Source organism: Myotis nattereri (genome assembly GCF_964212035.1).
Source record: "Myotis nattereri genome assembly, chromosome: 6".
Classification (NCBI taxonomy): domain Eukaryota; kingdom Metazoa; phylum Chordata; class Mammalia; order Chiroptera; family Vespertilionidae; genus Myotis; species Myotis nattereri.
In genome coordinates, this window is record NC_138081.1 from 75323090 (window position 1) to 75384037 (window position 60948).

At 41.0% G+C, this 60948-nt stretch overlaps 1 protein-coding gene across 1 annotated transcript; it reads left to right on the forward strand.

Annotated features, from left to right (window-relative positions):
- Positions 1-27393: 27393 nt before the first annotated feature.
- On the forward strand, positions 27394-54736 carry IFNGR1 (interferon gamma receptor 1). The gene is made up of 7 exons (XM_081094572.1): positions 27394-27571; positions 39684-39798; positions 41663-41826; positions 45128-45297; positions 48497-48686; positions 52141-52268; positions 53662-54736. The coding sequence occupies exons 1-7, from the start codon at positions 27487-27489 to the stop codon at positions 54232-54234; spliced, it is 1425 nt and encodes a 474-aa protein (XP_080950698.1). The 5' UTR covers positions 27394-27486; the 3' UTR covers positions 54235-54736.
- The last annotated feature ends 6212 nt before the right edge of the window (positions 54737-60948 follow it).

Below are 60948 nucleotides of genomic sequence, written 5' to 3' on the forward strand. Positions count from 1 at the left end.
AAAAGCTAGGAAGTGAGCCCTTGTCCCCTTCCCAGGTGCACACAACCAGCGAAAGGCAAATAAATAACAAAAGGGCTGATGAGCCTGAAGCACTTCTCCCCAGTTGATTGGTACATGTATAATTTATATCTTCTTGAGCTGAAGTTTCTTTTCCCATGTGTAATGTCCTTCTTGTGACTCTTAAGATGTTTGTTACTTTAAATTCTTACTTAACCTAAAATTGCTACTGTTGGATTCATGTTTTCCTGGCATATGTCTTTCCATTTATTCCTTTCAACTTTTCTATATTCTTTTTTTCTACAAAATTTGTGCATTTTGATAAGTAAGTTTGAGCCTTTTAAATAGAATATAATTACTACTGTATTAGGACTTCTTCTGTGATTGTATTTTATATTTTCCATTGACCATACTTTCTGGTGTTTTTTTTCCCCTCTGTTATACTTTTCATTAGATAGTTCAAACTTCCTTGTCTTAAATTTACACATTTTAAATCTGTCCAGTGAACACCATTTATTTACTAATATGCATGTTTGTGTTTATGTTTATTTTTTCTCTTTCAATTTTCTTGCCCTACCTGGTTTGGCTCAGTAGGAAGAGCATAGGCTTGGGAAGTGAAGGGTCCTGGGTTCGATTCTGGTCAAGGGCATGTACCTCAGTTGCAGGCTCAATCCCTGGCCCTGGTGGGCATGTTCAAAGGCAAACAATCAATGGGTCTCTCATATTGATGTTTCTGTCTCTCCCCCTCTCCTCCACTATCTCTAAAAATCAATGGAAAAATAGCCTCAGGTGAGGATTAACAAAAAAAAAATTTTTTTTTCTTGTCAAGATCTATTGTTTTCCTTGAACAGATCACTCTTATTGCCTCTGGTTCTACTCCCTATATTCTACTTCTCATCACATTAGTTTTAACATAAAGTTAACAGAAAAAAAAAATGTAGCAGAATATTTTTGCAGACTTCAGAGAAGAAGGAATAATTTAAATGTGACCCAAATGCTAAAAGTCATAAGGTTTTTTTTTAAAAAAAGATAAACTAACTTACATTAAAATTCAGGATTTCTTGCCAACAAAGAATACCACAGACAAGATAAACTTATTGGTGACAGACTGGGAGAAAATATTTGTGATACTTAAAGTCCAAAAGGGATTTGTGTCTAGAATAGAGAAGGAATATATATGAATCAACAAAAGACAGAAAACATAATAGAAGAATGAACAAAGGATAAATGCAATTTATATACAAGAAATACAAAATGCTAGCAAGTATAAAAACATGCTCAACTTTGCCATAAATTGGAGAAATTAAACAAAATTAAACTTTATGTAAATTGAGATAAACAAAGCATCAGAAAGACAAAAAGGCAATCAAAAAATGTTAGATTTTAGTAAAAACAGAGGGAAATGAGAATGATTATGCACTCCAGGAAGGACTGTAGTGTTTTAGCAATTTAGGAGAGTACTCCAGTAGTCCTCAGCAGATGAACAGACCATGTAAAGGTAATCCTACTCCTGGGTGTATTCCTAGAGTGGCCTCCACTCAAAGCAGGAAGCTAAAGGCAATACAGTTGTATTTGTTACAATGAAGAAATAAAGATTGAATGAAGAACCAGTACTTATGAACCAGGGAAAAGAACATTAATTATACTTAAGTATGTATATTTCTTTAATTCTTGTTCTAATTACAATTTTTAACCATAGTGACCAATAATCATGCTCATACTCAAGGCTTTATGATTTCTTAGAAACACATGACCGGAAAAAGGCAGAACTCTTACGTGAATCTGAGCTCTAATGTGATGCCTCCTCATTTGGACCATGAACCAAGGCACAATTGGTTATGGTACACCACCCTCATTTCAATATACATGTATTCCCAGCACTGAGCTTGTAAATTCTAGCCAACACATAGTGATAGCAATGGTCATAGCCAGTCAGGATAGTTTACAAGCAAAAAAGAACTTCCAAGAAGCCACCACAGTTCTATGGTTTGTTCCCTCAAATATTTGACGAATGCACACTGTAAGAAAAAGGAGTCCCATATTGCCATCCCCAGCTAGATAGGGAACACAATCATTGCCAACTCGCTTCACTTTCAGTGACTACAGTGGGTGTCCCTTGTCCCAATCAGCCACTTCTAGCAGGAAGGAAGTTCTCACAAGGAGTCCTGTGAAAAACTTTTTTGTTTTTTCAAATCATGACCAGAAACCTATGTCCTCAGGATAATGAGTCAATAAAGACTTCTTTAGTGACCCACAGAACATTTATTTGGGACATTTTTCCAAAATCTAAACCTCTTATCTTTTGGAATGAAAAAGTTAAAGTCTGAATAAGAGCACTTTTAGTCTTTCTTTCTCAATAACTATGGCTGATTTTAAAACAAAAACGTTCTCCCTAATAAGTCTTTCTATCAGATAATCTATAATAATAAAAGGGTAATTTGCTAATTAGAGCAGACATCCTTCCGGACGAAGCCAGGGCTGGAGGAAAGCCGCTAGGGTGCTGGGCGCCTGCCGGCCACCGGCAGGAAGTGTGGGTCTTGGTTGCCAGAGTAAAACCGGTGCCGCAGCCAGGGGAAGGAAGGCCTACTCTTGCACAAATTTTTGTGCATCGGGCCTCTAGTAGAGAATAAAACCATCCTCCAATTTTTGATAAATGAGCATTCATTGTAAGGATTAGAGGTAAAGAGGACAAGAAAAGTGTGTGTTCCGGTCTCTACAGTAAGAAAGAACAACCAATCTAAAAGCACTTCTCATTCTATTGTAAACAGAAAGAACAGCTGACAACAATTTAGGAACATGCTAGTTATTCTCAATACCCAGAAATTCCCATTTTAAAACAATGCTTTAGGTTACTCAGAAGCGTTCAACTCCTTATAACAACAGAGAAATTTCTCAAGTGGTCAGCATAAATACAGAACATTGTGCAACTTCCCTTCAACCAAACCACAAACAGTCTCAGCATAAACAGTGATGCCCTTAAAATGGAGCAATTGGAAAGAATAGATTCAAAGTTGGGACTATGGAAAAAAGGACAATTATTTTTGAAATGTAGCTTTATGTATTTTCTGGTAGAGTACTTCTTCCCATAAATTATAGAGATAATGAACAGTAGTTAATTAATGTTTATTATGCAGAAAACACTGTACTACTTTATGTGGCTTATCTCATATATTCTTCCAAAAGTTCTATGAAAAAGACATTATTATTATTACCCTCTTTTCACAGGCAAGGAAAATAAGGCTTGAAGAATAGGTTGCATAGTTAATCAATGAATTGACCAAAAATCAAAATCAGATTTGCCTGATTCCAGAATCAGTGCTTCTATTTATTTCCTTTTTTAGCAAATTCTCTTTCCCACTAATTATAGGTATTTTCAAAGAACAGGTCCAAAGCCCTTGCTCTTTCCACTACATATATTCTTTCATTTATTTTAACTGTTGTCTTTAACTAATTCCTCCAAAATTAGTACCTTAGAATCAGGACACTTCTTACCTATAAAACTTTGCAGATTGGTGAGGTCTGACTTATTCTGCACCATTCCTCTGTGTTTCCTTAAATTCTAGCTGCGGGTGTCTATTCTAAATGTCTCACTCTAAACTCAACAGGTAATTGTGTAAATATATATATATGCAAGCATTTTTAATTTTAATTTTAAATCTTTATTATCGAAAGTATTACATATGTCCTCTTTTTCCCCCCATTGGCCACTTCTAGCCTACACCCACGCCCAGCCCCAGGCCTTCACTACACAATTGTCTATGTCCTTGGGTTATGCATATACTAGTATGCATATAAGTTCTCTGGTTGATCTCATCCCACCCACCTACCCACCCACCCCTGCCTTCTCTCTGAAATTCAACAGTCTGTTCCATGATTCTATGCCTCTGGATCTATTTTGTTAATCAATTTATTTTGTTCATTAGATTCCACATATCACATTACAATAGCTAAGATCTGTGTGGATAAAAAAGCTGTGGTACATTTACACCATGGAATACTATGCAGCAGTAAAAACAGAAGGATCTCTTACCCTTTGAGACAGAATGGAGGGGGCCTGGAAAATATTATGCTAAGTGAAATAAGCCAGTCAGAGAAAGAGAAGCATTTAATTTTTATTTTATTTTTGGTCCTCAATTGTTTTGGTTGTTTTTTAGTCCTAGAAAGAACTACATTTAAATGATCCCTAATGTCTAAACTGTATAGTTCTGTGATTCTATATATAGGACTAAAAATCATCACATTATTCTCCAAACCTCTCCTTTTGAATTTGCCTATATCTCTGAATGGACATTTGAGCAGAGGCCTAAAGGAAAGGAGGAAAGGAGCCACTTAGATCTCTAGGACGGAGCAAGTCAAGCAGAGCAAACAGGATGTGAGGTTCAGCCTGACTGGCATGTTGAAGAAACTCTCAGAAGCCATTATAGCTGGAGCCGAGTAAACAAGAGCAAGAGCAAGAGAAGATGAGGTCAGAGAAGGGCCAGCTCATGGACTAGGCTCTGTGCCTAGAGTGGCCATGTACTTTGTTGAATGCTCTGAGGTTGGCACCTCGGAATTATTATTTTTAACAAGGAGCTCTGCATTTCCATTTCGTACCAGGCCTTGCAAATCATGTATCTGGTCCTGGGTCAGAGCAGTAGCAAAACTTGATTGCTGTAGTGTGTTGTAGCCATGAAGCCTTGTAAGGAGCCTCTGAATGAGATAAGAAGCCACTGAAGGATGCTAAATGGAAGAATGACAAGATCTGACTGTTTTTCTTTCAAATCACTGCTTTTAGGGCAGATCTAAGGGATCTAGGGTGAAAACTGGGAGACCCAAAACAATCTAGTTGGAGATAATGGTGATTCGGCCCATGCTGGTAGCAGTAGAGGCAGAAATGGTCAGATTCTAGGCATATTTTGAAGGTAAAGCCAAAAGCATATGGTGATGGATATGATGTAAAGGTGAGAGAAAGAGAAGTCAGAGATGATTTCAGGGTTCGGGGCCTGAGCATTGGGAAGAAGAGAGGCAGATTAAAGGAGACTCCAGCCTGGGGTTGTGGAGGCCAGGAGTTTGGTTGTGCATATGCTGAGCTTGAGATGCTTATTTATTTATTTACTCTGTTTTAATAGGTGTGTGAGGTTATATTTTATTAGAAAGCATTAGTCCTTGGCCCAATTTAATCAGTGTTGGTATTTTTCAATCTCCCATGCTTCTTAAGTTAAGAGAGACTGAATTACTTCATCAAATCAGGTGCTGAGTAGGTAGTTAGATATAAAAGTGTGGGATTCAAGTAAAAGGTTCAAGCTAGAGATACAAGTATTCAGAGGTGGAGATGAGGAGGAACCAATAAAGGAGAATAAGGAGAAGGCAGTGTTAAGAAGGAGACTCAGGAAGGTGTATCCTTAGATTAAGAGAAAAAGAAGGGAGTGTCTAGTGTGTCCAAGAGACTTATATCAATATTCCTGATAAGTAAAATGTGCTGAAGAATTAATTTACTGGCCATTGGATTTTGCAAGAGGGAGATTTTGTAAAATGCTGTTTCACTTTGCTATTGAGATCCTCGCCTATCATTTAAATGTAAGACTTCAAGCATATCAACTCCTTACTTACCTTCATACCAATACTTAGATTCTCCTTTTATTATATCCATCATTTCATTTTTAAAAAATCATATCCAGCCTTTACCAATAGCACAACCTAATTCAGGCCCCTATTACCTCAGGACTAGATTGCTGAGTGCCCTGCTAAACTGTCCACTGGTTTCTAGTCTCCTCACTAGCAATCCATCCTGATTAGTCATCCTGGGAGAAAACATTTTTCAGGGATTTCCCAGGCCCTGTGGCTTTCAGCAGAACATACCAATAAGAGGCTTCTCTCACCCACTTCCCCAGACCCATGCACAAACATACCCTCCTGATACCCATCTGAACTGCAAAGGTCTGCCTGAACTCCACAGAAAAGAACCATGATTAGAGCCAGCAGCTAGAATGATTGGGCCCCTCTATTTGCAGTGATTTGATGAACTAATTTAGTCTCTCTTAATTTAAGAAGCATGGGAGATTAAAAAATACCAATACTGATTAAATTGGACCAAGGACTAATGCTTTCTAATAAAATATAACCTCACACATCTATTAAAATAGTTAAAGTAAATAAATAAAAAATATTCTTAAAAAACCTAAACCATCAAATACTGCACTGGCAAGGACAAGTTGCAGCTGGAACTCTCATTCACTGCTGGTGGGAATGCACTCTGGAAAATAGTTTGACAGTTTCTTCAAAATTTAAATATTTAACATATGACTCAAGAGTCCCACTCCTAGTTATTTTCTCAAAAGACACTAAAACATATGACCACACCCCAAAACAACAATAACTGTAAGTGAATATACAATTTTATTCATAACCACCCCAAACTGAAAACAATCCGAATGGCCATCAAACGGTGAACAGGTAAACAAATTGTTGTATATCCATAAAACAAAATCCTACAAAGGAATAAAAAGAATGAAGTCTTGATGCATGCAGCAACCTGGATGAATTTCAAGTACACATTGCTAAGTGAAAAAAAACAGACAAGCCCTAACCGGTTTTGCTCAGTGGATAGAGCATCGGCCTGCGGACTCAAGGGTCCCAGGTTCGATTCCGGTCATGGGTATGTACCTTGGTTGCGGGCACATTCCCAGTAGGGGGTGTGCAGGAGACAGCTGATCAATGTTTCTAACTCTCTATCACTCTCCCTTCCTCTTTGTAAAAAATCAATAAAATATATTTTTAAAAATAAAAATTAAATTAAAAAGCCAGACAAACAGTACCAGGTAGGTGCTAAAAATATAGGGGGGAAACTATTGATTGTCTAACTCAGTGGTTCTCAACCCTTCTGGCCCTTTAAATACAGTTCCTCATGTTGTGACCCAACCATAAAATTATTTTCATGGCTACTTCATAACTGTAATGTTGCTACTGTTATGAATCGTAAGGTAAATATCTGATATGCAGGATGGTCTTAGGTGACCCCTGTGAAAGGGTCGTATGACCACCAAAGGGGTCGTGACCCATAGGTTGAGAACCGCTGGTCTAACTACTATGCTGTATACCTGAAACCAATACAAAATAAAGTGGTTGGCAGTGAAACAGCACCAGGTATTAGACCAGTGGAGCCAGACGAGGCCTTGGTTCAGCAACCTCGGTACATGAGTTCTGGTTAGGAAAGAATTCAGAGTCAAGACTCAAACTATAGAGAAAGTTTATTTAGAAAGTCACAGAGGTAAAAGTGTTACTGTCATTAGCAAGTTATTGATGGGAGAGGAAGCACATAGAGACACTGTTGAGCATGGTCAGCTGGGAAGCAAAGGCCTGTTTGCTTCACCTGAAAGCTACAGCTTCACACACACACACACACACACACACACACACACACACACACACACACCAGGGAACCACTGGTCCATTCCCGGCAGATCACTGGGGGGAAAGGAAAGAACAAAGGTGGAGGTAATCACATGTGCAATAAAGTCAAAATAGTGCAGGGGAGGTCCTGGACCATAGATACTTGTCATTCTAACCTGGGAAAAAGATCTTTTGCTAGGGGGATAGATCCCAATGCAAGCATGTGAAATCTTGGGAAGTTAATTGGCTATTTTGAAAATGCTCCTCTTAAAACCTGAGGAGACAAAGCTCGCTCTCTCTCTCTCTCTCTCTCTCTCTCTGACTCTCACCCATCGGTGCCATCATGCATTCTCTCCTGCCGGGGAGCTCATGGCCATGTGGGTCTAGTGGCCATCTGGAGCCTGCAGACTACTCAGGCTCCCAAGGACTATGAAGCAGAAACTCTGGACACTGGTTTTATTTTGGCCCTGCTGAAGACATGGTTGTATTTTTCCATGGCAGAATGGAGGGAGGTAGGACATTAGAAGCCTGGGAACAGGGGCGGCCATCACCAATAAACCACCTTGCCACGTGAATTATTGAAATGCCTGTCTCTAGAGCAGTGGTTCTCAACCTTCTGGCCCTCTAAATATAGTTCCTCATGTTGTGACCCAACCATAAAATTATTTTCGTTGCTACTTCATAACTGTAATGTTGCTACTGTTATGAATCATAATGTAAATATCTGATACGCAGGATGGTCTTAGGCGACCCCTGTGAAAGGGTCGTTCGACCGGCAAAGGGGTCGCTACCCACAGGTTGAGAACCGCTGCTCTAGAGCCTGTTCCCCACTGACAACAAAAGAAGTGAGCCATAAAAGAAATGGTCTCAGGAAACAAGTTACAGAGGCAAGAGAAGGGCCCTTGCAGCTTAGGCTAAAGAGAGGGGCAAGGAAAAGGAGCCTGGGGTAGGCAGGGGGAGGGTGGAGGGAGGCATAACTGTGCTCTAGAGAGAGAGCCGAACACACTGGGTCCTCCCTCTTGAGGGTATTTCTCTGGAGGTCTCAGGGGAGGATCTCAACATGATATTCATCAGCTTTCCAGGTGTGTCCTTTTGAGATAGGCCAGGAAGCCAGGGCGAGCAGAGTAGGGAAACTGAGACCAGATAGCTGTACAGCAGTTTGCAGCCATGTAGAAAATCACAATGCCAAGCAGTTGCAGCCATCTAGTAAATCCTATGTTTCCTAAACCAGGGACACTTAAGAGGAAATGGTTAGCACTTCTCCCCAGCCAGAGGGTAAATAGCTAAACCACCCTATTCAGGGAGACAGATAGCAGATATCCGACTGGTGCGATTTGCAGACCATACCCAAGGACAGATGAAAGTAAGAGAATAAATCTCATGTTGGTACATCAGCATAAAGCTGGTGAATATTCTATTGAAATACTCTCCTAAGACCTCCCCCAAACACCCAGCCTTTAAAATCCTTCAAAACAAAAGTCCCAGCACCTAGTCTTCTTCGCAAGAGCACACACATGCCTCTCCCCTTATTTCCTCTCAGGCATGCATCTCCTAAACTCTAAGGGACCCCACAAAGCCTCGAACAGGGTGGCAGTTCACCCCAGGCAAACACCCGGAGCCTGTCCCCAAGGCTCCCTTTTCTCTGACTTCTTTGTGAGCAGACCAGCCTGGGCTCATTTCCCCAGCCCCTTCTTGTTTCCTGTTTCTACCTTTAATTAATGTCCTCCAAAATTCACCTGGACTCGTGTTGTGAAATTTTTCCTGCACAAAGTCAAGCACCATACACTACCAGCTGGCTCTAGGCAGACCTGTCAAGGGCCAGGTCCCCTTTCTGGTAACACTTTCAGAGTTGTGGTCTCTACTGATTGGTGGGCACCAGGGCAGGTAGTCATTAGTCAATGCAGCTGATCCTGAAGTCAGCTATGGAATGTTTGCCTGGTTTTGCTGCCTTTCTGGGCCTGGAGCTTTAACACAACTGAGGCCTGGATGTATCCGATGCAGTTAGAACCTCATTGCACTGGGGGCTTAATGCTTAAGGGCTATTCTCTGGCCCCATTGTGTGTGACAAGAGAGGAAAGGTCAGGGGAGGGCCTGAAACATATGACCAGAAATAGAAAGGTCAGGGGGTCTAAACTGTCTGACCAGCCATATGCTAGGGGAGGAAAGATTAGCCTGGAGGAGAGGTCCTTGTTTTCCCAGTTTCGCCCATTGCTAGGCACTGTGGGCTTACCCTGGTGACTTTCTGTACCTGGCCCACTGTCCTTGCTCTGCTCAGGTCTGTCTAAATGCTTAACACAAACTGTAATTGAAAAACAACAACAAAAGAAAACATTGTCCCGTGAATTTATTTTCTCAGTAGAGAACTTAATTCATCCCACTACAACAAGCAACACAGTTAAAAAGAAAAGTTTATACCTTAATACTAACTAGCCCCCCAGACCTTCACATATAATATTAAATACCCTCCAAAGCAGTTAAAGGCTGGCAAGAAAATGTTTAAGAATTATACATATACTGAAAAGAGTTATGCTATGAATGTGACTCATCTATGTGTGTCTACCGGGAATGAAATTCATGGCTCTTTCCTTCCTGGCAAGGAAGTAAGGACACCTTTCATAACCCTTTTTGCAAATGAGTAAAATGCTGGAGGAAGAGGAGGAGGACAGGCAAACAAAAAAGAAAAGAGACAAGTAAGGTCACATCTGAGTGTTAGAAAAGGTTTCTTGAAAAACTACCTGGTCAAGGATATGTATCAATACCTATACAGAGTAGTTAATTAAGAATGTGGGGCTAATGGATGGAACTGGAGAGCATTATGCTAAGTGAAATAAGCCAGTCAGTGAAGGAAAAATACCACATGATCTCACTCATTCATGGATAATAGAGACCATTATAAACTTTTGAACAATAATAGATACAGAGGCAGAGCTGCCTCAAACAGATTGTCAAACTGCAGCGGGAAGGCCAGGGAGGGTTGGGGGGACAGGAGGGAGGGGGGTAGGAGATCAACTGAAGGACTTGTATGCATGCATATAAGCATAACCAATGGGCATAAGACACTGGGGGGTAGGGGAGGCCAGGGGATTGTCAAGGGCGGGGGGGAAAAAAAGGACACATATGTAATACCCTTTGTAATACTTTAAGCAATAAAAAATAAATAAATTTAAAAAAAAGAAAAAAAAAGAATGTGGGGCTAAAAAAAAAAAAATTAATACTTTTCTTCCCACCTTCTCAGTTCTTCTGTCTGGGCTAATAACCAAATTAATAGAGACAGATTAATAGGAGAAAATCCAATTTTTAATACATGCTCATAAGGAATTCCCATAAGCATGAAAATTCTAAGGCAGTGAGGCAACATTGGGTACATAGGACATTTTTAGACAAAGGAGAGGGTGGTGGGCAAAGGGTATTAGATTTCAGAAGTGAGAATGTGCAGTTTACAGGTAGTGGAGGAAGAGTAGAACATTCATGGCAGGAAAATTCTTACTAGGCAACTTAGAAACACTGGGACATGGGGTAGGGGGCTTGGAGTCTTCTTGACCTCTGCTAGGATGAATATTCTTAAGGTGATTAAGCTAAGGCTCCATTCCTATTTTTAAAAAAGGTTTCTCTGTCTGAATCTCTTGGGCAGGAAAGGGGGTAGGGTCAAAGTTTCTTTCTGAGTCTTTGTTTCTTAATAAAAATATTAATATCAATATCCCAAAAGGCAGCTTCAAGGTTGCAAAACTTTAGTCTTCTTCAAGGACATGGTATAGAATGTAAACTACAGTGTTGGGAAATAAAAATAATTTTTAACAAACAGTTGTTAAAATTAGTAAGAAATATGGCCAGTGGGAAATGTACTAGGAGGCATGTGCATCAAAAAGAAGAAAGGAAAATAAAAACTTGGGGTCTACTTTCCTTCTTTCTTCTGCATACTTATTTTTTAACATCAGGAAACTTTCATCATTCTCCTCAAAAGTCCCCAGGATAAAATCTTGGCTACCTCAATCTTGAAACAATGACTAATCTATTTATCACAGTTTACCACTTTCCTCTTCCCACAGTGCAAGGAGCCTTGGATAGAAAGTAGACCAGGTTGTTTGGAAACTTTTAAAGGTATGCTTTCTTTCAGAGGTCAGGGCCGAGGGGATTTTCCTGGAAAAAGACAGTAGTAGGAAGCCTGCAAGAGTGGAAAGTCCTGGATGCTTGGTCAAGAGCCCAGCCTTCAGGATAAACCAACCGAGTTGGGACTTTGGTAAGGTCAGTTAATTCATCACCTCTGTTACCATTGAAGGGAACCAAAGTTTTGGCACCCTGAAGCTGCCTTTTATGGAAATTGATTTTTAAGCTGTTTATTAAGAAACAAAAGACTCCGAAAGAACTTTGACCCTTTCCCTTGGTACCTCGGAGATTCAGCTGGAAAGGCCTCCTCCAGGAAAGAGGTCCTAGGATGTTTGTTATCAGGGGAAGTGGGATATTCCTGTTCCCACTGAGTGTTGGGGGTCGTGTCCTTATAATATCGAGAGAAAAAGAATTTCTGACATTCACACAGAATTACATCTCTATGTTTCCAAAATCCCATTTCCCTTAATCCAGTCCTGGAAGAAGTGTAGCTGGGGATTAAGTAGGGCTAGAAGCAAAGCCAGTGTCCAGAGTTTCTGTTGCATGTTGCAGCTGGGTCCAGCTTAGTATCAGGTTAGTCCATTAGTCCATTGTGTGAGAGGTCCACATGGCTGTGAGCCATGTGGGCGAATGCAGGTAAGCAGGAGCCAGAGCCACGGAAGCCAGGAGTCAACCAAGAGCAACAGGCCAAGAGCACAGAGGGCCAAGAGAGAGAACTCCTTTGTTCAGGCAATCAAATATTCCAAATCTTCCCAAGCTTGCAGTGGCCACACCCATTCTGGCCAATGACCTCTGTTTCCAGGTGTGACTGACAACAAGGACCTTTGCTAGGCCCTCCAACTTTACTAGGCATGCATCTATCTCCCCCCTGTTCAGTCCCTTCCCCCAAAGATCTGCAGGAATGGACTGGTGGCTCCCTGGGAAGTGTTAAATTGTAGCTTCCTGGCAAAGCTGCCCAAATGACAGGCCTATAATATTTGGCCTTCCCTTTGCTCCTTTATCATTATTAATAACTAGGTTAATTACTATGGCATCATGTTCACTACCCTAATTTGACTTAAGTATGATAGTGTGACTTCAGGCAAAGGCCTGTTGATTAGATACCTTCTGGGTTCCATTGTTTCTGAGCTACCTAGCAAGAATTTACCTGCTACGTATCTTCTGCTCTTCCTCAACTACCTGTAAACCATTCTTGCTTCTAAAATCTAACACCCCACTCACCCCCTTTTTGCCTTTGCCCAAAATGTCATATATCCCCAATATTGCCCCCACTGTCTTTGGAATTTTCATGTCTATGTGAATTCCCCATATGCATGTATTAAAACGTAATTTTTCATGTTAATCTCTGTAATTTGATTGTTAGTCCAGCTAGAAGAACTTAGAAGGTGGGAGGAAGTATTAATTGTGTTAGTCCCCACACTACATATATAAAATGATAATAGCCAATAATGGTGCTATCTACAGCTTACAACTGTGGGATTCCACTAATATCATGGCTATTTAAAAGTGCTTCCTAAGCTGTAAAGCAAACAATATGTTCCTGTTTCTATTGTTATATCAGTCAATATCAGGTTAGTCCCTTAGGGATGGTGTATATGCTCAAGTAAACTGCAATGTGAAAGATTAAAGAAATATTAAATACAGTTACTAGATCATGGCCCCAGTTAAACATTTTCATTTTAGAATCAGACTGTAAGAGGCGTACTTCTCCACCTACAGCTGGAGCAGACTCATGAATAAAAATCAGAAGCTATCCAGTGGTCTCCATGAGGAAGTAGAGTTGTTTGTCACCCCAAAATATTCCTTCTGTGATACTGATTCTTTTAAGCTGCTCATTTTAAGGAAAGACTCAGAATTAAAAAACAACAAAAAATAAACACACCTTTGAATCTCCCTCCTTACTTCTCTAAAGAAATTCAGATAGAAAACCTGTTAGGGAGGCTAAAGGAAGGAAGCTATCACCTTAGCATCATAAAATGAACTAAGTATGGCAGACAGGGAAGAATATAGCAAAGTCTGTTTGCTAGACTCTCTTCTATGTCCCGTTGTCTCTTAGTGGCCCAGCAAGAATTCATTCACCAAATGTTTGCTCCTTCTCATCTACCTGTGAATTGCCTCCTTTCCCTTTGAAGTCTGAGCCCTGATTCCTCTGCTTAGCCCAGAATAGCATATATGCCTCAACTGCCAGATTTGTTTATAGGTCTTATATTTTTAGGGAATCCCCATATGTACATATATAACAAATTTTATTTTCTCATATTAATCTGTCTTATGTCAATTTGATTAGACCAGCCAGAAGAACTTAGAAGGATAGAAAGAAAATTATTCCTCCTCCTCTATAATGGAGCGAGGTGGGAATGAATGTGGTGGCAGATGGCAGGCTGTTGCAGTACCAAAAACAGCCTGAGACCAACATAGTGACCACAGATATGTAGAGAAGATGGCAGAAATGAAGGACATCATTTTCTAGTCCAGTAGATTTGAATGAGTTCATGTGCCATTTTACTTTCTCTTAGCCACATCCTATCTAATAAAGACGGAATATGCAAATTGACCATCATACTGTCACAAATATGGCAGCGCCCATAGCCAGAAGATGGCGACGTCCAGTTCCCTCAGCCCCGCCAGAGTCCCCCAGTCCTTTCAGCCCCGCTGGGGGTGGCAGGTGCACGATGGAGCAGGATCCGCCCTCAGCCCCCCAGCCGCCCAGGGCCGGCCCGAGGTGCAGCCAAGCCTCGGATGGTGGCTGCCCAGCCGCCCAGGGCCGCCCGAGGCTCAGGTAACCAGGGCTGGCTGAGGCTTGCACTGCCGGCAGTGGCAGCAGCAGAGGTGTGATGGGGGTGTTGCCTTCCCCTGATGGCTGGGCCGCCTCCCGCCCCTGAGGGCTCCCGGACTGTGAGAGGAGGCAGGCTGGGCTGAGGGAACCCCCCATCCATGCATGAATTTTCATGCACCGGGCCTCTAATTAAGTATAAAAAGGTATAAAGAAACAAGTGAAATTAATTTTGATAGTGTATTTCATTTAATTCATTATATTCAAAATATAATCATTCAGTATGTAATCAATATAAAAACAAACATTAGTGACGCATTTTACTTTTTTTAATACTAACTCTTCCAGATTCAAGGTGTATTTTACACTCACAGCATATCTCTGTTTGGACAAGCCACATTAAAAGTGTTTTGTGACCATATGTAGCTAGTGGCAAGTCTAGACTGTAAAAACCTCTTTAGATGTTTTACTCTTTCTCATTTCCTACCCTCCAAACTGGACTGGGTTCATAAGTTTTTACATCCAAATTTTCATCTTTTAAGAAATAGATTGCATGCCCAGTCTGTTTTTTATTTTAAAAGAGAAGAGTCTGTCCACATAAATTTGGACTAAAGCAATGTTTACTGTGAGTGTTCCAGCTAAAAACTACAATTACACCCCAACCAACTCCCTGGCTCCTCTTCACTGCTGACACTTTAACAAACACATTTTGAGCTCCAAAGTTGAAAAAGCAAATCTTTTGAAGTGATAATGAAGTAATGATTAGAATTTAACACCTTCTAAAAATGAAACTCATCACTATAGCTATTTAAACTTCTAGGCTCTAATTCGAAACCTCCCAAATTTTTTTTTTTTTTGGCAGAAAATGAGCACAATTTTTGCCATCAGAATATTACTTCTGTCTTTGTGTCCATTTTTCTAAAAGAAATACTATATAGATAACTTAAATTTCTTTTTTTTAAGATTCTTTAATTTATTTTCTTAGAGAGAGAGGAAGGGAGAAGGAGAGAGAGAAACATTGATGTGAAACATCAATCTATTGCCTCCCTACCAGGATTGAGCCCAAAACCCAGGAACATGCCCTGACCCAGAATCGGACAGACAACATTTCAATACACGGGATGATGCCCAACCAACTGAACCACACCGGCCAGAGCTAGATAACTTAAATTTAACACAATCACATTTCAATAACCATTTTTATAATGAAATTCTGACTTGTTGAAAATTTTAGGGCAATAAGACATAAACTCAGACTCTGTTCCCCATGAGGTTGAGCACAGCCAACAGTGGCTTATGGATTGGGGGTGGGGGTGTTCTTCATCCTCACCCAGTCAGAAATGGGGCCCAGGTCCTGCAAGGCAAGATCAGGACACCATTTACCTCCCTAATTTCTCCTCTGTCTCAGATTTCCAATTTTCCTGTGGTATCACACCCAGAATGTATATGAAAACAGTCCTAGACACCAATTGTCTTCTTCCTGAAGCAGATGATATTAATATGCTTTTTGCTGAATGTTTTGCTTCCAGAGGTCATTGGGGCCAAGTTCAACTGATACCAGTTATAACAATCTGGTTATTAATTAACAGGAAAGGAGTAAAGGGGAGACTATATAATATAGGCATGTCATCTATGCACTTTGCCAGGAAGTTACAGCTGACATTCTCCAAGTCTGTTCCTCACAGATCAGATCGCTGGGGAAGGGACTGGACAATAGATGCTTGCCCAGTAAGGTCAGGGTGACTTGAGAAGATGCTACTTGTCGGTCACACCTGAGAACAAGTCAGAGGCCAGAACAGGCATGGCCACTCAAGCATGGGAAGATTTGATATTTAAGCTCCTGAACAAAGGGAGTTTTCTCTCTTGCTCTTTGGGACTCCTGTTGCAGGGGGCAAGCTTCCCTGCATTTGCCCACACCATGGACTGATGGAGTAAATCTAGCCTAATGCCACGTTGGACTCAGCTCCGCCATGGAATGGAAACTCTGGACTCTGGTCCTGCTTTTAACTCTACTAAACCCCCAGATACACCTTTTTCAGGACTGGATTAAGGGACATGGGACTTCGCAACCCGAGAAATATAATTCCACACCAATAAAAGCCACTCTTTATTCCATTTGAGTTTTATAAATTCCTTTTCTAAATATATTGCAAGAACCCCACTCCCACTAGTGAAGGAGGAATCTCAACAACCCAATACTCCGACAACACACCTTCCAGGTCTTTTCTTACTATCGGGCTTTTTCTTACTATCCCAGGCCTGCTTCTGGGAACTTGGTTCTGTGTCAATCTATCTTTACATTTAGTATCTATCTTGACCGAAAAAAAGAGAGCATCTTTTTTCACTTTTGCTGAACAAACAGGATAGCTGTGATGGCTAAGTTTATGTATCAATTTGGTTGGGCCACCGTGCTCAGTCAAATATTATTCTGGACATTTCTGTGAGGATGTTTTTTGATGAGATTTACATTTAAATTGTCAGACTTTAAGTAAAGCAAATTGACCTGCATAATGTAGATGGGCCTAGAGTGAGGAGTCCTGTCCACTCTACCCAAAACCCACAACTGCTATGCAGGTCAAGCTGCTATTACAGGAGACAACCATATGTTCAAAGGAGATCCTCACACTTTCCTAGGCTTGGTCAGAAAGAGCTAGCATCATAGTCTATTAAATCACCAGTCTATTAAACATGATTGTATAAGTAAGTATTCACCATATAACAGAACCAATAGAGCGTGTGTGGGGTGGGGGAGTGGGGCAGAGAAGTAGGGAGAGGGAGAGAGAGAGATTGGTTTTAAGGAATTGGCTCATGTGATTATGGATTCTGGCAAGTCTAAAATCTGCAGACAGCTGGCAGTCTGGAGACCCAAGGAAGAGTCAATATTTCAATTCAAGTCTAAAGGCTCTTTGCTGGTAGAATTCCTTCTTGTAGGGGGCAGTCAGTCATTGTTCTATTAAGATTCTCAACTGATTGAATGAGGCATCACTAATGGCCTGGCCCTGCTACTTATATGGATCCTTTGGCACCTGTTTTAAGGCTCCTGAACGTTTCATGACAGTCAGCAAGTCCCAATATCCTGTGACCATCTAAGACTTGTTGTTTCATCACTCTGAGGAGTTGTAGTAAGTGGTTTCACCTAACACCACCCTCCAGAATTGCCGGGAGCTGGTCCATCCTTGCTGTTTCAAGGGACCTGGCATATATGGCATACTGTTCTTAATATGTTTGCTCACCTTCTTGGCACTATGTGTTTTAACCAAGGTCACCTCTCTGAGAAAGGTTGTTTCCCCAGGTAGGGATTTTCCCCTGAAGTTAGGGAGGGAATAAAACCCCTAAGTGCCAGGCGGGTAATTAATCACTTTAACTACGAACAATCATGCTTAAGCTACATAATCTTTACTCCCTGGAATGGAGATAAGAAATGCCCTAACTTTTGGAATAGAGATTGATAGGATTGGAATCAACTGGTATAAATACAGATGTAACAAGACAACAGGACACAGAACCTAGCAAGAGAACATGGCAAAAGATCCTGGACAGAAACTGGCCACAGAACCTGGAGACAGAACCTAGCGAGAGAAGCTGGCTGAAGAACCTAGAGACAGAACCTGGCTACAGAACCTGGATAGAACATGGCAAGAGAACCTGACTAGAACCTGGTGACTGAACCTGGCTGGAGAACCTGGACAGAACCTGGCTGGAGAACCTAGCGAGGGAACATGGCTACAGAACCTGGCTGGAGAACCTGGAGAACCTGGCTGGAGAACCTAGTGAGAGAACCGAACCAGAACTTCACTGGAGATCCTGAACAGAACTTGGCTGGAGATCCAGACCAGAACTTGGCTGGAGATCCTGGCTGGAGATCCTGGCTAGGCTGCTGATCAACTGAACGCTGTCTCTGTGTCATTCCTTCTTCGCCGACTCCGTCCACACCTTTGGGGACCCCTGGACCTGCTGGGGTTGGACCCCAGCATCTGGTGCCCGAACAGGGACCCTTAGGTAAGCCCCCCATTCCCCTAGGTAAGCCCCCCCGCACTCGGGATGGGTAGGACTCCACCGTAGGAAGAGGGTGGATAGTCTTCACCAACTCCGTCCACACCTTTGGGGACCCCTGGACCTGCTGGGGTTGGACCCCAGCACAGAATCTCCACTTCAGCCCCACTAAATAACGAAAGTTAATGTCAGGAATGTCAAAATAGAGTGAGCAAGGGTACAGAGTGTGTTGGGACTGAGGGTCAGAGGAAAGAAAATAAAACTGTGATCAAACAGTGCTGAGAAAAGAGAAATTCTGGCTATGACTTCATAAGCACTTTCTCTGTGCCAGGCACTGCATTATACTCTTATACATACTCACTAAACATTTCACAGATGAAAAAAGTGAGGCACACAGAGGTGTAAGAATTATTCAAAGTCCCAGAGCTATTAAATGATGGGGCTGCCCATTTCTTTAATTAACCCCTGTATTCTCTGGCAAAGAAACTAGGTATATGCATAATTAGGAAAGGACTCCTGTGACTCCTCTGGAGACATAGTGAGCAATTTTGCAACCCTGAACTCCACTTTTTTTTGTCTGTGTTTCCATCATAACCATTCCTTTTTTTTTATGTAATTTTTTAAAAAGTTGATAATGTCTCCACTTAGGTCATGATGAACTCATTCCTCCCTCTTTTGGCCTAAGGGATAGTATTGGTTTCATTATATCTTGATTTTAATAAGCAAGCTCCTTTATAGATACAGGAAATAGATTGGTGAGGAGTAGGCAAAAATGGGTAAAAGGGTCAAAGGTATAAACTTTTAGTTATAAGATAAATAAATCATTGGGGTATAATGTACAGCATGGTGACTATCCTATATAATAAAAGGCTAATATGCAAATTGACCAAACAGTGGAACGACGGGTCACTATGATGCACACTGACCACCAGGGGGCATTCTCAATGCAGGAGCTGCCCCCTAGTGGTCAGTGCACTTCCACAGTGGAGCACACTCAGCCAGAAGTCGGGTTCACAGCTGGTGAGCGCAGTGGCAGTGGCGGGAGTCTCTCCCGCCTCCGTGGCAACACTAAGGAGCAGCAAGCCGAGCGGTAAGGAGCAAGGGGTCCCAGACTACAAGAGGGCGCAGGCCAGGCTGAGGGTTCTCCCCCTACCCCCCTAGAGTTCACGAATTTCATGCACCGGGTCTCCAGTAGTTAATAATAGTCTATTGCATGTTTGAAAATTGCTAAGAGAGTAGACCTGAAAAGTTCTATCACAAGAAAAAAAAATGTAACTCTGTATGGGAATGGATGTTAACTAAATTTATTGTAATGATCATTTCACAATATATACAAATACTGAGTCATTATATTCTACACCTGAAATTAATATAATCTTGTTTGCGGTCTTCTCTCAGACTGCTGATGTACTTAAAGCTGACATGAATGACTGAGGAATGGGTGCGGTGGAGGTGCAGAGTTTGTGAGTCTCTAAGTCAGAAGCTATAAAAGGCAAAAATGGGGGAAATGCAAGCTGATGATGTTGACATATTTGTTACTTGCAATCACTGAAATCTAAGGTAGTAAGCATTTTTTTGTCAAATATATAGTCATTTCGTATTCGTCTGACATGCTGTTCAACTTTTTTTTCTTCACCACTATTTGGTGGTTGCTAGAAGCCCAAGGTGAGAATAGAAACTGGTTTCAAGAATTTGTTCAAAGATCTTCCCTCTCCTTCTGTAAATAATTTCCCGAATACTCTCCACCCTTTCTGACCACTCCCTGCTGTGTTTTTACAAAGCTGGCACAACTTCTGTTGCAAGACAAAGGTGTATTGCTATTTTTAATCCCTCTCATAAATTCCTTCAGAGAGGAAATGATAGCTCATTTTCTTTAAATTGCTGTGATAGGGGTGATCTAGCAAATAATACACAGCTAATGTTTATATACTTACCTATCAGGGGATGGGGTTAAGCACTGCTCATAATTATCTCATTTAACCTTCACAATGATCCCATGTGGTATACATTATTCTATCTCCACTTTACAGGTAATGAAAGGCAGGAACAGGGAAGTTAAGTAACCCCAAGATTATAATCAGCAGCGATGGACACATTGAACACAGGTAGTCCAGTTTCAGAGGCTTCGTGCTTGATTATTGTATCATGGTACAATAATACTGTTTCATAAAATGTCTTATGATAGACTGACTATAGCAAAGACTGTCTTGCTCACTCCTAACCACTAGCTAGGCTTCTGTGACAAGATTAAGACACAGATTCCATGTAGGCAAAAATTTTCTCTACATAATTGGGAATAGTGAATAGTCTGTTCAGGCTGAATAACACAGAATACTATAGAATACCATAGACTGGGCAGCTTATAAACAACAGAAATTTATTTCTCACAGTTCTAGAGGCTGGGAAGTCCAAGATCAAGGCGCCAGCAGATTTGCTGTCTGGTGAGGGCCCACTTCCTGGTTCATAGCCAGCTGTTTTCTTCTTTTTTTTTTTGAGAAAGAGAGAGAGAGTGGAAGGGAGGGTGAGAGACAGAAAGAGAGAAACATTGATGTGAGAGAGACACATCAAGTGGTTGTCTCCCACAGATACCCCAACCTGGACTGGGGACCTAGCATGCAACCAAGGTATGTGCCCTTGACCAGAATTGAAGCCAAGACCTTTCAGTCAGCAGGCTGACACTCTATCCACTAAGCCAAACCAGCTAGGGCCAGCTGTCTTCTTCTCACATGGTGAAGGGACAAGGGAGCTCTCTAGGGCCTCTTTTATAAGGGTTTTAATTCTGTTCATGAGGGCTCCCACCTCTCAAAGGTCCCATCACCAAATACCATAACAATAGGAGTTAGGATTTAACATGTGAATTTTGGGAGACACAGACATTCAGTCTATAGCAAGTAGTAAGAAATTATCATTTCATTTTTGGTTTGATTTCTAGTCTGAAAAAATCATCTTACAAATTCTTCATTCACACAAACTTAATATATTTCAACTCTCTTTTTAGAGATCTGGATGGTAGCACATATATATTCTTCGATCAAAGTATTGATTATGATAGCTTGCCACCAAGCTATCACTAAAGGTTAACTTTTTTTAGGCCATTCTCTCAGTCACACACTCACTCATTTATTTGTTCATTCAGTATATTTATTAAGCACCAATTATGTGCTGGTCATTAGAGAGATTGCTCCCTCATGGAGCATCTGTTCCAGATGTGAGAGGCAGACTTTAAACAATGTATAGAATGCCATCTAGAGTGCTTCAGAGAAGGTTAAAGCTGGCACGGGACAAAGGGCATGCCAGGTGTGGGGGAGCAAGAAGGGATGTCCCCACCTATGACATGTGACAGGAAGCAACATCTCAAATGTTCTCAAAGGTTAACTTTACTTAAAGGACGATATGAGGCAGTGGTCCCAAACTCAAATGCCTACAGGACCAAGAATCAATCAAGACAGTGGGCGGATGGTTCAACCTGGGAACTGTGGGCTGTAGAAAAAATTTTTATTTCTGTAGTTAAATTTTATGAGAAAATTTTACTGACACTTGGGATTTAAACAAAAAGAACAACCATGGAAGTGAATTTACATGTGATTACCTAATAATCCAGAGAGATTTATCTCCCCAGAGCTGTGCATTTTGTTTTAATATATTGTTATTGATTTCAGAGAGGGAAGGAGTGGGAGAGAGAGATAGAAACACCAATGATGAGAGCAAATCATTGATCGGCTGCCTTTTGCACCCCCCACACTGGGGATTGAGCCTGAAACCTGGGCATGTGCCCTGAACAGAAATTGAACTGTGACTTCCTGGCTCCTAGGTTGACACTCAACCACTGAGCCACTCAGGCCAGGTGTGTGTGCTGTTTTTGTTTTTTTAAGCAATGACCCCCACCCCCACCCCACCCCAGAACAATGGAGATATTTCCTGGAATGTCAAGCTGGATACTCTAGTCTTGTCTTCCCTGTGGAGAAATTTATTTACAACCCAAAGGGCAAGAAGCCAGGATCCTTTTCCTTTTGCATCTGCCTGCAGATTACAGAACTGTGTACTGAAATGTTGACCAAAGATCAAGATGGAAAGAGTCCTTAAGCTGAAGCCTTGTGAACCAGAGCAGTTCCAGGTTCTCAAAGCAGGAGGACTGCCCGTATCTAAAAACCAGCAAGAGGGCACTGGGCATCGGTGCAGTGGAGGAAAGCACTTAGACAAAGAGGAAGCAGCCCTGAAAGAGGAAGCGTGAGGTACTGGAGACAAACTGACTGCGTCTTTACATTGCTAGTTCTTTTTTTAGCAAGTTTATCCAGACCAATGTTTTATGTGATGTTGAGAAGTGTTTTCTGAAAGAACAAGGTAGCTGTCCTTTATGGGACTGACCACACATTATTAGGTGTGCTCTTTTAGTTGCAAGAGACAAAGACACTCAGATTACCTTTAGTGACAAGGGATTCTGGTGAAGATGTGTGGGACAGACAAAGAGGAAATAGTCCCCAGTGAGCTGGTCCTTGGGGGCCACAGAGAGGGAACATTGTTATGGGTATACAAAGTGCTACCAAGCTTCTGGCTACAGCTGCAGCTCCAAGACCTGGGCCTCTTGTTCTCTCCTCACCAGGGATCTTTGCTTATTATTCTAGTATTCTACTTTCTGTCCTTGAGCTGGTTATTTCTTCTTTTTTAATTTTTGCTCCCCTTACCCCCAGCCATCTTCCCATCCATTGTGATTTACTGTCACTCTCTGAAAAATAATTTATTTAGGTTGTCCTGGTATTGAGTGAGAAAAAAAAATTTTAATATATTTTTATTGATTTCAAGGAGGGAGAGGGAGAGACATCAATGATGCGAGAGAATCATTTATCAGCTGCCTCCTGCACCTCCTACTGGGGTTCAAGCCTGCAACCTGGGCATGTGCCCTGACTAGGAATTGAACCATGACCTCCTGGTTCATAGGTCAATGCTCAACTAGTGAGCCACACTAGCCAGGCAGATTGAGAAAACTTTCCGCTCAATTAACAGAAAACCAACTGGCTTTGGCTAATGGGACTTTATTTTTTGTCCTATAACAAGAGTCTAGAGGTGGGTGGTTGCAGATTTTGGTTCAACTGCTCAACGCTAATATTAACACCTGTGGTTGCAAGATGGCTGCTGCAGATCCAGGCAGCATGTGCCAACATTTAGGGAAGCTAGATTAGAAAAGGGTCAAGGCCAGCACCCTCTCTTGTTGCATCTGTAGCACGAGTATGCACGCACACAGGAAGACTCCTACTTCTGTCTCATTGCCCGGAACTGTGTCATATGACTATGCTTAACTGCTGTGACTATTGGGTAAGTGAGCATTGAGCTTTTAGAGCCTCTATAGTAGGAAGGTAGCCAGAAGGACATTGAGAAAGGTTATTAGCAGTCGGCTAATGAAAAATGTCTGTCACTTTCACTAACTTGCATGTGGCATCTACCTTAGCCAGTGCTTAGAGATAAGCCATCTACTAGGAGACGTTTTGTAAAATATTGAATATTTGCTCAATATTAATGGAATGATAGGCACTTGTCTAGGTGCAGTTGTTCTCTTTAGTAATGCTTACCACAATTTTAGTAGTTATATATTTGTGAATGATAAGTGTTATGGCAAAAACATAGCTAAGAAAGGGACAGTGTAGAGACATGGATAGAGTGAGAGGGCAGGGGCGTATTGGCTATAATTTACAGAACATTAGAATTTAGTACTAAATGCTACAAACTTTCCTTGCTTTAAAGGGAAACTGGCAGACATTTCTGCTCTAGAGAAGAGGGGAAGGAATTGCTCAACGTCAGGAGACAAAAGTGTCGTTTTCACTGCACACCCAGTCTCTATTCTTTTTCAAATAGTTGGCCTATAAACTTACTTCCTCTAAACCAGAGGTTCTCAACCTGTGGGTCGCGACCCCTTGGGGGGTTGAACGACCCTTTCACAGGGGTCACCTAAGACCATCCTGCATATCAGATATTTACATTACTATTCATAACAGTAGCAACATTACAGTTATGAAGTAGCAATGAAAATAATTTTATGGCTGGGTCACAACATGAGGAACTGTATTGGAGGAACTGTAGAGGGCCAGATGTTGGGAAACACTGCTCTAGGCTGTGCTTAGTGTAAACTTCAAACTTCTGAGCAGCACTTCAGTTTGCACTTGGTCCTGGAATCATCCACCTCTCACCCCATATTGGTTCTCTTGGTTTTTAAAAACTCACCAGAGGATATAGTAGGACTAACATATACTTCAATATTCTTAAGCATTAGGCATTGGATTTTTACCAAGGAAAGGCACTGCCCATTTTACTTCTGTGTGGCTATATAGGATCTATATATTGAATTTTTAAGTGTGTTTTACTGATCATCCTCCTACCTCTCTTACTAGCTTGTGACTCCGCTTCCCAACCCTGGCTTTACCTAGGCTAATTCTCCCTTCTCTTTCACCTTATAATTGTAGCTGCCTTAAGAAAGAATTTTCTTAAAACTTAGACTGAGCTAAGTCTCTGTTTATGCTCCTGTAAATCCATTGCTCTCTTTGATAATGATTACCACAGTTTCAGTACTTATTTGTATAATAGCTTGATTAATGCTTGTTGTTTTTTTGTTAGTTTGGTTTTTTTAAATTGATTTCAGAGAGGAAGGGAGAGGGAGAGAGAGATAGAAACATCCACGATGAGAGAAAATCATGGATTGGCTGCCTCCTGCACGCTCCCTACTGGGGATGGAGTCCGTAACCTGGGCATGTGCCTTTGACTGGAATTAAACCCGGGACCCTTCAGTCTGCAGGCCGACGCTTTATCCACTGAACCAAGCCAGCTAGGGCTAATTAATGTTTGCTTAATCCCTTAGCAGAGTGTAAGCTCCATGAGGGCAGGGGCCATATCTGCCTTGCTCAAGTCTGTATCTCACTGTGCAGCAGTGCTGGGCATACACAGTGGCACTCAATAATATTAGTGAATTAATCAGTATCTTCAGTCTATAAGTGAGTGACTAGCACAGTGCCTCAAAAGGCTAGTCTTCTATGGTAGACACTGATTGTGAAGCTCGGCCCAATCCCCCTTCAGGAATAGAAGACTTAGCCCCATCTGCTCCCTAGTCCTGGCAGAAACCCTCAGCTCTCAGCACTCTTTGGAGAAGCCTAAGTTAAAGAAATGGACAGTCCCAAATCATTGGTTTGCATCCAATGTCTAATCAACACTGGCAGTTGAAGGCCCAGCCATTCATATCAATTTAAGAGACCCAAGTGGTCTCTGAAGCCTTTGTTGGGATGGCATTACAGATGAGCTTCTCCCTCTGCTCACCTCCCTTTCACAGGGATTGATCCTAAGACCATACAAGAGCATGTCTTGCATGCTAATCTCCCCCTCAGACTCTACTTCCTGGGTAACCCAACCTGTGATGGCTACCACAATTATGTTTACTGACCTGAATATTATGTTCTGTTCTACTCCATAGACTCCTAAACAACAAAGATCAGTTCTTATTTATCCATGCATCCTTACAGTGACTAGAAGGTCCCTTTCCTATGTCCACCCAAAATTCACCTGTTTAAATTCTTACTCTCGAAGGTATGATATTAGGAGGTTGGGCCTTTGAGAGGTGCTTAAGTCACAAGGGTAGAACCCTCATGAACGGGATTAGTGCCTTGATACTAGTACAACAGGTTCCTGAGAGATCCCTATCTCTTCCATCATGTGAGGTTACAAGAAGTCTGTTACCCAGAAAAGAGCCCTCAGTGGTCCATGATGGCACCCTCCCCTCAGCCTTCCTGTTTTCAGAACTGTGAGAAATAAAATTCTGTTTTTCATAAGCCATGCCATAGTATTATTGCAGCCTGAATGTACTAAGAGAGTGCCATCATAAACACATCAAACAAAATATTCCCCAAAACACAGACTAGATGGAGCTAAAGCCATCCTCTTCACTGTGGCCCAAGAGCCAGTGGCATTGGCATTCCCTGCGTATCTCATTAGAAATGTAACATCTCAAGCCCCAACCTGAATCAGAGCTCCTGAATTTGAATCTGCATTGTAACAAGCCCCCCTCACCCCAGGTGATTCACCTGTACATTGAAGTTGGAGAAGTACTTAGCAAAGGGATTTATTCATATAAATAAAATGATCTAGCTAGTAATTCCTCTCAAGTTTGTACACTATTTTCATATGGTTTTTCTCTAAAATTTTGCTTAACTATAGTGTAATCATGTATTCTTTCGGTCAACAAATACTTACGAGTGCCAAAGATTTCAGCCCTATGGAGTGTGAGAAAATAAATAACAATATGCATATTGCAGAGTGTGGGGTGAAGGTGCTAAGTGCCATGAAAATATAGTAGGTCAAGATAAAAAGAAGGGAAGGTGGGCTGGAATTTCAAATTTTTGCAAAAGGCCATGCTAAGCAGAGACTTGAAGCAGGTGAGGTAGTTAGCTTTATGCACACCCCGTGTGGCTGGAGTGGGATGGGAGAGGTGAGGAGTAACAGCAGATGTGAAAGCGGGTAGATCTCATGATGAGAGGCCATTTAATAAATTGATATTGACATTTAATTGCTGAAAAGGTAATACAAGCTACTTTCCCTCAAGAACAGCGTATTTCTTGGCCAAACCAAATTGATTTGGGCTGTGGAAGTTTCCATAAAACATTTCACCAGCAAAGCTTCAGATTCCTCAAAGACAAATGTAGGGATTAGTGAAGGCACTTAAGGGCTCTTTCTGTTCTAAACGCTCAAGTTCCCGGACGCCTTGACGGGAAGTCTAACAGGAGACAGTGATGTGGCTGGGTTGTGGCCTAGGGCAAAGCTTTCAACCCCAGGATACTGAGAAAATAGGAAGTGGAATCGTGGGAGGTGGTGCCAAGAAAGGAAAACAACAACAAACAGTAACCTTTGTACCCAAGTTCCTGAGAAACCCCTGCACCCGGGTTACGACCCCAGATGGTCTTGCCCCTGACGCCTGGATACCTCGAAATCGGCCTCTCCTTGCCTTTTTGTCCCAATTGCGCTTCCCAGCCCTGGATTCAGTCCTGGGCGGTCTCCAGCCTCTCGGCTCAGGTCCTGGGCCCACTCTTGGCCCCGCCCCGCTCCGTGGCCCCGCCCCTTCCCGCGCTTGGCCCCGCCCCCGCCTGTGGTTCTAATCTCGCACTGTCCACTCCCTGCCTCCTACAGCTCGGTCCGCGGTGGCGGAAGTGAGGCCCGGGCCGCGGGGTCGGCGGGAGACGCCCGCAGCCGCTCGGGGCCGCACCCCGTCCGTCCGCAGCAGCATGGCTCGCCTCCTTCTCCTCGTCCTCCTCACGCAGGCCGCGAGCTGGGCTGAGAGGAGCGCGGCGGATCCGAAGCCGTCCTCGGGTACAGTCGGCCGCGGCCGGGTGTAGACGGGAGGGAAGGGAGGGAGGGAAGGGAGGAGGCCGCCCCGGCCGGGAAGCCCCGCGGGAGGGACCGCGCCGCAGTCGCCCGGGGCGGTCGGTTCTCGGACGCTCTGGGGCGTCAGGCGCTGCGGGGGCGGCCGTTGGGGAAGGCGGCTCGGGTTTCTGCGGTTTGCACACTTCAGTTCCCTTTCTCTTACCACCTCCGCTGCTGCCACAGAACTCGGCGCGCCTCTCGGTCCTTCAGTTCTTCCCATTCATGTGTAAATAAGTGAGTGTCCTGGCCGGCACCTGGACACTGGCCACAGCTCCTGGCTTCGGGCGAGCCTCGCGGGGTGGGCCCCGCATCCTCAGGGTGGGAGCGAAGTTGTTCTTGGGCCCGCGGAGAACTGAGCAGCGATTGGCCATCTTGCGTCCCCGCCTGGGAGGGGCAGTGCGTGTCCTGCCAGGTTGGCCGGCGGTGGGCGCTCGCGCCCTGGGAGCGTCTGGCTTCCGCCCGCTGATGGACATTGCCCGGGAAACGTGCTGAGAAGACGCGTTTCCTGAGCGCCGTGTAATGGCCACTCGGAACTCCGATGCGGTCATTTCCTAGTAGGTTTATCCCTCGTCTGCAAGGCGGGTAAACTTCAGTGACCGGAAACCCCGTTCGTCCGAGTGGAGTGCCTCCGTCCTGCCCACGGCCAGCGCGGCCCGGCCCCGCCGAAGCTCTGTGCTGTGGCTCACCCCCTGGGCTCCTGGGAGGAATGCTGCGCTCCGGTCCAGCTCTCCTATGGCTTGTTCTTTAAAAGTCAAGCAAACAAATACTGGGTCGTATTCTCTGGGGCCGACATCGTACCAGGTGTTGGGAATGCAAAAAAAAAAAAAAAGGGGGGGGGTGGAGTTTACTGCGTTTCTGTTTTCACGGATCATGATTATACAGATAACAGTTACCAAGCGCTAGGCACTGTTGTTAAATTCTCATCACATTTTGATGTCACAGCAACCCTACAAAGTCGGCGCTGTAGGTATCTCCATTTATGGATGAGAAATTGAGGCACAGAGAGGTCTGCCCAACTGGTAGAGAGGCTGCTGAAACTCATGGGGAGTCTGGCAGGTGGGCTCCAGACTCCCAAGTTCTTTTTTTAAAAAAATATATTTTATTAATTTTTTTACAGAGAGGAAGGGAGAGGGATAGTTAGAAACATCCATGATAGAGAAACATAGATCAGCTGCCTCCTGCACACCCCCTACTGGGAATGTGCCCACAACCAAGGTACATGCCCTTGAGTGGAATCGAACCTGGGACCCTTCAGTCAGCAGGCTGATGCTCTATCCACTGAGCCAAACTGGTCAGGGCCCAAGTTATTATTATTTTTTTTAATTTATTTAATTTATTGGGCTGACAAAGGTTAATGAAATTATATAGGTTTCAGGTGTACAGTTCTACAAAACATCATCTGTTTATTATATTGTGTGTTCATCCCCCCCAAGTTATGTCTCCTTCCATCACCATTTATCCCCCATTTATCTTCTTCTACCTTCCCCCTCCCCCGTTTCTCTCTGGTGATCATCATACTGTTGTCTGTGTGTGTGGTGTGTTTGTTGTTGTTGCTGCTTTTGCTAAATCCCTTCGCCATCTTCACCCAGCCCCCCAACCCCCTTCCTCTCTGACAGCTTTGCTAGTTTATTTTGTTCATTAGATTCCACGTATACTCTGCAAACTGTCATTACTAGAGCAAGTTAGTCAGACACAAGGGAAGCTGTAGTACATTATGGTAAGAGCGTGAACTTACTGCACAGGCTGCTGGAAAGCAACATGTGGATACTTGGCTCTGACCAGAGAGTTAGGAAAGATGAGAAGATGACTCCAGAATTGGAACTGGAGATGCAGAGACAATTGTGTGTGCAGAGGAAGATGCGTGAAATAGCATGTTGAATTAGTGGACTATTACGCATTTTATTTTAAAATATGTGTGTGAGGTACAAGGAGAGATAGGATGAGTGGAGAAGTAGGAACTAATTAATAAAGTGCCTTGAGATGGTCGTGTGTAACAGCAAAGGATAGAAATACAGCTTCGCCTGACTTGGGCAAAAAGAGGAATTGATCAGCTCCTCAAAAGTCTAAGCAAGAGTTAAATAGAAAGGTGGGCCTCAGAGAGCTGGGCCAGAAAGTCAAACTGCCAAGGCTCTTCATTTCTTAATACTCACTTAGCGTTGAGCACTTTCCCTAGTTGGCAGGAATCATGGATGTTGACAGCTTTTGGGTTTTGACAGTTTGCAGCTTCCTCCAACCTAACAAAATCCCAAGGGAAGGCTTTGACTCACCCAGCTTGGGTCAGGTGCCAGCTCACATGGTAAGTATATCATTTCAGGGGATGGCAGTAGGGGAGTTCCCAGAAGAGAAATAATGTTCCTGAAAGAAGTACAGATGCTGAACTAAGAAACATCCATATAAATTTTTAAAGAATTAAAGAGAAAAATAATCTCACTATATCTTGCTCAAGTCAGTGGGCAGCCACTGATTTTTTTAAAATATGTTTTTATTGATTTTAGAGAGAGAGGAAGGGAAAGGGAGAGAGAGAGATAGAAACATTGATGAGAGAGAAACATCAACACTGATCAGCTGCCTCCTGCATGCCTCATACCAGGGATCAAGCGCGAAACCCCGCATGTGCCCTGATCAAGGTTCGAACCTGTGACCTTTAGGCACATGGGTCGATGCTCAACCATTGAGTAATACCAGCCAGGCAGCCATTAGATGATTTTAAGAGGAGAAATGATTTTATGCTGGATTACATATGTCATTTAGAAAAATTATTCATTTTATAAACTAGTTTGGGGGTAGAATTAAAGGAGGGAGGCCAGTTAGGTTGCTGGTTAAATCCGGGAGGAGTTGACAAAAAGTGGCAGTTGAAATGGAGAAGGGAGGACACAGTTGGATGAATATTTAGAAGGCAGAGTCAGCGGGACCTGTGACTGACTGGATGTGGAAGAGAAGAAGAGATGTGGCAGGTTCCTGGCTCAAGCAGAGGATTCAACCAAGTGCCAAGACTCTACCTTCTGAGTACAGGGCCCTCCTGAACATGGATTCTCTTGTGACTGCAGAATTTGCACAACATTGGGAGGCCTTGGGAGTAGAATTGCCTTGCCTGCCCGTCCCCTATAGAAAGATCTGCTGTGGCCTTCTGTATACCAGCATTTTGTAAACACAAGTATCGGTGATACCCCCTATTTTCAGTGCATTTTATTTTTTTATTTCTTATTTTTTAAATATATTTTATTGATTTTCCACAGAGAGGAAGGGAGAGAGATAGAGAGTTAGAAACATCGATGAGAGAGAAACATCGACCAGCTGCCTCCTGCACATGCCCTACTGGGGACGTGCCCGCAACCCAGGTACATGCCCCTGACCGGAATCGAACCTGGGACCTTTCAGTCCGCAGGCCGACGCTCTATCCACTGAGCCAAACCGGTTTCGGCTTCAGTGCATTTTAAATACAGTTAGTTGTCCAGTTTTTTCAATGCATTCTCTAGATTTTGTTGTGTTCCCTATGCTTTTAAGATTAGTTTAAAATGCAATCTCTAAGAGTGTAGGAGGAAAACGCACAAAGACAACCTGCTCTGGCTCTTGGTTAGCTTCTCTGACTCTCCAGTGTCTGGCACTTAATACACACTCAGTGTGTTAGTTCTTATTAGTGGTGGCTTTGACTGTGTATTAGGAAGTTTATATTAAATGAGGGGACCTGGTAGGAACAGAGAAACAGGCAAGGGATTAGAAAAATCCAAGTGGTTGGGAATATATTACAGCTATGGGCTTTTGTTAATATTTCTCAAGTGAATTTATAGGCAAAAATAACCTGTGTGTGTCAGCTAATAATTAGTAGTGTTTCACTTTTCAGACACTTTTACATATGAAAGTAATATATATTTTTAAGTGAATCAGTGCCTGCTAGTGGCTACCTCTTTCTGGTTTGATCTTCCACTCTGGATGTTATCTGAAGAACACACTGTACTTTAGCATAGATGTGGAGCTTTTTAATTGACCTCCACTTTTTCAACCATGCTTCTACTCAGTCTGACTTTAGGATAATGCTCTGGGTGTGTTTAAATTTTTCATTATTTTCTTTGGATTCTGTTTTTATTTATTTCAGAGATTCCAGATATTTAAGATCATGCATTTTAATTATACTTATTGGACAAGTGTTAATAATTTTCTTTTTCATTTTATCCTGATTTATATGGATGTTGCAAGTTCCACATTTCAGTCCTACCTAAAAGAATATGTATAGAATTGAAGAGAAAAATAACCCATTTAAAGAGCTACCTTATAAAATTTGGCTGCACACAGCAAAATTGCAGTTGCTGGATGAATTCGATCAATAACTAATGGTTCCATTTTAATGAATCAGAATGAGAGTTGAACCAGAATTAAGTGAATTTCTGACAGGAAGGAATCAGTTTACTCGTAATATTCTTATTAAGGGAGTGTCTTTATTTTAGATTATCCTAATGCATAGTAATCCGAATACATGGTGTCCCAAATACATGTGTGTCCATGTAACAGAAATGATTTACCTTAATACATTGTTCAGATTTTGCAGTAGCCATTACTTAACAGTGGCTAGTATAATTGTGATAGTATAATAAATTGGGCAAAATTACTTGAAGCAGGTGCTTGTGAAATCATCAGAAAATAACCATTTCCAATTCCTATTTATATATGGAGGTTATTTCCCCCTTATTTTATTAAACTATATCACAAAAATGACACTTAAACATCTTTTCTTAAAATCAACAAAACTTCATATATTGTCAAGTCTTTAGATAATTTCTCTAAACCTTTGTTTTGTCATTGGTAAAAATATGTATAATATTATTACTTCCCTCATAGGATGGTTGTGCTTAACTGAGATAATGCATAAAAAAGTTGAGCATGTTCCTTGTCCTGTAGAAAATGTTTGATATATATTTATGATTGTCATTCAATAATGTGCATCATCATTATAACAAATATATACATATGTATATATATATATATATATACATATGTGTATATATATATATACATATATATATACACACACACATATATATATATCAACTTGTTTTATTGATTTTTTTGAGAGAAAGAGGAGGTGAGAGGGATTGAAAGATAGAAACATCCATGAGAGAGAAACATCAACATTGATCAGCTGCCTCCTGCACGCCTCATACTGGGGACCGAACCAAAAAACTGGGCATGTGCCCTGACCAGGAATTGAACTGGTGACCTATGGTTCATGGGTCGACACTCAACCATTGAGCCACACCAGCCTGGCAACAAATATATTTAAAAATAGTAAAATTTTTAGTTATATATGAGAAATTGTGTTGCCTTAAAAAAAATAAAACTCATGCAGAATTGAAGAAACTTAAAATAGGCTCAGCAGCTAACTTGCTCTTCTACTTTTTTTCCTTCCATAGACTAAAATGGCCTTTTTTAAATTTTCCAGTTCCTAAATTATTTTTGAACTTAGAATGACTTAGTCCAGAGGGGAATTAATCTTGAGAAATGACTACAGTCAGTGACTAAGGAGTCTCTTCTAGTTGGAATTCATTGGCATTAGATGAAATTGGGTAAATGGGCAAGAATAAAATCCTATGTTTCAGGTTAGAAAAGTGGATGGGCCCTCATGTGGTGGTGGTTTGAGAGAAAGATTTGGGGGATTTTAGTTAATTACAAGTTTAGTATATGCCACTATTCCATATGTTCATTTCTTTAAAAAAGAGAAGAAAGTATTTCATTCACATCTATTACATCACTTCTGGGCTCCATGTTTTAAGAGACAGAGTGAGTGATAAAACCAGAATAGTTCCCAAGACAGACAGGAATAAAAAAGAAGACTGCAGGGATACTAGGGGTCTTGACCCAGCTGAGGAACTATTACATAAAAGGTAAAATAGACTTTAAGTATTTAGGTGTCCTCACTCGAACGCTTAGTTCTTAAACTTCTGCAGATACAAGAAAATAATATAGAGATGTAATGTACAACATGATGACTATAGCTAACACTGCTATATGGTATATTCTAAAATTGCTAAGTCCAGCCAGTGTGGCTCAGTGGTAGAGCATCAACCCATGAACCAGGAGATGGCAGTTGATTCTTGGTCAGGACATATGCCTGGGTTTCAGGCTCGATCCCAGTAGGGGGCGTGCAGGAGGCAGCCAATCACTGATTCTCTCTCATCATTGATGTTTCTCCTTATCCCTTCCTCTCTGAAATCAATAAAACAAACAAACAAACCTGTTTTTAAAAAAATTGTCTAAGAGAGCAGATCCCAGAAGTTCTCATCACAAGGAAAAAGACATTTGGCTTCTCTTTTATTTTCCTTCTTGTATCTATTTGGGATGATGAATGTTAATTAAACTTATTGTAGTTATCATTTTGCAACATAAGTCAAGTTCTGTGGTATACTTTAAACTTCTGTGTCAGTTATATCCCAATAAAACACAAGAAAAAATAAAAAGAAAAAATGTTGGAAAAGCATTAAGAATAATAGCCATTTTATCAACATCATGAAACCATTCAGGAGGAAAATTGGGAAAAAAATATATTCTAAAAAAGTGCAAAAGTCTTGATTTGATATTTTTCACTTTTTCATCATATTTCTCATCATTTCTCAGTTTGCAGTGTAAGAAGAAATGATTGTGAAAATACCCATGGCCCTGCACCTTCAGTGTGGAGAGGATGTTAGATCTTTTGTCTGAGAGTTGCTCATTTAGGAAAGGGTCTGGATGCTTTAACATGGAGCATTTGTTTTTGAGTGGTGGTGTCAGGTGACTTCAGATCCACAAAAACAACTTACTGGCTCCTGTATTTTCACTTCTCTTTGCTGCTCAGTTGTCCTTCCCATAGAGAGGTAGGTAGGCAGATTGTGGAATGGTGTCTACAGAGTATGGAGCTCTGCTCCGCACAGATGTACACATCTTCTAGACCAGCGGTCGCCAACCTTTCGGACCTCATGGACCACGGGTTGGCGACCGCTGTTGTTAAAATTAGTGAAGAATCCCTGTGGCTGTTCCTCTTTGAGTAGAGCCAACAGGTGCTTTTCGCATTTATGGGATGCAGCACTGGTAGCAGCTAGCCTTACTTCTGTCTGTCACCATCCATACAGCGGAAATCAGATGTCTGTGGCTCTCTGCTTACCCCTCCACCCTACCTTTTCCAGAAATGAACAGTCCCCAGAACTGTTCTGGTCGCTGTATTGCTGTATTTTGGTCTTTGGTGACAACCCCATTGTCCATCTAGTGCAGGGGTGAGCAACCTTTTTGTGAGTGCGTGCCAAAACCAGCAAAATCTCTGACTCAAAATTCTTCTGCATGCCAACCCTAATTTTTTGAGAACATGTTATGCCTCATACTTGATATCTCTTAAGGTGTACGTATGTGAAGAACCTTGAAGAAATAATAAAATTCATCTGAGCGACAAAAACACAGTATATGATGATGAAAAATACGTTTATTTTTTAATGTATACATGTACACTGATAGTCCGACAGAAAACTTTATGACTCCATATGATATTATCAGTGGGACTTTTGCTGCTGCATCACTGATGACAGAGATTTTACATCAGGTTTATATTTCGTGACCTTCAGAGATATGCACGAGCTACTACTTTCATCCATCAGGCTACTCCTATTACGAGACTTAACAAAGTTCATCACTGAGAACAAAGATTCACAAGCGTATGTGGATGAAAACATGGAGAGTACTGTTGCAAAGTTTTTTAAACAGAAAATAATTTCTGGAATGGCATTCCAAGTCCCCAATAGTTTGTTTTCGACACTTCTCTCTGGTACTCCTGTCTCTAATCGCTTTTTTTCAATGTTTTCCAAGTCAACTCTAAGGTCAATAAATTTCTGCTTCCAAATTGAGCTACTCTGAAATTCAATCAACTGCATTTCAAAGTCAGCCATATCTATCCATGAAAACATTTGTAAGTTTATTTCCTCCAGTTTCATGCTGTCTGGAAACCTCATGAATTTTGCTGTCTCTTCCAGTTCTCTGAATTTCTCAAATGTTGAGAAGAACTGCTCAATAGTTGACTCGATGATGTTTAAAAACAGCTTTTGAAGGCTTTGACAGTCTATACTGTCATCTTTTGGGAGGTCTTTGATATGCCTCTTGAGATTTGGGAAATATCTAAATCTCTCACCATCCATATCCCTCTTAAAGACTTCCAGTTTCTTTTCAAAAGCCTTTATGTAACCAAACATAACATCAAGTGTCTTGCAAGTTCCTTGTAATTTAACATTTAAGTCATTCAAGTGTTCACAAAAATTGTTAATGGAAGATTATAAGAGAGGGTTTCGCGTGCTAACAAAAGTTACTGGCATGCCATGTTTGGCACGCGTGCCAGGGGTTGCCCACCCCGGATCTAGTGGCACTACTTAATGACTTGTTGATGTGATCTTCATCAGTATTTTCCATCCCCTCCCTTGCTCTTTTTTCATATTCTGTCTCTGCTAGTTTATCACAAGGAAACACTTGGCTGTAACCAGAAAACCCCCTACCCCCTACCCCCCCCCCCCATTGTAATTGAGTGTTAGGAAAATCTGATTCTTCTCTCCTGTGTTTGGTTTGGTTAAATCTTCAGCTGCTAGTTTCTAGAGGAGTTCTTGGAAGAACTCCTGTAAAATAATCTAGATTACTCTGGGTAGAGTGTACATATGCACTAAATAACTCGGAATCCATATCCAAAAATAACATCAGTTATGGAAACTGTCTATTTGGGCATTTTGAAGAGATGGGGAAATCTGTAAGATTATTTTATTTCATGTGATCTGGTAGGATCTTTCCTTAACCTCTATGCTATGCTATACATGTCTTATTTACATAAGATAAATTTATTATGAATTGAAGTTTGTTGTAAGCCTTAATTATATCAATCAGGATATGTAACAATTTTAACTTTAGGCTACAAAATTCTGAGTTTGAATGAGAAAACTCATGCCTGCTGTGATTTTAGCAAATGACAAAGGCAGGTATCTAATAACCGCATGGTTTCTCTTCTTGTAGCATTAAAACCACAAGTGATATCCTTTTGTGTAAATATTTAACAGTTTCTCCTTTAATCTACTAGTAATTTCTGTCTGCTGTAATCCATCGAAACCTCTTCCTCCTGCCACCTGTTTTGATTACTTTGAAAGCTATGATTTTAAGACCTTGTCCTAGTCTAACCATGTTCAGATTTTACTTAAATTATGGGAAACAGTTTGATTCACATTAAAAACTAACATTAAAAAATAATGTTTGTGGGGGGTTTTTAAATTAGTTTTTATTATTTTAAATGTTTTTATTGATCTTTAGAGAGAGAGAAAGGGATAGGGGGAGAGAGGTAGAAACATCAATATGAGAGGAACATTGATCAGCTGCCTCCTGCAGGCCCCATACTGGGGATGAGGCCCGCAACCCGGGTATGTACCCTGACCGGGAATTGATCTAGCAGCCTTGACAGTGTTCAAACAACTGAGCCACACCAGCTGGGCTTTTTGTGGTTTTATATGATTCAGTAACCTCTTAAATATAAATGGAGTTTATTTGCTATTCTAGTATATAGATTGACTTCTATATGCCTTTTTAAAAATTTTTTAAAAATATTCCATTGATTTTCTACAGAGAGGAAGGAAGAGGGATAGAGAGTCCGAAACATCAATGAGAGAGAAACATAGATCAGCTGCCTACCGCACTCCCCACCCCCAGGGATGTGCCCGCAACCAAGGCACATGCCCCTGACCGGAATCAAACCTGGGACCCTTCAGTCCTCAGGCTGACGCTCTATCCACTGAGCCAAACCAGTCAGGGCTGCCTTTTCTTTTCAAACCCAGAAATTTTAAATTGAGTATATATAGTTAAAAAATCATTCGTATTGGGAGTAGTATTTTAGCAGGGGCTTGAAAGGAAGGGAAAAACCTGCCATTATTGGAAACTGCAGGAAGGCAGATCCTTGATACGTAGTGGCAGAAAGCCTAAAGCTTGGCTACACTATGAAAGGTGCCTAGTGATCTGCATGACCTAACTAAGGAGGTTTCCAAGCAAAGTGTTGAAGGTACCGTGTAGTTTCTTCTTGCTTCTAGTAAATGCAAAACTAGAGAGAGTAATCAAGAGGAAAAGACTGTTAAACAAAAAGAAACTAGGACCTGATGGTTTGAAAATTCTTCGCCTCTGGAGAGGCAAAAGATGCTAAAATTAAGAATGGCTTTTGAAGGAAGTTCAGATTCATTATGAGTTTTCTTAGGATCAGGTACCTCTCTTTCTTATCTGGTTGCAAAATTATGTTTATATGTTGATTGTTATTTGATGTTCACATTGAATTGAACCCAGGATTGTACCTTTTATTTCTGCCTCAATCCTGGATTGTAAGCTATTTCAGAAAGTCAAGGAACCCTATTAAGGAAGCCTCAGTCTATCCTGCTATATGCTGTAGAGTAGGTGTTTCCTTCAACAGAAAGTAAATGTCCTATGTGTGTGAAATTAACACCTCACTTGACAAATGAGGAAATCTGAAATAACTAGGTAGTAGTACAGCAGGAAAGAACCCAGATTTCTTTTGAAATATTTCTATTGATTTCAGAGAGAAGGGAGAGGGAAAGAGAGAGAGAAACATAAGTGATGAGAGAGAATCACTGATTGGCTGTCTTCTGGACACCCTATTCTAGGGATCGAGCCCACATCCCGGGCATGTACCCTGACCAGGAATCTAACCGATCAATCACTGAGCCTGCCAGCCGGGCAAACCCAGCATTCTTAATGTCCAACCCAAGGAATATTCTTTTTATTAGAGTAGTCTGCTTGATATAAACCTGAGTGATCATCATTATTATCTGAGGTGCTTTAAAAAGTATTCTTGTAGCTCTCAGAATTTTTGAAGAAGATGATACGTTATGTTAGGAAGCCACTGAACCTTGGCCACATTGCCATTCATTTATTTTTTAATTGTATGAGTAAATCATGTTTAATAGAATTTTCCATTTGGGATTATATTGCTAATTGTATTTAATACCTTCACGTTTATTCATAACGAAGAGAAAGAAGGGAGGGGAGACAGAAGGACGACAAAGGGGAAAGAAGGGAGGAGGGTGTATGTGTGTGTGGTGTGTGTTTAATTTTCCAAGGGATGGTGGACGCCAACCTTTTATATTGACCAGGGGAGAAATGACTACTTTTAATAACTAGATTGCAGTTTTGGTTATGTCTGATGAGAAGATGTTAAAGTGACGTCATGTGGCTCACATCAACAAAAGTTTTATGAAATGATTTAAAACAGCAAAGGCCAGAAGAAATATTGGGTTTGTTTTGTAAAGAACCTTGCACACTACAGAGAGCAAACTGTTGATGAGATTGGAATGGTCAATGGCACCTGCTCTTGTGCTACAGGAAAGGTACTAAAGATGTGTCATACTGCTGGGTGTAGAGTTGAGAACCGGGGTGGTGGTATTTGAGAGTGAAATTCACCATCTCTGTTGTAGCCAGTTCTTCTCTAGACATTGAATACAATCTGTAGTATATATAGAAAATTCCACTATTAAATGAATTGAGGATTATTATTACAACAGGCAGTGCATTTATTTAAAAAACTCCTAAAACATAGGAATTTATTGCTTCTGTTATATTTGTGTTTCCCTTGTATCACAATGTTGCTTCAGTAATTTAAAATGAATCAGAACTTTCCTATACATTTTACAATAAAATTATTTTTAGAAATCTCCTAATTTAAATAATTTTATTCTTATGAATTATGCTTTTTAAAAATATATTTTTATATTTGGTTAACATGGCTTCTTATTATAAGATTTAAAAAATATATATTTTTTTGATTTTTTACAGAGAGGAAGGGAGAGGGATAGAGTTAGAAACATTGATAAGAGAGAAACATCGATCAGTTGCCTCCTGCACACCCCGTACTGGGGATGTGCCCGCAACCAAGGTACATGCCCTTGACCAGAATCGAACCCGGGACCCTTCAGTCCGCAGGCCGGCACTCTATCCACTGAGCCAAACTGGTTAGGGCAAGCTTTTATAATGTTAATTAATTTCTTCCTCTTGTCCATTTTACTTTTTAAATCTCTTACAGTGCCTATACCAACCAATCTTACAATTAAGGCCTATAACTTCGATACTGTCCTATATTGGAATTACTCAATCATGGCGCAGAAGCCAGTTTTTACCGTACAGGTAAAAGTCTATGGGTGAGTGTTACTCTTTTATCCTTTTTACTCTGTTTTGTCCATGTCCTTGCATATTTCATAACTGTGTTCTCTTCCATTATCCTTCCTTCTGTTGTGGCAAAACTTCCTGAACTGCTTGTAGATTCCAGAGAGCTAACGATGCAAATTAGTTCTTATCAGAAAACTTCCTACCTCTTAGTCCTTCTGTCAGAATTGAAGTAGACAAGTATCACTAACTTCCCAGATTTCTTTTTACCTTTTCAAAAATTTTTTATTTATGTTGTTATTTTTCTTAAATATATTTTTATTAATTTCAGAGAGGAAGAAAGAGGGAAAGAGATAGAAACATCAAAGATGAGAGAGACTCATTGATCGCCTGCCTCCTGCACGCCCCCAGTGGGGGGGTTGAACCCACAACTCGGCATGCGCCCTGACTAGGAATCAAACCATGATCTCCTGGTTCATAGGTTGACACCCAACCACTGAGCCACACCAGCTGGGCTTAATTTATTTTTTAAATCCTCACCTGAGGACATGCTTAGAGAGAGGAAGGGGCAGGGAAGAAACATCAATGTGAGAGAGAAACATTGATCAAATGCCTTCTGCATGTGCCCTGACTGGGGATCGAACCCAGGTTATGTGCCCTGATCTCAAATCGAACAGGCAACCTTTTGGTGTATAGGACAGTGATGGCGAACCTTTTGAACTCGGCGTGTCAGCATTTTGAAAAACCCTAACTTAACTCTGGTGCCGTGTCACGTATAGAAATTTTTTGATATTTGCAACTATAGTAAAACAAAAGATTTATATTTTTGATATTTATTTTGTATATTTAAATGCCATTTAACAAAGAAAAATCAACCAAAAAAAATGACACGCGTGTCATAGGTTCGCCATCACTGGTATAGGACAAAACTCAGCCAACTGAGCCAGTCCAGCCAGGCTGACTTCCCATATTTTAAGGCACGATAAATAAAGCTTTGCCAAAACCGGTTAGGCTCAGTGGATAGAGCGTCGGCCTGCGGACTGAAGGGTCCCGGGTTCGATTCCGGTCAGGGGCATGTGCCTTGGTTGCGGGCATATCCCCAGTGGGAGATGTGCAGGAGGCAGCTGATCAATGTTTCTCTCTCATCAATGTTTCTAACTATCTCTCTCCCTTCCTCTCTGTAAAAAATCAATAAAATATATTTAAAATAAATAAATAAATAAGTAAAGCTTTCAGTTCTCTATTAAAAATAATGTCATCTTACTTCCTATAGTTTACCTGTATTGTTCAGTAAAAGAAAAATTTCAAAAAACTTTTTTACAAGTGTTAGGAGTCTTTGTAATGGGTTGATTCTGTAAGTGAGTAATGATTATGTTAATGGAAACGAGTTGTTTAAAGAGCAGATTTTTTTAAAAATTGCATGTGGAATATGATTTGTACAGATCTTGTAATTTGAATTGAGCCTCTTTATTGTAAATTATAGTACTTTTGACCAAAGAGCAAGGGCTTCCTTCCTACTTTGTCTAGATTCTTCATCCTATTCTTTTTTCTTTTTTTTAAAGAATAGTTTATTGATTTTTTTAGAGAGAGAGGAAGGGAGAAGAGAGAAACATCGATGTGACAGCATAGCATCAATTGGCTGCCTCCTGTACACCTCCTATTGGGAATCGAGCCTGCAACCCTGGCATGTGCCCTGACGGGGAATTGAACCAGCAACCGCTTGGTGCACAGAATAATTCCCAACAAGCTGAGCCACACCGGCCAGGGCTATCGTATTCTTATTTAGCTCTTTCTACCAGCTCCATGCTGTGAATGAAAAGCAAAGCAAAGCCAGAGATGGTTCAGGTTTATATACTAATAAAAGTTACCTTTGTGTTTCTTTATTCCTCTTCATTTTAGGGAGGATGAATGGCTTGATGCCTGCAATACCTCTCATCATCACTGTAACATCTTTTCCATGATTAAGCTTCCAGACGTTTCTCTCTGGGCCAGAGTTAAAGCGAGGCTTGGACAAGAAGAATCAGCCTATGCAGAGTCAGAAGAATTTATTTTGTGCCAACAGGGTGAGTAGAACGTATACATATCTAAATTTTAAATTTGAGAGTATTTACACGTGTCTTCTATATATATATTTGCTTTTATTAGCAGTTGCTAAAAACTATTACAATGCCCAAGAAACATTTGGAGCAATTTAGGGAATTCGTGTCTTCCTCTTCTCCCAAGTCCCATAAAATAGGGCTGAAGTGCCCATCACTTTGCCCCTAATAAACTATTATATTTCTTCTTTAATATATTTTATTGATTTATTTATTTTTTTTACAGAGAGGGAGGGAGAGGGATAGAGAGTTAGAAACATCAATGAGAAAGAAACATTGATCAGTTGCCTCCTACACACCTCCTACTGGGGATGTGCCCGCAACCAAGGCACATGCCCCCGGCCGGAATCGAACCCGGGACCCTTCAGTCCGCAGGCAGACACTCTATCAACTGAACCAAACTGGTTAGGGCTACTAATCCACCTTTTTAAATAGAATAGAAATATAATAGTTTAGCCCTAACCGGTTTGGCTCAGTGAATAGAGCGTCAGCCTGCAGACTGAAGGGTCCCAGGTTCGATTCCGGTCAAGGGCATGTACCTTGGTTTCGGGCACATCCCCAGTAGGGGGTGTGCAGGAGGCAGCTGATCGATGTTTCTCTCTCATCGATGTTTCTAACTCTCTATCCCTCTCCCTTCCTCTCCGTGAAAAATCAATAAAATATATTTTAATAAATAACTATGTGGATTAGTGCTGTCCAACTAGACTCTGCACTGCCCTGCCCCTCCCTGTCTTGGTCATTCCTTTATAAGTTACATTCACTGAGGGCTTTGGCAGCTTCTTTATCTTACTTGCCTACCTTAAGTCCTCAAGGTTGTGGGAATTATAATACCAACTTCATACTTTAAAAAATACCAGAATTCTGTAATCTCTTTAACCCCAATGATTTTCAGCTCTTCATGCTTCCAGCATCCTGTTGCCATAGTTTACCTGATCTTTACTATCACATTAAGCTCCAGAATCTTCAATGCCAGTTCCTTTTCTGACTAATGTCCTCCCTTGTAGCTCTTATACAGGAGTGGGCAAACTTTTTGACTCGAGGGCCACAATGGGTTCTTAAACTGGACTGGAGGGCCGGAACAAAAGCATGGATGGAGTGTTTGTGTGAACTAATATAAATTCAAAGTAAACATCATTACATAAAAGGGTACGGTCTTTTTTTTTTTTTTTAGTTTTATTTATTTCAAACGGGCCAGATCCGGCCCGCGGGCCGTAGTTTGCCCACGGCTGTCTTATACCCTCACTTCTGGTTAAAAGAAATCTTTAGTCACTTGACTGCTCCCTAGGCTCCCAGTCCTTCAGTGCCTTGACTTCCAGCTTTACTTCCTTCCTGTTCAGCTTCATGCTTCATTACCTCAACCACCACCTCCTTCTGTTCCTACATTCTGGATTGTGCTTACTTGTTCATCTCCACACCCATTCTCTACCTGCCCTTGAAATAGTTTTATTCCCCAGAGATTATGATGCCTTTGTCATCAACAACTATACCCTCTGTATGTCAGATTTTTCCCAGAAAGACTTATCAAAGGCATACTTTATGCCAGAAAGTATGGTAGGCCCCGAGGATACATGGGTGAGTAAAAACAGACCTGCCTGGCACATAGTAGGTATATAATAAATATGTTAAAAATAGTTAAATGGTTCACCAACAAAGTCCCCAACATCAAAGATACATCATAAATATTTCTGGAACGAATGAATATCTAGTTCTGATTTTCACAGTAAAAACTGAATATATTCAGCTTTCATGCCAGATATCCATAGTGTGGAAATATAAAGAGTTACTGCAAAGGTTTAAAGATAACTAAAATATCTTTTCTAAATCATGGTTTTAGAAAACCATTTTTAAAAATATGTTTTTATTGATTTCAGAGAGAGGAAGGGACAGGGAGAGAGAGATAGAAACATCAATGATGAGAGAGAATCATTGATTGGCTGCCTCCTGCACACCTCCCTACTGGGGATTGAGCCTGAAACCTGAGCATGTGCCCTGACCAGGAATTGAACAGTGACCTCCAGGTTCATGGGTCAACACTCAACCACTGAGCCGTACTGGCCAGGTGAAAACAGTTGTGTGTTTTTTGTTTTTTGTTTTTTTTGTCTACAGAACCAAAGGTAAAGAAAAAATAACTTCTATTATATCAAAGTTTTTTTACCGGGATTCATGACCACCTATTTTTCTTTAGGACTTGAAATGAATTTAAACTGGTAACACATTGTATGCGGGAAACGTGTTTACACGTTTTACGTATTTATACGTTCTACCAGTGTAGTAGAGCGCGGGACACGTATTAATACGTTTTTTATAGACTAGCGGTAGAATGCGGGTAACGTATAAATACGTAAACTAAAGTTACCGTAATTTTACTGAACGTTGCCATTTGCGCAAAAAATTAGCAAAAATGGCCCACGCCACCTGTTAGCATGCTATAAAAACTACCCGCAAACAATGTGTTCAAGAGGAGTTTAGATTAGATAAGAATACTTCTTGACTGAGAAGATATATTATAAACATTTCTTTATTAAGTACACTTCAAATCTTCTAGATCTTTTTGGAATGGTTTAAATGTGGCTCTGCTTTAGAACAGCAAAAAGAGTAGGTTGTTTGATTTTGGTAATTTTATACAATCCTATGTAATAATAGGGTAATATTCAAATAGACCAAACGGCAGAATAACCAAACAACCAATCAAAGCATAATATGCTAATGATATGCTAAGGCTACTCAACCACTCGCTATGACATGCATTGACCACCAGGGGCGGATGCTCCGACTGGTAGGTTAGCTTGCTGTTGGGGTCCAGCTGATTGGGACTGAGTGAGATGGGCCAGACATGCCCTGGAGTCCTCCCATGGTCCCTACCAGGCTCGATCGTGCACTGGTGGGGTCCTTCAGCCTGCCCTGTGACCTCGCAATCCAGAACCCCTTGGGGGATGTAAGCCGGTTTTAGCCCTATCCCACAGGCCACCCACCCCTTGGGAGGGTGCCAGATGCAGGACTCATGACTGGGGAGCGCTGCTGTGGCAGCACGAGCCTCTCCTGATCTGGACTGATTGGGCACAAGCCCGCAGCAGACACAATGGGGCTGGGATGATTGGGAGCAGCAGGTAGGAGGTGCAGGTGGCATTTGACTGTGGGTTTCAGCCTGATCCCTGCAGGCCACCCAGAAGGACCCCACCCTGCACGAATTCATGCACCAGGCCTCTAGTGTACTATAAAGTTCCAGGGCCAACTAATTCTACTTCTTTTTTGCCTTCCTCCCACCCAGGGAAAGTTGGACCACCAAATCTGCATATCAGTCACAAGGAAGACCAAATCATTATTAATATATTTCATCCTTTAATTATGGTAAATGGAACAGTGCTAGGAATCATTTATGGAGACGAAGCTTGTTACACATTCATGTACAAGGTGCATGAGAGAATAAATGGAAGTCTGGTATGTGTTTCTATTTCATCTTTTTCAAAATGGAAAATTTTGTCACCAACAAGTTTTTTCCTGAGTCATGTAAGAAAGTAGAACACTTGCCCTAGCCAGTTTGGCTCAGAGGTTAGAGCAGTGATGGCGAACCTATGACACGCATGTCAGAGGTGACATGCTAACTCATTTTTTTGGTTGATTTTTCTTTGTTAAATGGCATTTAAATATATAAATTAAATATCAAAAATATAAGTCTTTGTTTTACTATGGTTGCAAATATCAAAAGATTTCTATATGTGACACGGCACCAGAGTTAAGTTAGGGTTTTTCAAAATGCTGACACGCCGAGTTCAAAAGGTTCGCCATCACTGGGTTAGAGCATCAGCCCATGGACTAAATGGTCTCGGGCTTGATTCTAGTCAAGGGCATGTATCTGGGTTGCAGCCTCGGTCCCTGGCCCCAGTCACGGTGGGTGTGGGAGGCAGCTAATCGATGTGTCCCTCTCACATCAATGTTTCTCTCTCTATGTCTCTCCCCCTCCCTTCCACTCTTTCTCTAAAAATCAATAGAAAAAAATATCCTGAGATGAGGATTAACAACAACAAAAAATGCTTATGAATATTCAGCCAAGACTTACCAATTCTGGGTTTGGGTTAAAAAAAATGAAATACATATATAAATGTTATTGAGTGGAATTGGTGGCATAGTTAATCACTAGCACTGGCCAGGTGAACACATTTAAGTTTTTTCTTTGTCTTGTATAACAGAATAGCCCTAATCTAGGATATTAACCTGTATATTTTCATTCCTTCACTGGTAAGATGTGAATAAATATATGCTTTTCTTCCTCATTGGGAGTAATGTAAAATTACACAAAGCTGTAATTGGAGTCATTGTTTATGATAGAAAAAGCTAACAGTAATACTGTGGGCATATAATTACATTCTAGCACTGGTGTGCAGATCACGAATTATTCTATTCCATCCATTTGCCACAGTGCTACCATTCCTTTATTTAACAACTAGAGGTCTGCTGCACGAAATTTGTGCCCGGGTACGGTCCCTAGGCCTGGCCTGCGATCAGGGCCATCTTCCCAGGCTGCCCGCAGCCGGCCCTGCCCCCCGCCGCCACCCACCCCCTGTTCCCGTTTTGCCATCGGGTATTCAGTGCCTGATGGTTGGAAGAAGGGACTTGACGGCCCCACCTCTGTCACGGGTTGCCCTCTGTGTGTGGGGCGACTGGCGGGGGGAGGGGAGGTGGCCTTGGCATGGCGCCGCCCACATCCCCCACCACCCACCCCCAATTCCCCGTTCTCCATCAGGCAATTGGAGTTTGCCAGCCGAGGAAGAAACTGAGAGGTAGTCAGTGCACCTCAAAGTGACTGGTCCAGCGCTCATTCTGGTCGTCCGCCTTTAGGGTCAATTTGTATATTACCATTTTATTGTATAGGATAGAGGCCTGGTACACGGGTAGGGGTCGGCTGGCCTGCTCTGATGGGGGCCCAGTATACGGGTGGGGGGTCCTCAGTGACCCGTGAGGCCCAGCGGATGCGAAGCACGGGGCTCAGTGAGCTGTGAGCCCCGGCGGCTGCACAGCCCAGGGCTCAGGCCTCGCAGCCAAGGTAGCCAGCAGTGGCAGCAGCTGCAGGGTGATGGGGGAGTACCTTCCCCTGATCAGCCGGCTGCCTCCCGCAGAGGGAGGACAGATTGAGCCTAGGCCCGCTCCCCAGGAGTCAGTAGGGCATCCTCTGAGAGCTCCTGGACTGTGAGAGGGGGCAAGCCAGGCTCTGGAACTCTCTCCCACGAATTTTTGTGCCCTGAGCCTCTAGTATATAGATATTTGTCAAGCATGTGTGCTCTGTGCCTTCTAGGCACCAGGAGGAAGCAATGAACAGTACAAACAAAACTCAACTGATAAGTACTATGGAGAAAAAGCAGGGAAGAGGGTTGGGCAGTGGGGTACGGGTGGTCAGAGCAGACCTCACCTGCTGGACGAGATGTTACTACAGCCAGGGCTGGAGGAGAGGAGGAGTGAGCTCCATGGATCATGACAGGGGAGTGTTTCAGGCAGAGTGTGGCCAAAGGACACCAGGCACATGAAGGGAGCGGCAAGGCCGCAGAGTATGGAAACAGATGAGGTTAGAGAGGTCCCTGGGGCCACATCTCTTAGGGCAGTAGAGGAATTTGATTTTTTTTTCTAAGTGAGATATTGCACATCTGGAAAAATTTAAACAGAAGAGTGACATGTGATTTAGATTTTAAAACATCATTTCAGTTGCTAGCAGAGTTGTTTCTAGAACCATATTACTTCACTGCTTAAAACTCTTTAACAAATCCCCATCAGCTACAAAATAATATCTAAATTCTCTTTCCTGCATGGCCTACAAGGCCTTCGAGAATTGGCCTCTTATATCCTTTCCAGCACCCAGTCTCCCCATTCCTTCCAACCTTATTTTCATTCATGCTTTGGTGAACTGCTTGCTGTTCTTAATTCCTGTAAGTAATATGCTCTTTCATAGAATGTTCTTCATCTTTCTCCTTTGGCAAATTTCTACTTATTCTTCAGTATTCAACTGGCATATCATCTTGCCTTTGAATTATTTTCTGATACAGTAGACTATTTCCTCTTTTATGGTCTAGTTATTCCTAGTTCCTTATACATGTCCTCTTGCAATACTCATTACATTTCTTACATTTAATTCTTACCTCTCTTCTACTCCCTACAGTTAGTTCTTTGAGGTCAGCACCACTCTCCTGCCCATGAGTTTTCAGGCCTTAGCGCAGTGATCCACGCACTTCGACTGGTGGAGTGAATTATAAATTTCCAGAGATTGCTTCAGTCCCTTCTACATATTACTACCAAGAGATTCTACAGCCCTTGCATAATATCTCTTATTCTCCTAGAAAATGCTTTTATCTCTCACCAGCTAAGTTTCTAGCATTACAGAAATAGGACTAATAAAACATTCCTGCTATTTGTGGTTTTAAATTCCTAGTCCCTATAAAGAAAATTTTGATGGCTACATCATGCTCTGTTGAAGTAACAAACTGACTTATTACTTGATATGAACAGTCTTTTCAGACATGTACAACATTCATCACATATATGCTTTCTCCAGGTGTATGGCCAATGTAAATATGATGATTGTTTTTTGGGGGTTTTTTTGGCAGATTAAAAGGAGCCATGAATTTTCATTGTGTTTTGTTTTCTCATATAGATGATAGATAGAATTTTTGGAGAGAATGAAGATGATTGTGATGAGACTCAGTGCAACTTTAGTATTCCAGTGTCCTCACTGAATTCTGAGTACTGTATTTCAGCAGAAGGAATCTCAAATTTAAGATCCTTTAAAACTGAAATGTCCAGAGAACTTTGTATTACCATTTCTGACAGTAAGAGCATAAAAGGTAAGTTCTTACCATTTTTTCCCTAAATATAAAGAGTGATAACATAGGGTAATGTGAAAAAAGGACATTTGCAATTTCAGTAATCACTGCTCTTTTAAAAATAGTTCCATTCCTCAGGGAAGTTCAAAATTGCAAATAAGGCCACATCTCAGGCCTTACAAGATACGAAACAATCAGGTTGGGACGCCATATGAAAACCTTTTCGTGCAGGAAGAAAAATATAAAAACACATAAAACTGTTGATAAATGTCTGCATTTCAGGATTATGCATAATATAAATCAGTTTATTCAATACAGCAAGATGATATATTTTCAAGATATGTATTCATGTATGTTCTTTATGAGGACAGTAAGTTTAAAAACTGAATAGCAGGAATGTTAATTGATTAAAATTTTGTGACATGTGAACTGCACAAACACTGGAAATTAATATTAAAAAATAAATGTAGATTGCCTTAATGGATTATTAACATTTTAAAATAATTATTTTTATTTTATCATCTTTTTCCGGACCAATGAGGAAAATAAAAAGAGAAAAGAATGCAAATAACCTAGATTTACTTAAAAAAACAAACACAAAAAAGATGCCTAAATTATAAACTGTGCTGATATAGTGGCCACACTGTGCCGCCACTGTGGCTCATAGCAGCTTCCCTGCTTGCCTGGCCAGTGCTTCTGAGCCCAGTGCTGGTTCCATTCTGTAGTTCATTTTACCTTTTACTATTGTAATAATTTGTTTTCACATCCTGTAATGTAGGGCTCTGCTATAGGGTTAAGCCTTGGACTGACCTGTTGGCAAAGCCACAAACAAGTCCCAGCTTAGAGGGCACAGGCCTCTTGGCATAATTAGGCTTGACCTTATGACGCTCCCTAGATCTTATCTGGGTAGCTAATGGGCTGAGGGAGATGTAGCAAGTGCTGCCAAAACAAGTGAAACTCACAAGAACATTATAACTGTGGTGACCACTACCTTGTTTACCTCTGGCTATAAAATAAAGGCTCAGCTTGCCTCTGGATCTCTCTCTGTGGCCTCAGCCAGGCACAGAAAGATCCACCTAGACCCAGCTTATTCTTTTTGTCTGTCTTTTCTTCATCCATTCGCCGCCCTCACTCAGGCTTGTGAACCCTTAGCTGAGCTGGTTCAGCACACGTGGTGTCCAACACGGGGCCTGAGTTCAGAGGAACTACAGTTGTCAAGTGAAAGGATGCTCCAGTGAAGCACGTGCAGAAAACAAGAAGGAAGAAGGAGCAGCGTAGCCAATTTTGGTGCCAGAGCATTACGTGCGTCAACACAATGGACCCAGAGAAGCTCCTTGTCCCTTCGCTCAAAAGACTGAGAGTTGCCCCGATGACAGCAAATGGAAAAGGAAGATGACAAAGGCTATGCAAGGGACCGAGGTGCCAACATGGGGTCAGCTGAAGAAGTTAACAACTGAGGCCCAGCAGATGGTAGAAAAACAAGATGTGGAAGCTACTCCCTCAACCATGTTTCTGGCTATGCTAGCAGTGGTCAGCTGCCAGTCTTCTGCAAAGTCTTGAGCAGCCAAGTCCAAGGACTCTTGAGTAAATCAGCAAAAGAAACTTTCATTTAGTAGAAAAATGCTACTGTAGTTTGATTTCTCACTTACTGCTGTTTTGCATTGGTATTGTTTTGTTATTCTTACGAGTTTTAAAAATGTTAACACATTGGCATTGTTTTGTTAATAGCCAGAGCTTTATGTTTAAGTTTTTAAATGTTAACATGTAGTTTGGGTTTTGCATTGGCATTGTTTTTTTATTGTTTTAATAGCCAGAGTTTTGTTCTTGATGCTTAAGTTTTACTTTCATTATAGTAGCTTGAAAATTTAAAAAAAGGGCGAGACATAGGACATGGCTATAGAGTTAAGCCTCGGACTGACCTGTTGGCAAAGCCACAAACAAGTACTAGCTTAGAGGACACAGTCCTCTTAGCATAATTAGGCTTGACCTTATGACGCTCCCTAGATCTTATCTGGGTAGCTAATGGGCTGAGGAGATGTAGCAAGTGCTGCCAAAACAAGTGAAACTTACAAGAACATTGTAACTATGGTGACCACTACCTTGTTTACTTCTGGCTATAAAATAAAGGCTCAGCTTGCCTCTGGCTCTCTCTCTCTGTGGCCTCAGCCAGGCACAGGAAGATCCACCTAGACCCAGCTTACTCTCTTTGTATGTCTTTTCTTCATCCATTCACCGCCCTCACTCGCGCTTGTGAACCCTTGGCTGAGCTGGCTCGACACAGTGTAACAGGTATGACACAAGCATTCCTTTTGTAGTAACTTCCAGAATTACTATTCCAAAGAAGTAACTTTGGAATAGAAATTAAAGGTAATGAAATGCCCTTGAAAGAAGCCAAATTCCACCACAATATGTAAAGTACTGTTAATTAGGAACAGAGGACTGTGGGGAAAAGTACTGAAGATTGTATTGTGAAAATAAAAAGCAGCATAAGAGAAAAATCACACCAGTGATGATAGATGTATGTGTTCTGAAATAAAAGTCAAGGAGACTTTATTCCTTTGCAGCTTTGTGTGTTTGTGTGTGCGCATATGCACGTGCGCGTGTCTATGTATCTTTATAAGTATTTGCAATCTTGAAATAAATATAAAATGTAACAAAATTCTATGGAGTGGAACTGTATTATTTAAATATTTTTAAAATTCTTCTTTTGCCTCTTTAATTGAGAGAAAAGCATAGCTCTGTATACCTCTTATATTTGGTGCTGTAAGGAAATGGTTAGGGAAAAGCTATTTTAGCCACATTATGTCATAACAGGATAGTCACAGAAAGTTAAGAATTGTAGAGCTGGGAAGAGTATGTTGCTATCTAGGACAAGGACATAATTTTTTACTCATCTCTCCTGACTTTGGTGGCAGTGTTTCTTAACACCCTGATCGTATTACCTGATGTAATCTATATAAATAATAGTTCAGCCCTAGCCAGTGTGGGTCAGTTATTTGGGTATTGTCCCATGCCCCTAGAGCAGTGGTTCTCAACCTTCCTAATGCCGTGACCCTTTAATACAGTTCTTCATGTTGTGGTGACCCCAATTTCATTGTTACAAATTGAGCAAAATTAAAGCATAGTGATTAATCACAAAAACAATATGTAATTATATATGTGTTTTCTGATGGTCTTAGGTGACCTCTGTGAAAGGGTCGTTCGACCCCCAGGTTGAGAACTGCTGCCCTAGAGGTTGCTGGTTCGATTCCTGGTCAGGGCCCATGCCCAGGGTTATGCACTCAATCCCCATAGGGGGCTTGCAAAAGGCAGTTGATCTTTGCTTCTTTTTCACATAGATGTTTCTCTCACTCTTCCTCTCTCTCTCAAATCAATAAAAACATATTTTAAAAAAGAATAGTTCAGAGACTTTGTAACTATTTGATTATACCAGTGTTCCATCCTAATTCTAATTTGTGATTTTTCTTTCTTTCAGATTCTGTTTGGATTCCAGTTGTTGCTGCTCTCCTACTCTTTCTAGTACTTATCCTGGTAGTTGTATGTTGGAACTTTAAGAAGATAAATCCATTTAAGAGAGAAAGCATCATGTTACCCAAGTCCTTGGTAATCTATTTAAATATACTTCTTTAATTATATACACTAAAGTGCTGATTTGAACCTTTTTAATACTTGAAACTTTTTAAAAAGTAGAGTGATGTTCAGCAGCATGTCACCTACCATAAATCACTCAGATCTACCACACATCCAAAACGACATATTTTTCACTACACACCAGGTGCCTTTTTTATACATGTGGCAAAAGTACAGTTAGACAAATCTGTTCAGGAGCTTAAAGTCTAATGGGAGAAAAAGATAAGTATTCAGTGGGTGTACTGTGTGACAGGTTTAAAAGTAGAGGTTTATATACGTGCCAAAGAGGACTTTGTTTAGAGGCAGTGAAGCCTGAGCAGTCCTGAGGGACAGGTTTGAGTTTTTCCAAGTACTAAGGGACCATATGTGCTAAGGTCCAGCATCAAGAGAAACCATGGCTTTTGAAAATAGGAAAATACAGAAACACTTCACTGTGGTTGGAGTGCAGAAGGAAAGATGGCCAAAAGTGAGACTAAACTAGAAGTTTGACATTTTAATGTCTAACATTTAAAATTCTTTGTATGATGATAAAAACATTTAAAGGCTAATAATTACAGCTTTTTGAATCACATATGATAGGAATAACATCTGTGATATGCAAAGGGCCCATTTAAATTTGTTATGAATACATTACATTTAAGTAAAGTGGATAAGAACAATGAACAAATAGTAGACAATTCACATATTATAGCACTCATCTTTACTATGAATTAAGCACAAAGCAATCTCACAGTATGCCATTTTATACCCACCAGAGACGAAAAAATAAACTTGAATATCCGGGAGTAGCTGTAGTAAAACTGGTCATATAGCCCTGGTGGGAAGATGAGCGTACAATGAGTACTAAGTGTCATAGTTCCATAAACATGCCCCTCCCTTGAACTTGGTCATTCCATTTTTTTATTTCTAAAGTAAAAAGACAGGTAAGAGTATTTATTTCAACATATTCTATCAATAGTAAAAATTGTTAACACTGCTAACATCTATTAGAGAAATTATTTAATCATTGGCATATAAAGAACTTATATGAGCCAATGAAAATTATAATTATGAAGGAAAATGGTAAAAACATTTTATAAAGTAGCTGGACTCCCATTACAAATTTAACATTCATATGTATTAAAAGTAATGCACAAAATACAGCATATATTGGTGAGATACTAACTTTTAAAAATTGTTTCTAATCTTAACATAGTATATTTTCATTAAAAATAAAGACAGTGCTACCACTAGCTTTTATTTTACTGTTCTAAATATGCTGTTTAGTGGTATATTTAATTGTCCATTAGCCTTAGACCATTTTTTTGAGGTACCTCTTTAAGTTTAATAATACGTTATTTTTATTCATTGAATTTTCTTCCCTTAGGTATCTGTGGTAAAAAATGCCTCTTCAGAGGCAAAAGCTGAATCAAAATATATATCACCCATCATCTATGAACCAATTGTCCCTGAAAACGAGAAAGTGATCTGGGAAGAGCAGTTGTCTTCAGCAGTAATTTCCAGTATGCAGACTGAGGACCATCCAGGAAAAGTAGAACACGGAGATCTTTCTAGTGGAACACAAGTAGGGACCACAGAAGAAAATACTCCTGACGTGGCCCCTGGTAGCCCTTTGACCCCGGTAAGGAGAGGGGATTCTGTCCATTCAGGCAGTAACCAGTCTGAACCCTGCCTCGTTGCTTTAAACTGTTATCACTCCAGAAGTGGTTCTGATAGTGGCCTTGTGGAATCGGGCATCTTCTTATCTGACTCAGAATCTCCTCCAAGTAACAAAACCGGAATGAAGACAGAAGAACCAGAGCCCATAACGCTGAGAAACACTACTACCTCCTTTGGTTACGATAAGCCCCATGTGCTAGTGGATCTGCCTGTGGATGAAGGTGGTAAAGAGTCCCTGATTGGTTATAGAGTCACAGCAGATTCTAAAGAGTTTTCATAATGTGCCAACTTGAAGGATCTGCTTATCCTGAACAGTTTTTCTGCTTTGATTTCATGAAAAGATCATGATTTCAGAAATGGTGTCTTTTTTATATTAACCAAATGGAATACCTTGGTTTAGGTAACAGTGTAAAGAGTCTGGCACTGTCACATTTGGTCTAAAAACTGCAAAGACTGAAAAAACAAACTGTGTCTCCCTTCTTAGGGGACAGTTGTTGCATGTGAACTTTTCCATTTACAGAGGCTCTGAGAAACAGTCAGTACTCTCTACTAACCCTGCTTCCTGCGACAGTAAGTGATTTCCCAGGGTCCTTTTTTTTTTTTTAAGTTTCTGTAAAAAATATTTTTAAATGTTGACTTTCCAAAGAAATCCTGGAAGCTTTACAAAATTGCATTTAAAATTGAATTCATACCAATAGGATTAATAAAGAGTATGTAAATAGAAACAATTTTTATAGAATGCTGCATTTAGAGATTTTTAAATAAAGAATTTTTTAAATTCATTTTTGTATTCATTTATTCAAGCACTTTGGCAGTTAACTAGAATATTTTTTATCCATTTGCTTATTTTTATGAATTAATGCTATAGAATTATTTTCTAATTATTCATAACTAATCTTTAAAATAGTTCTAAAAGTAGCCTAATCCTTAAAAAACAGTCCTTTTATGCCTATATTTCAGTATATATCACCCAGTGTGCAGAACACTGTCCAAGCTGTTTGGGGGTGGGGTGGCATGGGAGCAGATTGATTTCTAGAGCATATGGACTGAGGAACCATAAAGATGGTGGTCGAAGCCATGGGAATGGGTGAGGGAGCCCTCAGAAGCATCAGATGTGAAGAGAGAATTCCCAGTGAGAGGCAAACCAAGAATTAGTTGATATCTATCTATATTACACAAGGAATTCTTGAGAATACTAAGGGTAGGAATTTTAAGATTCAAATTAATTAACTGACTAAAATTTTTTAAAAATATAATTTACATGAGTAGATTAACGATTATGGAAAACTTCTCACTTAAAAGTTCAAATTAAAATGAGGTGCTATTTTTGTCTTCCTTGACAGCAGCTGCCTCATTCCAATCTCTCTTGTCACATGGCATTCTTCCCTGTGTGTCTCTGTGTCCAAATCTCTCTCTATAAAGACACTAATCATCAGATTAGGTCACACTGACCCTTAATTTGATTAGATCTTCAAAAACACTATTTCCAAATAAGATCACATTCATTGGTGCCAGAGATTAGGACTTCAACCTATCTTCTTAAGGGACACAATTCAATTTCATAATATATTTTCATCTGATAAATTAGTTGCTCCAATAGTATTAAATTATCCCACTTTTCTGTACTGATTTCAAATGTCACATCATACGCCAAATTCTCAGTACTATATCACACTCTTTTAATTATTATAGTTTTATACTGGGATGTATTTTAACTTTTGAGGCTCTCCATTTCAAGCAATACACTGAGTGGCCAGATTATTATGACCACCTGATGTGTTAGGCAAATTAGCTATAATTTCGCGCTGAAGTTGCTAGAGGGCCAGACCATTATAAATAGGGAAGCAGGTTGTTTGCCACAGTAGAAGTGATTTTTTTTCCTGAAGATACAGGTAAACAACACGATTTAACAGCCTTTGAACGTGAGATATATTTGAACATGAGTGGCCACATTATGACCACCTGTTAGTAGGCAAATTAGCTGTACACTGCATTCTATGGGATATGGAAGCCGAAGGCCTGTTCGAACACCTTTGCTGTCTGCAGTTACCAAGGTAAAACGTCTCCAGTTCACACAGGAACACAAGTATTGGATAGTCGAGCATTGAAAAACAGTCATGTGGTCCGATGAATCACGTTTCCAGTTGCATCATGCAGATGGCAGAGTGAGAATTTGGCAGAAACGGCATGAAAGCATGCACCCCACATGCATGAGTACAACCCTGTAAGCTGGTGGGGCAGTGTTATGGTTTGGGGCATGTTTTCCTGGCATGATTTGGGCCCTTTAATTCGTGTGGAACAACGTCTGAATAGCACAACATACCTAAGTATTATTGCTGATCAGACTCATCCTATCATGTTGATGGCGTATCCCAATGGAGATGGCTTCTTCCAATAAGACAATGCACCATGCCATGGTGTTCATATTGTGCAGGAGTGGTTTCAAGAACATGAGGGAGGCTTTACCTTGCTTAGGTGGCCCCCACAATCACCAGATCTCAATCCAATTCAGGATTTGTGGGACGAAGTTAAAAGAGCCATCAGGCACCTGGTTCCACAACCATCAAATCTCACAGAACTGGACAGTGCTATTCATCAGGCATGGTGTCAGATTCCTCGCATCACCTTTCAACATCTCGTCAATGCCACGAAGAATCGCTGCAGTATTGAAGGCAAAAGGTGGCCCAATGAAGTACTGATGGGGTGGTCATAATAATCTGGCCACTCAGTGTATGTATATCCCACGTTCAAAGGCTGTTAAATCGCGTTGTTTACCCATATCTTCAGAAAAAAATAACTTCTGTCGTGGTAAACAACCTGCTTCCCTATTTATAATGGTCTGGCCATCTAGCAACGTCAGCACAAAATTACAGCTAATTTGCCTACAAACGTCAGGTGGTCATAATCTGGCCACTCAGTATATACCTACTAAATTAGTCAAAAGATGGTGACTGTGGGTAAATCACTTAGCCTCATAGGAGTTGCATTAAACCTCTATCTTTTCGCTCTAGGAGGAAGTTATCTCTAACAAAGGGATCCTCTTCCTGACAGTCCTGCTTATTAAATATTTTCCCTAAATTATTACTGGTTACCAAATACTGGAGTCATTGCACCATCATTCCATGCCAACATAAATTGTCTAAGAATACTGGCTGTGACACTTAAGATACTGGTTTTTAGTGGATGAGTTAGATAATAAACTCCAACTTTGTAGGGTGATTAGCCTCATCTATGAGGTGCCATGCTTGCTGTACAAATTTTCCCTTTCTGTGCCTCTATGTTCTGGATCTTGGACTCTTGGCCACTTTCTATGAGAACTACCAATCAGGAATGAATGAACAAACAAAAGTACAAATATATAATTATTAAACTGTTTTCAAAAATACTCCATCTCACTTCATCTTTACAACACCCTATGAAGAGGAATTATTATTCCCATTTAGACGAGGAAACCATGAGTCAGCAAGTTAAGTGACTTGCTCAATGAGTAATGAAATGAGGATTCTGCCTCATTGCTTTTTTCCAGAAAATATCAGCTGCCTGCTGGTCTTAATTTGCATCTTTGGTGGTAAAGAGATCTTAGAGAATGTATTCCAGGATGCTTAAGCTGTGGTAAAAGATTATAGAAGTAGAAATATTTCAGAGATAGTTAAAAACCAAAGGAAAGGGGGGAGGAAGTAAGCAGATAGAGGAAGATAAAGCCATTCCTCTATCTGATGATTATCCATGCCAACAGGAGATAGAAGAAGGATTGCCTGCTGGGTAGCACTGAGTTCCCCATTGAAGATTAATGCTTACGTTTGGGAGATACTTTGATATTCTCTAGTAAGCTCTGAAACCGGGGAGCTGAGGAGTAAACAATGCTAACATTTATTGAGTCCTTACTATGTGCAGGCATTATGCTAAGAGCTTCACTTGTGCTACCTCATGGCTAAAACTCCATATTGCCTGTTTTTTATAAGTGAAGAAACGAAGGCTTGTAGGCGAAGAGTAACTTCCATCATGTCACACAACTGGTCAGTGCAAAGCCACTTTTTCAAAATGAGGGATGTGATTGGGGATTGCCAGAAGTTGGAAGGAGAGGAAATTAGAGCACCACTGAGTAGGTTGGCTTGGCCCCTTTCTCCTGCTGGTAAGAGATCAAGAAGGGCATGTCGCACACAGAAGTGGGGAGAAGCCTGTGAGCCTGAGCAACAAGACTTCACTAAACACCCAAATGTAAAGATCATAGCTGGAGAAGGGGTGCTTTAAATTCAAAACCTCAAAGATGGATCAATTCGAAATGATGATGTGGTCTAAGAAGTCTCTTCTTTCAGTCAGCATTTATTCAGCACCTGGTAAGAGCCAAGCACACACTGGTGGTCCTGATTCCGGGTATGTGCAGTGCAGTGGTTAAGAGTAGGGGCTCTGAAGTCAGACCCTGAGTTAGAACCCCAACTTTGCTCCTCACCAAGTGATTTGGAGCCAGTTACTTCCCTTCAGTTTACTATGAAGCAAGGGTAATAACAGGACTTTACTTATAATATGATTATGAGATAATCTCAGAGAGCCCTTAACACAATATTTGGCCAGTGGAAGCACTTAATAAAAAATTAGTTACCATAAGTGTGGGAAGGAAACAACAAATCATCAAGTTCTTAATTACAAAACTAACAAATGTAAGGAAGGAAAAGCATGAGTTGGCGCTGGAGCATAACAAGGGGACCTAATTGAGATTGGGAATCAGGTTGGCCTCCTGAGGAAGTGGCATTTAAGCATAAATTAAATGGTCTGCGGAGAGAGTGAGTTGGGAAGGAACTTCCAAACCTACGGAACAATGAATGTAGGATCCTGAGCTACAAAAATTTTTTCATATCTTAATGTACATAAGGACATTACTTTAATTCCATTTCTTTCTCTCCCATTTCAAACTGTCCTTTCATCCTCACAGTTCAGGAGTATTGCCACTTACAGGCAAAAGATAAATGGCTTTGTTTTGCACTGACCCAGATAAGGAACAACCTAAACAGAGATGTTACAGCTTCCAGTTTATGTTCCCAACCCAATACTATCCCTCTGCAGTATTAAGGTAGAGTCCATACTCTTGGGAATATAGGATTTTTTTAAAAAATTGAAATATAACTGGCATAGCACATCTGCAAAATGATCACCACAATAAGTCTACTTTTTTTGTCTTGTGATGAGAACATGTAAGATCTATTCTCTTAGCAACTTTCAAATATACAATACACTAGTGGCCCGGTGCACGACATTCGTGAGGGGGGGGGGGGGTCCCCTCAGGCCAGCCTGCACCCTCTCCAATTGGGCATTCCTCTCTCAATCTGGGACCACAGGCTCCTAACCGCTCACATGCCTGCCTGCCTGATCGCCCCTGACTGCCCCTGCCTGCCTGCCTGATTGTCCCTAACCTCTCTGCCTGCCTGCCTGATCACCCCTAACTGCCCTCCCCTGCCAGCCTGATCTCGCCCCCAACTGCCCTCCCATGCTGGCCTGATCTCGCCCCCAACTGCCCTCCTCTGCTGGCCTGATCTCACCCCCAACTACCCTCTCCTGCTGGCCTGATTGCCCCTAACCTCCTCTGCTTCAGCCCCCACCACCAGGGCTTTGTCCAGAAGGAAGTTGGATGTCCGGAAGATGGTCAGTTGATCCAGTCTAATTAGCATATTACCCTTTTATTAGTATAGATATTATTAACTCTAGTCACCACTTCTCTGAATATATGGCATACTTTAACTTTGACATCCTGGCAACTACCTCCAAAAATAGCCTTCAATGAAGCTGTAAATACACTCTAATGAGTTACTATGATGGTTACACAAAATGATACAGTAAAATAAGACCCCCCCCACCACCAAAAGTCATTATTTTAAAATGCAAAAGGTATTTCCCTTACTCTCAGTTTCACGAGAATTTTAAAATTTTGCTTAGAAGTGTACATCTTGTTGGACTGATATGACATTGTCTGGCCATGTTTTCTTTGTTCATGAATAAATTAATACTAATCTATCTCTCTGCCTGCCCTTCAACTCCCAAAAAGCAAAGGTGTAAGAGAGTGGATTTCTACATGGTGCGTGGTTGCGTAAGTCAGCATCTTTTCCTTCTCTGGAAAGCATGAAAAAGCAAATTGAGAATTAAAATTAAAACTCCTTTCCACTTGGAAATGTTATTTTTAAAATTCTCTCTTTTAAAAACACTTGGATCAGAAAAAGTAATCTAAACTGCAAATTGTTGACGAAAAAAATAAGGAAAATATCTCACTGACGAGCCAAAGGGGGGGCCTACGGTATACATTTCAGAGGAAATTCCGAGTGTAAACACTTGTATTAATACAAGATAAATAGTAAAATAAGTAAAATAAACATCTCACTCAAGAATTCTCAAACAGATTCAATAAAGACAGAAAGAAAAAGTAAAAGAAGATCTGAAAAGAGACAAAAAAAATTTTTAAAGTAGAATATATAACTAATTATAAAATCTGATTCCTTGAATAAAATGAAAGATAAATAACTAACTTAACTAAAAAAGTAAGAAAACAAGGGAGATAATGTCATTACTCAAAATGGGAAATTATAAAAGGGAAACCACAGAAGCAGGGAAAATTGAATACCTTGTAAGGAAATAACTTGCTCAACTCTGAAAATCAATGTAAAAGCATGAATGAAATGCACACCCTTCTAAAAACAATATATTTTGTAGAAACTGAACCTGGAAGAGATAGAAAATCTAAACAGACAAATGATCATAGGAGAATTAGAATTAGAAAACTGCCAAAGAAATGCCATGCCCATGTGGCCCTAGAAAAGCACGTAGGAAATGTCTTAGGGAAGCAGCTAATTCCCAGGTCACACAGATTAACTCGTCCAACTGAAGAGTTGGCAGTGGCACTACACAGTGTCGCATAGGCCAGTGTTGCCCGTGTGTGTCTGACTGAACCCTACTGACTTCACAGATCAGAGAATCCCCTGACAACCATACCTCAGGACAACCATCTCAG

What these genes read in the sequence shown, in the direction of transcription:
- IFNGR1 (XM_081094572.1), top strand. Translation starts at nt 27,487, where the DNA reads ATGGCTCGCCTCCTTCTCCTCGTCCTCCTCACGCAGGCCGCGAGCTGG. An exon ending in GGATCCGAAGCCGTCCTCGG is followed by an intron (nt 27,572 to 39,683) that starts GTACAGTCGGCC and finishes AATCTCTTACAG; the next exon opens with TGCCTATACCAACCAATCTT. An exon ending in TGACAGTAAGAGCATAAAAG is followed by an intron (nt 48,687 to 52,140) that starts GTAAGTTCTTAC and finishes TCTTTCTTTCAG; the next exon opens with ATTCTGTTTGGATTCCAGTT.